The sequence below is a fragment of the Staurois parvus genome, unplaced genomic scaffold (genome assembly GCF_062004578.1).
Source record: "Staurois parvus isolate SC_StPar_1 unplaced genomic scaffold, SC_StPar_1.0 ptg000818l, whole genome shotgun sequence".
NCBI classification, from domain to species: Eukaryota; Metazoa; Chordata; class Amphibia; order Anura; family Ranidae; genus Staurois; species Staurois parvus.
Window position 1 is genome coordinate 7649049 of NW_028318614.1, and position 72089 is coordinate 7721137.

The window sequence follows — 72089 nt, forward strand, 5'->3', positions numbered from 1 at the left end:
TCAGAATATCTCACCAAAAATGACATTTTTGTTGCAGGAGATGCTCAAAAGCTGACTTGTATCTCAGTGCAGACTTCTGGGAAAATCAGTGAGCCACTCTAACAAGCAGGGAATGACATTTCTGGGGGGCGTTCTGTACACAGATGGTACACAGATGAAGCTGCAGAAAGAAAGGTAATTATTTTAATAACATTAAATTACAATATGACTTGTGTAGCAATTGTATATGCTATGTTATAATTTTTTTTTCTTTTCTATTTTTTTCCCCACAGCAGTGGAGTTAGCCTTTAAACACTCTTGATTAGGACAGGTATGTGCTGAGAGCTGAACTGAGCTGTTGAGTAAGGTCGAGCAGATGGATAAGGCTGAAGGCTGATCGTTACTTCCACTCTATTCCCTAGCACATAGCTGTAACATAAGTGTAGGTAAGGGGAAACGCTGGCAATTAAATCTAGGCTGGTTCCAGCACATATATGTTTATGTTGCTCCTTGAGTCCAGGTTGAGTGGTCATGTACTGATTTTAGTGTCATTTCCATTGCCACACTACATATGTGTGTGATTAAAGTGCTTGATGTGTATCCAACACGTATATTAAAGTTAGCATTACTTTGCATTAGCAGTTTACAACAGACCAAAGATGAATTTTTAATAGGCATCACAAGACTCACCCACATTTAGCTGAACAATCTGCTTCTTACACGGTTTATTGAACTCTGTGAGCAGCAGGGCCACAGAATACGTATAACAGGTAGAGATTGGGTGGCCTTTTAAAGTGGTAGTGAAGTCCTACAATAAAAAAAGAAATGCTGCACCGCATGCTAGCACATTATGACAGACTTACCTAAAATACGGATTCCTCCAGCGGCGCGCTGTCTCTGCTATCTGGCCTTCCATCTTCATCCGGTCTTCCTCCTGGGTTCATGGGCTCTGGTCACTTGATTGGCTGAACCGTGATGACGTCACTCCCACGTATGCACATGGGAGTACTGAACGCACCACAGTGCTCTGGACTGATGGTACATTCAGTGTGTCCTCAATTCAGAGCATGGCGCACATGCATGGTGACGTCACTGGCTGCAGAACTTTAGGAGATATTTATTGTAAGCTTACTTGTAGGTATGTGACCAAGCAGAGTTTGCTACCACTTTAAGGAGGAACTTCACCCTGGCATGTGAGAATTAAAAGTCAGCAGCTACAAAAACTATAGCTGTTGACTTTTAATAAACAGATACTTAGCAGTCCATGGAATCCAGTTCTGTCTTCTCCACAGCTGATTCCTCTGAGAGCTGTGGATCACTGGTGTCACAATCTTGGATTTGGAAGCTGTCAATGACTTCCTGATGATTCACAGCCAGCTTATCACTGCTCATGCATGAGATAGCCAACCGCAGGAAGAGTGATCCTGCAGCCTTCTGGGATGTGTGACATTATCTTAGGAGGCTTGGGGCAGGGGTGGTTGTGGCCCGAGATATCATCACCCTCACCTAGTGAAGATTAAGTATGTGAGAGGGTACTTGTCAAAAAAAATGTACTCACTTCTGTCACGGATCCACGATCGCCACCACCAACATGCGACAATCGCACGACCGCGACTAACAGTAATACGTCTAGCCCACGGCATCAGACCCCAGACCTTCTCACCAAACTCGTGACCGAAGGACCGTCCGATCTAAAACCGCGGTGTGACGCGCGTAACAAGGCCACACTCAGCTGCACCCAGCACAGCGATTGCCCAGCTAATGGACTACAATCGGTGCCTGCAGCCTAAATGCGCTTGTTACTGGGTCGGGTTAATTACGCAACTAAAGCTCTACTGCCACCACCACTTTTTACGGAGACTTGGAAACTCCAGTTATCAAATATACACTATAATGATTGAAATATTGATCTATAAAGTACGGCCCGCGGACCTGTTATACAGAGATATACCAAACAGTAGCGTCTCTTCAAAGGCAGGGATTCGTGAATTGCAAGTAAGCGCTTAGAAACAGTTTAACACTTTCAGAAAGAAAGATTTATTACTAAAAGAGTCAAAACAGGTTCGATACAATATTTACAAAGAGATGTCACAAAAAAAAATATATATATATATATATGTATATAAAGACACAGCAAAGAGATAATTAGGAAGAAGATTACAGGGTTAAGTTACTTGCCCATATGCCTGGGTTTGCAGATCCAAGTTGTAGAGCAGGGTGATTTCTTGATCTCCTTTTGTTACGATGTTGCTGGGAATCTCTGTGTGTGTCAAGCTCTAACTCACTTGTCTCTTCTTAAAAGTCCCTCTCAAAGGGGGGGGCTCTGACTACATGTTTTGGGAGTGGTCAGTGGGAAACTCTGTATTAACTACAGCTTCATAATACATGACATGAAATATACGGTTGACCTGAGGAATGTGCAATTACTCTGGTCAGTTTGATAATGTGTGGGCTTACGCCGTTTTGGGTCAATGCTTCCAAGCCCTCTGAGAAATGCTGCCTTATCAGATGTAGGTGAGAAAGGTGACAGCTTTCCCAGACCACTGGCACCACCAGGGATGTCTTACCCCTTTTGACCTACACCATCTGTCAGGAGATAACATTTGCCTCTCAGGACTGGAAAGGGGGGATGTGAGGAGTGATCGAGGAATACCTCAAATAACAGAAAAGAACAAGAAAAAGAATTACTCCGCTTCCAGCTCTGATGAGCTAGTTTGTTACAACTTCCCCCTCAAGAAAGGATGCATCTCAATTAGAAGCACGGGGGAGGAAGATGAAAAGAGGAACTGTCTTTTTCACATGACATTTTTCTTTATGTGGCCAAATAAGTGAACCCTTTCTCACATGCTTCAGCAAATACCAAAATAACCATACTTCAGTATCTACATAGAAGAAACAAGCGTTTGTGCTTTACCTCCTCAGTTTAACCTGTATAGTTAAATGCACCTGACTGTGGTCAGGTGCATTGCTTTAGGCAATCACAATGCACTGTGGGGGCGCATCAGTCGAACAGCCCACCGAACATCCTTACCATTCGTGTGTTCGCCGAACACACAAACAGCCAATGTTCAAGTCAAATTTAAGCCCAGCTCTATTGTTTAAATTTACATATTACCCTGTGTGTGTTAAAGGGGTACCGTCCAGGCTACCTACCACTAAATTCTACGTTTGCTATCAGAGGAATTTGAATTCTTGTTCACCTACTCAGGCCCCATCGAGTGCACAGAAGTGTGCAGTTTAAAGGGACAGTGACCTACTTGATCCAGTAGGTTTTTTTCTTAACCTGAAAATTGAACCCTGTCACCTGCTTCTGAGAGCCCTAGGTTAGCTAGCCACTCTCTTTGGTAGTTTTTTTTTCTTGCTAACTGGGGAAAGACATCTCAGGACTGGGGTTACTGGCTAAATTCTGAATTGCAGGATGTCATAACCATCTGAGATTTTGCGGTGTTTGATTTTTTTTTTCGCTTTAAATTACTCTAAGTGATAGCTATTATTTCATGCACAAATGTTTCTGTTGTTTAATTGTACTTATTTTAATCTCAATACAACCAAGATATCAGTTTACTGTAAACTGTTTAATTTGTGGTTGCAATCAGAGGGTCCCTCTCACTGAAGGTTTAAGGTGGTGTCAGCAGGGGCTGGGCTTTCAGAGCAGGGTCAGGCCAGACGGCAAACCCAAAAATTATTCAATGATTCCTGAGGGGGTAGTGTTACCCTTGGTTCTTTTGTGTAATCCAAAAGCCAATTTGGGTTGTTTGGGAGGACTAGATCATGTTTGAGAAAACTAGTACCTCATCATAGTGTTCCGGAGAGCTGCAGAACACTACAATCAAGGCTGGTATAGTGGCAAAAAAGAGGGCCTACTCAATATTGGCATAGTTGCCAACATTTCCAAAAAAAAGTTTTTAGGGACACCTTTTTTTTTCTTTCTGTGTCCAAAAAGCCACTGTAGGCGGAGCTTGTACTTTAATTAGGGGCGGGGCATTCATTTAATATGGGCGTGGTTATACAAGGAGGTTAATCATGTGCTTCCATCAGGGATCTGACAGCAATTATATAGTCCATCATGTCCAGCCACCAAGGATCTGCTAGCAATAAAAGGGTTAATCATGTCTCTAGCCACCAGGGATCTTAGGCTAGTAAGATCTCTAAAGACTGTGATCAATCAGTTTATTGCTAGCAGATCCCTGGTGGCTGGACATGATTATTTCATTGCTGTCAGATCCTTGATGGAGGTACATCATTAATACTTATTTCATTGCTGTCAGATCCCTGATGGAAGTAGATCTGACAGCAATGAAAGGGTTCATTATGATGTGCATCCATCAGGGATCTGAAAGCAATGAAATAATCACGTCCAGCCACCAGAAATCTGCTGGCAATGAAAGGGTTAATTATGTATAGCCAGCAAGGGATAATCATTAGGTTAGTAGGATCCCTGTTGGCTACAGACCAGAGGTATTGAATTAAAATTCAAGGAGGTCCTGTCACTAAAATTCTCTTCTGAGGTCCGAATAGGGTGTGCCCATCAGTATACTCCCTTACATTAGGTGTCGCCATCAGAGTGCAACTTTATATCATGTATTCCCATCACATCAGGTGTGCCCATCAAAGAGCCCCTCTATATCAGGTATCCCCATCAGAGTGCCACCTTAGATCAGGTATTCCCATCAGTGTGCCCCCTTACACTCAAAATACCCCTTTCCATCATATTTCCCCATCAGAGTGCCCCTTTTACATCATATTTCCCCATCAGAGTGCCCCTTTTACATCATATTTCCCTATCAGAGTGCCCCTTTCCATCAGGTGCCCATCACCTTTCCACAGTATATGTCCATTTGTGCCCCCTTAACATAAAAGGTGTCCATCAGAGTGTCCCTTAACATAAAATGTAACCGTCAGTGTCCCTTAACATAAAATGGGCTCTTCTGATTGCCCCTTAAAATAAAATAAGGGGCATGTAGATGGACACATTTTATGTTAAGGGACACCCTTAACATTAAATGTGCCCATCAGCATGACCCTTTAACATTAAATGCGTCCATCAGAGTGCCCCTGTAAGACAACACCCTACCTTGAGGGGAGACAGGAGCTGTGCCGGGATCCTTGCTGAAGGATCAGCTGCACACTTGTGTACAGGCAGGGAGCAGGAGATAGAGAGACAGTAAGCTGCAAGGGGCAGAGTGCACATGTGATGTCATCGGTTGCCTTGAGGACTGCCCTGCTAAGCGGCGGAACTGTCACTCCAATCTGGTGGTCCAGAAGGGAGTGCTGCCCGGGCTGTTCTTGGACTGCGGTCCGCCATTTAGTGACCGCTGCTATAGACTGTGATTAACCTCTTTATTTCTAGCAGATGATATCCTTGCTGGCTGCACATTCCTTTCAGTTGTAAACTGCATGGATGGATGGTATTTTACAGCTGGATTGCCACAGATTTCACTGCAGAACTCTGAGCTCAGCTGCACCATCATTCATCCTGTCAACATGATGATCCAAGTAGAATGGGCCGCCACAGCCTTACCTTCATCCACTCTCTCTGCAGCCTTACAGTTTGAGCAGATCCCCACAGGTGCACCTCACCACAAGCTGGGTGCGATCACCGGGGCTGGCCAGACCCCTTCCCCAAGTCCCACCCAATCACTGCAAATCTTGCAGTAGGCTCCGCCTTGGGGTTGTCCTCACAGGAGTGAATCACCAATAACCTCCTGATGATCAGAGGAGGTAGGGATCTCTGCTGGCATGGACGTGTTTAATGTGACCCTGTCTGCAGCATCACAGTGAACAAACAGAGCTTCTGAGCAAGCTGAATGTCTCTGCTCTTGAGTGTCTCTGACCAACCTTGATTTCCAGGATGGAGCCCAGGACAAGGTTGTGTCAGAAAAGGATTTAAAAATCTGTGAATGTCACAGACAGATCAGCACAAGGGTCTATACTTACATTAAATCCAAAGTGTTCCTTGTGCTGGTGCCAGTTGCCAGACCTCTGTCCTCTGCACCCCTTCCACCACACCCTGCATCTATAATCTGCCAGTTCTACAGGGGTTTATAGAGCGGAAGAATCTGGTACAGGCACTCAAGGAGAGTGACTATTCCCGCCCTTTCTGCATCCCTCTCTATTCACAGAAGTTATACTATAGCTTTCCTGAAAGAAACGTGTTCTATGAATGGAGGGCGGACAGATGATTTAAATGTTTGCCCCCTCCATTTCATTGATGGAGGTACAGTTTCTATAAGTGTAGGAGGGAGGCAGAAAGGGCAGGCATAGTAGACACTCTTGATGAGTGCCTATGATAAGTCCTTCAGCTCTATTAACCCCTGCAGCACTGGAAGGTTGCGGCTGTGATTTCACACTGAAGATTTAAACTGTAAGAGGGACACTTCAGTTTAAATGTAAGTACCATCCCTTGTGCTGAGTTTTAATAAAAACATTTCATCTAAATTTAGGCTTTACAGAGTTTTTCATTTTTCTAGAATAATTGCACTTTAATATGCCAAGATCATGTAAATCAGTAGTAAAAAGAAACACGCTTAATATTCAGAAAAACATGGTCTTTTATTGCAAATTGTGATTAGTGTTTGAAATCACGCACATTTCCAAAGACAATCATTCAAACCAGGGGATTATCCCTGGAAGTGGAGCAGTTAAAAGGTATGTAAAGCAAGAAATTACACGTTAATATGCCATACGTGCCAAAGAGCAAAAAGTGCATAGTGCTTAATTGAATCTTATAGTTCTTTCTTAGATCATCGCTGCTTGGATGGATCAGGAACAGGTTAAGGCCTTACCAAGTTTGCTACAGCAGGATTCTGTGAAATAAATTACATTTTGGGAGAATTCCATAATTCATCAAGAGCAATGGTGATGCACAAATTAAGGTAACCCATAGCAAAGCATCAGAATTTAGTTTACTACTGTCAGATTGGTTACAATACTGTTCCTTACTAATTGCTGTTGGTTACTAAAGTCTACACAACTTTTCACTCTTTACACTGCCTAAAAAGGGGGGAAAAGTCCCCTTTTTTTTTTTTTTTTTTTTTTTGGTGGGACTTTAATGGCACAATTTACTTGTATGATAAAATTCAACAATTCAAAAGAAATTTTTAATAAAAACAGTATGATTAGATTTCCAATATCATCTCTGATAACACCGCCACAATATGTATTGTAGCTTTATATTTATTTTTGAAGATTGTAAAAATAACCTTTCATACTGTTTTTATAAAAAAATTCTTTTGAATTGTTGAAATTTATCATACAAGTAAATTATGCCGTTAAAGTCCCACCAAAAAAGAGGACTTTCCCCCCCCCCTTGTATTAGTTAGGGATGTTGGCACTTTGTGCATTATATCCCTTCCTCTCTCTTACACTGCCTAAGGGTGACCATACATTATACAATTTTCTTGTTCAATTTCCTTTAGATTTACCTCCAACTGTGTAGTGCAAGGGCCTGCATGACTGCATACAAATTGAAAGTGTTTAGGTCTAACCTCATATAATATGGTTTTGAAAATATCTAAAAGAAAATTGTACAAGAAAACTTTATAATGTATGGCCAGCTTTAATGAGTAGAGCTGGCCATACTCTAGTACAATTTTTATTGAAACATTTCGTTTTAAGAACGTTTGTTTAATTCTCTAATGATTAGTGGAGTCAAATTGATGTTCATTTTTGAGAATTGTGACAAGGAAATTCAGGATGCAGAATGGAAAGTTTTTCTCGGATAAACACATTTCTGAAAACGTACATGGTTTTTATTAGGCAAATTACATTTATTCCAAAATCAAATGTAAAACTAGAAAAAAATTAAAGTACTTTTGAACAATATTTACATAATCTTTGAATGTACTGAGAATTTTTGTAAGAATATAAATTTGGAAATCTACTCGTGTATGGGCAGCCAAGGAGTCAAGTATGTTATGAAAAATAGTAAAAACAACTACCACTTGAAGTCGACTTTGCACTGCAATAGCAATGAATGAACCTCATGTAACTATCTTTTTTTGGCATGATAGTAAGGGAGAAGGAGTGTGTATGTTGCTATTTGCTATTACAGGTGAATCTGCCACACAGTCCCTTTCACCTCTTGTGTATTCAGGTGCAAGTATCACTCAGCCAGCCATATGGAAAAAATGCAGTAGGATCCTAAGGGTTACACACTTGAAAGCTGCATCCACTTTAATAATAATTTTCAAAATGCCATATACAGCAAAAGTAGACACCGTGGGAGCAAGGAAACAGTCAACATGTTTCATGCTGCTAGCGCTTCTTCATGAATAAGTGCTAACACTGCGAAACATGCTGTCTGTTTCCTTGCTCCTACGGTGTCTACTTTTGCTGTATGTATTGTTTTGAAGATTATTAATAAAGCGGATGCAATTTTCAAGTGTGCAGTCCTTTTGATCCTATTGCATTTGTTCTATAAGGGTGAGGGAGTCTTCAGTAAATAAATGGACCTAGCTCAAAGTACAAGGTCCACTTTAATGTGAAGGTACAAGAATGGCATTTGAATCAGTGCATTTAGGCAAACCTTGTGATGTCATATTCCTATATCTGCTGATGCAGCAAAGTATGGTTGTGAGATTACCCCATCATTGGGCAATGTCTGTATGTGCTGACGCTTATGCAAAGGCTGTAGCTATACTCCTATGCAGTGCACTGCTCTTTGACTGGAAGAACAAGCCAAAAGCCCTGTGGAAATAAATAAACCTCAATAGCAATTGTGTAGACCAAGCAGCACTTTGAAAATTGCATCAACTTTGTTTTTCGTCCACATCGTCTTTAAACCCATTTGTCCAAGAATTTCCTGGGTTCTCCTAAGTTCAGCTCATTCACCATACAACCTGTGTGTCGTCTCTTCAGATTCATCAACTCATTGCAGTCCTGTCCCGACTGCAAACTGAATTATTGGAACTGGTGGATGAACAGCTTTTAATATCACCATTTGGAGAGAGGTCCCAGGCTGTGGTCTTAACTGTTCAGTTGGTCCATCATCTTAAGCATTTGGTTTTCTTCTTTCAGTTTCATTTTTTCATCCTCAGCTCTCTTCATTTTCTGTCATGAGAATTGGTACAGCTTTAAAACCATGAATTTACATGTGCATCAACTCCCCTCCTCTATTTTTATGTCCTCTTCCCAAAATGTTTCCTAATGTCCAAAAGAAAAAGAATCTAGGACAGTGTGGGAAGTAAGCAGACCCTCACCTCAAGTGTTACAGAAGCATTTTTATCTTTTACATTCCGTATCTTGTACATTCTGTATATGCTTATGGTTATATATGTTGAAGAATTTGGAATTCTGTTCAGCCAGTCTTATGACACACTCACACCTGCCACACTGTACAGACAGGTGGTTTATTTTTTTTCCTAATTCAGAAAGACCGCTTTCTGTGTCACCTCTCTGCTTCCAATTTGTTCATTGGACAATGATGCAGCATAATAACCAGTCACAACGTTGCTGGAGACCTGGATGAGCCCTTCTTGCTTTATTAGAAACACATGGCCACACAGTGAAGTTGGATGAGAAGTGGTTCAATATTAAACTGCGTAAAGGAGTTCTTTACTGTTAGAGTGGTAAAGATGTGCAAGTCCCTTCCACTGTTGGTGGTGTCAACAGAGCAAGTAGATCAATTAAAAAAACTTCTAAATGTGTTTCGTAGCATAATGTACAGGGATACTAAAAATTGTAGCCACACACTCTTAGGTTTACTTGGATGGACTGGTGTTTTTATTCTATCTTACCAAGTAGTAACCATTTAACTATATAAATAGATTTTGTCTTTGATTTGTTTATTTGTTACTGATAACAAGAAAGGCAGTAAATTATTATTATACAGGATTTATACAGCGCCAACAGTTTGCTCAGTGCTTTACAATATAACAGGAGACAATACAGCAACAGTACAGTTCAATACAAGAGGGTTAGGAGGGCCCTGCTCCTTGGAGCTTACAATCTAGGAGGAAGGGGCTAGTGGTACAAAAGGTAGTAACTGTGGGGGATGGACTGGTTGGAAGAGTAGAAGATTCCATTATTAGCTGCGGGCAGGATAGGCTTCCCTGAAGAGATAGGTTTTCAGAGATCTCCTGAAAGTGAGCAGAGTAGGCGACAGTCTGATAAATTGGGGTAGAGTGTTCCAGAGGATGGGTGAAGCTCTGGAGAAGTCCTGGAGATGAGCATGGGAGGAGGAGACAAGGGAGCTAGAGAGCAGGAGGTCTTGCGAGGAGCGGAGAGTACGGTTTGGGTGATATTTGGAGACAAGATTGCTGATGTAATTTGGGGCAGAGTTATAAATGGATTTATACATTATTGTTAATGTTTTGAATTTTAGCCGTTGGGCAGTGGGAAGCCAGTGGAGGGATTGGCAGAGAGGGGTGGCAGATACAGAACGGTTAGTAAGGTGGATGAGTCTGGCAGCAGCATTCATGATAGACTGAAGAGGGGATAGCCTGCGATTAGGTAAGCCAATGAGGAGGGAGTTACAATAGTCAAGGCGAGAGATAACAAGGGAGTGAATGAGTTGCTTAGTGGTTTCCAAGGTTAGGAACGGGCGTATCTTGGAGATGTTGCGGAGGTGAAGTCTACAAGATTTGGACAGTGAATGGATTTGGGACTGAAAGGACAGATGGGAGTCTAGGATTACACCTAGTACCCTATCATGAGGGGAGGGACTGATGATTGTGTTATTGATCTTGATGGAGAAGTCAGGGGAGGGGGCACGGGCTGGAGGAAATACTAAGAGCTCAGTTTTGGAAAGATTGAGTTTGAGGAAGTGGAGTGACATCCATGCCGATATGTCACTTAGTAGGTTAGTAATGCGAGAGGAGACTGAAGGGGTGAGGTGAGGGGTAGAAAGATAGATAGATCAGCATAGAGATGGTACTTAACCACTTCCAGACCGGACACTTTTACCCCCTTCCTGACCAGGGCAATTTTCAGCTTTTAGCGCTATCACACTTTGAATGACAATTGCGCGGTCATGCAACACTGTACCCAAATGAATTTTTTACCATTTTTTTTTAGATAGATAAAGCTTTATTTTGGTGGTATTTATTCACCACTGGGATTTGTATTTTTTTTGCTATGTAAATGAAATGTCCAAAAAAATTTTAAAAAAGTGTTTTTTTTATAAAATTTTGCAAATAAATAATATTTCATCATAAATCTTAGCCAAAATTTATTCCGTTATTTTTTTAGTAAAAAAAAAAAATCCAAATTCGTTTATAAGCAAAAATTATAATTTTTAAACATTTTTTTTACATTTTTATTTTATTTTTTTATATTATTTTTTATTTTTATTTTTTTTTTTTTTACATACTGTCACCCTAGCAGTACAGTGTCACTGTGGTGACACTGTACTACTTGTGGGGGGTGATAAAGATTTTTTTTTTTTTTTTTTTTTTTTTACACTGATTGCTTTTACACCCATATAGGATGTAAAAGCAATCATTTCTCTTTCTCTCTGTGTGCATTCCTGCACTCATTGAGAAATACAGAGTGAGCTGTGATTGGTCACAGCTTGTCACATGGTACAAGGCTTTTGTGAATAGCCTTGTACCATGTGACCTCTGTGATCATTCACAGATTTCACACGTAGTAAGCAATGATGTCACAAGTGACATCTTGCTTACTACTTTGCATGTGATCACTGATTCGCCAATTAGTGATCACATGATCGGGACCTCGTACAGAGGTCCCGTCCGACGATCGGTGTTTCACTGTGTCCGGAGGACACAGCGGGCACCGGATCGCGGTGCTGCGCGCTCCCAGGGAGCGCGCACAAGCAGGGTGCAGGGAGGCCGTTTATAGACGGCCACCCGACCCTGCAGTGCCACCGTCCGGCCGTTTATATACAACGGCCGGTCGGGAAGTGGTTAAAGCCATGGGAGTTGATCAAGTGACCAAGGGAGGAGGTGAAGATGGAGAAGAGAAGGGGTCCAAGGACAGAACATTGAGGGACCCCTACAGAAAGAGGGAGCAAAGAGGAGTAGGCAGCATTATAGGTAACACTAAAGGAGCGCTGCGATAGGTAGGAGGAGAACCAGGAGAGAGCAGAGTCTCTGAGGCCAAGAGAGTGGAGTTTTTTGAGGAGGAGGGGATGGTCAACCGTATCAAAAGCAACAGAGAGGTCAAGTAGTAAGAGTATGGAGTAGTGGCCATTGGTTTTAGCTGTTAGTAGATCATTAGTGAGTTTTAGTAGGGCAGTTTCAGTGGAGTGTAGTGAGCGAAAGCCAGACTGTAAAGAGTCAAGAAGGTTGATCAGATTCCCTGCAGCCAGGAACAATAGAACCCCCCCCCCAGCAACAATAGATTCCCTAGCAACAATAGACCCTTCACAACAAAATACCCCGGAGCAACAGGGGCGGATCTAGCTTGTCTGTTGTGGCGTTGCAGTAAAAAAATGTCAGGGGGGCACAGGATGGGAGGTCAGCAGGGCAGTGTACAGGGAGCCAGCAGGGCAGACGATAGGGTCAGCAGTTTGTGAGGCAGTGTACAGAGCCCATTAGTTTTTAGGGCAGCCTACAGGGTTCAGCTTGGCAGAGGACACGGGTCGGAAGGGCAGTGTACAGGGTCAGCATAGAGGAGGACAGGGGCTATTAGTAAGTGAGGCAGAGTTCAGAGGTCAGTAGTAGTTGAGGCAGAGTTCTACAAGTGATCAAAGTCCCCCCTCTACATCAGAGTCCTTCCCCTTAAATTAGGGTCCCAGAGTTCCCCCCAACATCAGGGTCCCCCGTGTCATCCCTCAATATCAGGGTCCCCTGAACCACCCTTACACCAGGGTCCCTAGAGTTCTCCTTTTTATATCAGGGTATCCAGAGTTACCCCCCTTACATTGGGGTCCTCAGAGCCATCTACCTTCAGGGTTTGCCTAGTTACATCAGTGCCCCAAGAGCCCCCCTTTACATTAAGATCTCTGCAGCTTCCCAGTTAAATTGAGGTCCCCACTTACATCAGGGTTTCTATAGTCCCTGCTTCCCCCATTTCATCAGGGACCCCAAAGTTTCTTCCCAACATCAGGATCCCCAGGCTTCTTCCTCCTTACTTCAGAGTCCCCAGTGATCCCCCCTTACACCAGGGTCCCCTCTCCTTACACCAGAGTGCCCCCTTTGCATCAGGGTCCTCAGAGCCCCCCTCCTTATATCAAAGTCCCCAGAGCTACCCCCGCCCCTTTACATCAGGGTCCCCAGAACCATGCCATCTTACATAAGAACCTCCCTTACATCAAGGTCCCCAAAGGCACTCCATTTTCATTATATACATTCAGTGCAGGAGGTGCCGGAACTGCATTTCCCCACGTTCGCATTGAAAAAATGCCATAGATAGGGCTGCTCTATGGTCTTTATCTTTATTAGAGCTTATTTTCATAAATCAGAGCAGCAGTAGTTTAATCAATAGCTCAAATAGGTGCTGAGTCCCAGGTCACTAATTTTTTAAATTAAACTAGACTTTCATCACAACGACCTTGATGTAAAAGGTAAGCTGCCGCGTTTTTGCTAAAATTAGCATCCAGGCAGCTCTCTTCTATATATGGTAAGGACCCCAGAGACTGCCTGCTCCAGAGAGTGGCCTGGATATTGCTCTTCCCGTACAGGATATCCTTCAAGCTGGCAAGAGGCCCAGAAATACAACCACATAATATAGATAAACCCTTAGATGTTTGGCTAACAGTGCCCGCTATGATTCCTAACAATTACATTAATCATCTGGTCAGCCTTTAACAGTGAGGCAGTTGAATATTTTGTATTCATTAAACCTTCCTTTCAGTTATTTGGGATGCTGCAAGCTCTGTGCAGTTAGCTCTGAATTTAGCAATATGTTGGTTTTGATCGCTGACATTATCATAAGTCGCAAAGGTCAACACCGATAACCTTTACAAGCCCCAGCCAAACCCCTTTTTCTACACCAGGGATCTTACAGGTTGACAATTTATTAGGAAACATGAAATGGGTTAATCATTTTAACCAATAAAGAACAGGCCCCAGAGTTGTCTCTAATTTGAACACAGTCACATTTTATATTGAGGCTTGAGACAGCAAGGTCTGCATTTTGTCCAGACAGTAACATGTTTGGGGTGTGGCATGGGTAGACTGGATTTGGATTTAACTGTCCTTTTTGACCTAGACATTAAAATCCAATAAAACAGAAAATGTAAATTATACCTGCATAATGTAGCATTTTCATTTCTCCTCCAGGCATTGCTGTACTACATCATTCTACTTTACTCCCATTTTAGGTAACGTGGTGATTTTAATGCATTTGATGATAGAATTTTAGACCAAGGTAAGGTTTGTAATGTATCTATAATAATGGCCATGGCACTGTTTGTTGCTTCTGTCTAAAGCTTGGGTCTCCAAACTTTTCAGCACAAGGGCCGCATTGTACATTTTAGTGACATTTGCAGGGAAAAAAATAAGTTCTTATGAATAAATGAGTCCCTTCTTACATCACAGTCCCCAACAGAGTCAACCCTCACATCAGGGTCCCTGTCAGAGTCCCCTGTACATCAGGGTCCCTGTCAGAGTCCCCTGTACATCAGGGTTCCCATCAGAGGCTCCCTTGCATCAGAGCAGAGATGGGAAGGCCTTGACAAAAAAAGGGTTGAATTTTTCCAAGGATAAGTAATATATCTATGACTTGGTATTCATACTATTTAACATGAAGATATTAATGAGAGATTTCTGAGACTTTATGTAAAGTCTTAATTACTGCAATTTCTCTCAGCTGAAGACCAACAAATCTTGGAATATAATTCAAGTAACACTGTACTTCTCAATGTAGTTCTCAAACAAAATAAATATGCATTTTTGCCATTAGGGGGGCACTACAGGGGAAAGACTCCAGTTTAGGTGGTTGTGGGATCCATCTTGTGCCTCCTACAGTTGGGTGATTATTGGGATATAGAATAGATGATCATTTCTGTCCTCTCAGGCCTTAAATGACAGGTAAGAGGATAAATTTGTCAGGAAAATTAGTTTATCTTTAAAACCGTTAAATGATTCTTATGAATGTTCTCCACCGTCACAGCATAATGTTTCCTTATAGTGTGGTCAGTAAATTTTTTTTTTCTTTTTCTCTTCTCAGTAAAATGGTGAGAAAAAAATCTAGAGTTTAGAAACATTTCCACAGTGCAATTCCTGCTAAGAGCAAAGCTACAATTTGCAAATGATGTGAAAAGAAATATTCTTTTCCAAATGCTACAAGAATCAGAAAAACATCTTTGCATGCCAGAGGTGTCCTTAAGACATTAAAAATGCTTTATGAAATTAAATAATGAAAATACAAGTAGCATTTCCCTCCCATGTTCTCATTCTAGAAACACTCTTTCTGCTGTTTCTGAATCATCAAAAATTTTAAAAAGCAAGTTTAGTTTATTTACTGAATAAGCTGTAGGTTTTTTTCAAGTACAATACTTTTACATACAAAAAAGGGGGGTTTGTGAAAAGAGATTCACAGAAAAGCGGCTACATTATGAACAGACCGTGACACTCAGAAAATTTTCCAAAAATTATGCTTTATTACACAGATATAAATATGACATATGGGCATTCGCCCTGGTTTACCATCACCTCAGTATGAGACAATAACACACAGACCTAAAACCATATAAACTGACATCAAGACCGGTCTAAATGTATGTGCAACAGAAAAAGTGACTGCAAGAGTCTAATATCTCTGTAGTACAAACACATAGGTAAACACTTCCCTGAAGAGGTGTATCCAAAAGTTATACCATAGGTATACCATAATATTAAATAATGAATTTACACCAATGTCATAATGGTGAATCCCGAACAGGGAATCCAAAAATTATACTATGGATATACGTATATCACATGTATGAAAAGCGGTAAGCACAATAAGCGTAAAGAGGGGAACAGTAAGCCTCAGGCCTGTTTGGAAAAAGACATAAATGTCACATATATGATGCAATACATTCCTATGCCGGCACACGTGGTTGGGGCCCGTTCATCTGTTATGTGAACAGCTGTATCATAAAGCTCTTGAATGGAAATAAGCCCCATTTATTCCCAGGATGGGAGAAAAGGTGCAGATTGCAGCACTCTGCTTGAAATGGTGTCTTCACCACTGTATGTGGACTACACACCACCCTTTGTAGGAAAAGCAAAACATATCCCAAGGAATCTTCTGCCTGTTGAGCTATATGCGGTATGTCCTGTATCCTACACAAAGCACCATAATGTCCCCATCCACCTGTGCCGTGGATAAAGGGAATGAAAGAAATGTCCTTCATGGATATTGCCAAACACGGCCACAGAGGCCCAGGAACCACCGCTGACATCCGCCGATATACCGCGGGTTCCAGCCCCCTCTGGAACCCGCGGTATATCGGCGGATGTCAGCGGTGGTTCCTGGGCCTCTGTGGCCGTGTTTGGCAATATCCATGAAGGACATTTCTTTCATTCCCTTTATCCACGGCACAGGTGGATGGGGACATTATGGTGCTTTGTGTAGGATACAGGACATACCGCATATAGCTCAACAGGCAGAAGATTCCTTGGGATATGTTTTGCTTTTCCTACAAAGGGTGGTGTGTAGTCCACATACAGTGGTGAAGACACCATTTCAAGCAGAGTGCTGCAATCTGCACCTTTTCTCCCATCCTGGGAATAAATGGGGCTTATTTCCATTCAAGAGCTTTATGATACAGCTGTTCACATAACAGATGAACGGGCCCCAACCACGTGTGCCGGCATAGGAATGTATTGCATCATATATGTGACATTTATGTCTTTTTCCAAACAGGCCTGAGGCTTACTGTTCCCCTCTTTACGCTTATTGTGCTTACCGCTTTTCATACATGTGATATACGTATATCCATAGTATAATTTTTGGATTCCCTGTTCGGGATTCACCATTATGACATTGGTGTAAATTCATTATTTAATATTATGGTATACCTATGGTATAACTTTTGGATACACCTCTTCAGGGAAGTGTTTACCTATGTGTTTGTACTACAGAGATATTAGACTCTTGCAGTCACTTTTTCTGTTGCACATACATTTAGACCGGTCTTGATGTCATTTTATATGGTTTTAGGTCTGTGTGTTATTGTCTCATACTGAGGTGATGGTAAACCAGGGCGAATGCCCATATGTCATATTTATATCTGTGTAATAAAGCATAATTTTTGGAAAATTTTCTGAGTGTCACGGTCTGTTCATAATGTAGCCGCTTTTCTGTGAATCTCTTTTCACAAACCCCCCTTTTTTGAATGCCTTTTTTGGCTACTGAATGGAAACCAAACATTGGGTGACACGATAACTTAATTAACAACCTCTTAATAACTACCTATAATATACAATACTTTTACATACACTACATTTCATGTTCCCACTGTAACAAAATTACTTTCGATTTATAATACTACTCCACACTGAATTTAAAAAAAAAATTCTATTTTTTTCTGGAAAACCCGGGTGCAAAAACTTTTCTTTCATGGCTTCAAAATTTCTGGAAATTTTATATCTCTACATCAGAGTTGCTCCTCGCATCAGGGCGCCCATCAAAGGCCCCCTTACATCAAGTTCCCCCATCATAGTCCAGCTTTACATTGAGTCCCCTCATATCGGTCCTCATCAGAGTCTCCCTTATATCAGGTTGAATCAGGGACCACAAGCAGCCTCTGCTGACCTGAATCCCCAATCTGTGGGCCAGATAAAATATTGTTGCAGGTCATATCTGGACAATAGGCCGTAGTTTGGAGACCCCTAGTCTAAAAGACAGCTAATTCTAAAAAGATTTTAATTTTCCTTACTCCCAGCCTAAATGCATATGTGCAGGGGTGGATAAATATAATTTGGCAAACTCTGTTTCAGCATTACTAAAGGTAAATAGTGGATGGAGAGTGTTTGTGGTGTTTGTGTGAATTGTTTTTCCCCACTAAGATATGCTTTAATGGCAGGATAAATTTAACTGCACTCTCTAGAGAATATTACCAACCACAAAATAAACAGCGCTTATACAATATGCCATAAAAACAAAGACAAAACATGACTGTGAATAATAAATACTACTGAAAATGTCTCTGTATAAAATAATCTCTGTGTTAGTATTCATTCTTGCAGTGAAGAATTTCTTCTTGCTGTGAAAAGTCCCTCTACCACCTTATACAATGGGTCCACACTTCTGACAAATTCAAACTCTAGCACCCAAAAGCTTGCAAACTGGCATTGAAATAGGCCAGAACAAGTATGATTCAGCTTCCATAGACTTCAGTAGGGTTCAGTGTTTGTGTTCAGTTGATTTTTCATGGGTTTATGTAGCACACTGCAAGCAACGCTTGGTGCTACATTAGTATGTTCTGTGATGTTCTACAATGTATTGAATGGCATACAAAATGAAAGTCAATGCAAGACATGTATTTTGGTATTTTGCACTAAAATGCATGTTTTACCACGTTACCACAATGCATAGGTCTAACTAGACCTTTACATTTCTATCAAGCATTTTTAAGCACTTTAGTTACATTATGTCCAAAGTAAAAAGAGAAACGTGGAGAATTAGACTCTGTTCCCCTAATGAATTATAAGGCTTAATTGTCAGTCTTGATCAGGATGTGTAATGCATTTCAAAGCACATGCACAGACTTCTCCCCAGCAGCATATTCTCTCCTTTGCTTCCTCGCTGCTTCATTCCGCCACCGAGAGTAAGAAAAGAAGCCCATTGTAAGCTCCAGCTAAGGACCATGTGACCTAGCTGGGCCAATCACCTAGCAGCAATACTGTTACATGGGAAGGAGGGCATGGGTTCACATGCTTCATACCCAGAAGCATCAGACATTTCCTTCAATTCTAATGGCCGGAGAAGCAGCAAGGTGAAGAAGCATGGGTAAAAAACACAGGTTTGTTTTAAGTCTAGCTCTGTCCAATGTGCAAATGTGTTTCCAAGCCTGATTTTACAGAATTCTCACCTGAGTCAATGTTTTCATTTCTATTTGCAGCTGCAGCAGCGATCCATCCTTGTCATTCAGCTGGGAGGTCAATATAAGATTATCTTGTCTCTGTCCTCTAACTGCCTAATAAAACACAAACACAGCTCACAGCACCAATCGGCTCTACAATTCCCATTACACAACCTGAAGCAAACAGGTATAATACAACTCTACTGATAATACAAGCCTTGCCTCTTAATATTCACAATTATTAAAGTTCAGGTTTAGAAAAAAAAGTTGATTTGTTGAATTATCTGCCATGCTCCAATTTAAAGTAGTTGTAAACCCTAACATATACCCAAAGAAGTGACTGGCCTCAAGTGATGGACAGAGATGAAACCAATCCTCCTACAGAAATTGTACTTGTTTATCTGCAGTCTTATCTTCTCTATGTCCGTTCAAAGTACTGATATTTATAAAGCATGTCCGAGAGTTCAGAAAAAAGAACTGAAATTACAGAGCTCAGTGTGGGGAGATCTTAGAGCTGATTGGAGGAAAGGGACACAACCCCCTTCATACAGCACACAGGAACAGAGATGAGGGTCTCAATCTGCTTGAGGTCCCTCCTGTCATCATTTTTCTCTTGGTGTCAGGAAAACGTTTCAGAAGTGACTGCTGACAGCAGAGGCACGAAGCAGCAGACAGAAATTACACTTAGTGCTCTTAATTGAGACAAGTACACACTACAGAAGGATATGCTTTGTTCATGTCTGAGGCTTGCAACCATTTCAAGTAGCCCCCAGTATAAGCATGTTCACAATTCGTAAAAGCACTCTGCCTCTGATTAGATGCGAGAACCCCAGCAGGGGTCCCGTAATTAGCTGCATGAGGCAGCCGTATTGAAAGTAATGTAAGCAACCAGCTCTCGCAGCTAATCATGGCCACTCGCATGTAATTGCTCATGCAGCGATCACATTTGAGTGATCAGCCCTGGACGTGGGCAATGATTACATGTGAGTGGCTGCAATTAGCTGCATGTGCCTGCAGCCTCCCGTTGCTTTCAATGGGGCTGCCTCTCACAGCTAACTCCGGCTAAGGTTCTCGCATCCAATCTGCAGCACGGTGCATTGGCAGGTGTGAATGCACCCTTACCATTACTTCACTTAGGCTGGCCATACATTATACAAATTTCTTGTACAATTTTCCTTTAGATTTAGCAAAAGTATATAATATGAGGTCAAACCTAAACAACACTTTCAGTTGTAATCAGTTAGGCAAGCCCTTGCACCACATAGTTGAAGGTAAATCTAAAGGAAATTGTACAGAATATTGTAAGAAAATTGAAGAAAGTATGGCCAGCCTTACTTAATAAAAAAATATACTGTAGTGCCGAAATCATCTTCTAAAATAACATATCATTATCTAGATATCCTCTAGATATTTCTAAAGATGGCAGGTCAGGTAAATGTACTTGGTCTGAATGTGCACCTACTATTTAAGGTTATCAAGGTCTCAAGTGCATACCTTCTGCAGTTCCTCCATCCATGACTGTTTTTCTTTCAGGTTGTTAGCTCTACTGTCTGGAGCAGGACCAAGTGGATGAACATCTATCCTAAAATGATACAGCAGATTACATGTGTGCTCCATAACACATGGGAAAGCGTTGGGGGCTATAGAGTGCCAAAGTTAGCTTGATTAAAATGTAGGCAAATGTAAATCACCCTTCATTTGTTAATGCTAGTGACAGACTGCAGCATATTTGGCATTTATGCATTTATCCATAGCACCCAGGACCGGGACGAGGGGTGGGCTGTACTAGGCACTGTGGCATCATATGAGGTGGGGGAGCACAGCCAGGAGATTGGAGGGATTTGTGTTGGGAGGGGGAAATTGCATAGAGGCAGGTGATACGAATTGTTCAAGGAGGGGAAATTGGGCTGTGTGCTAAGAATGGTGATTTGGGGGGGATTTGTGTTGGGAGGTGGGATGGGGGGAGAGGATTTGTGCTGGGAGGGGGGGTTTGCGCTAGAAGAGGCGATATGGTAGAGCGGGAATGGAATTTGTGCTAGGAGTGGAAATTTTTTTTTGAGGGGGGATTTGTGCTAGTAGGGGAAATTTTGGGGGGAGGAATTGAGCTAGGAGGAGGGATTGGGGGGAGAATTTGTGCTGGAAGGGGGACTTTTGAGGGGGGGAGAGGGTTTGTACACCTAGGGGACATTTGAGGAGTAGAGGATTTGTGCTAGGAAGGATGATTTTTTTTATTTGGGGGGGAGGGGATTTGCGGAGAGAGGATTTGAGCTTGGAGGGGAGATGGGGGGGCAAATATTTGTGCTGGCAGGGTGATTTCAGCGGCGGGGGGGATATTTGTACTGGGAGGAGGGGGAATTTATGCTTAGGGAGTAAGCATGCAGATTAGTGCTCAATTTATTTATTTTTTTTGGGGGGGGGTTGCTGACACATAATGCTTATATATCTTGGGAGGTACAGTTTGGTGTGCTTGCTCTGGGCTCTAGATAACCTTGTCCTGGCACTGGTAGTACTATAGCAACATTTGTCTTTATGTTCACCTCCTGTAATCTGCACACCTGCATTTAAACTGGGAATGAAAAGCTAGTGCTGTAAACCATACAAACTACCAAATTCCACACAATTCACACTATACAGTCAGCTTTTTATCTATACTTAAAATGTATGTAAGCAATGTACAAATGAAAGGGTTTCTTATGCCTGTTCAACAAGTGCAAAAAAAAATTCTGTGCACCGATAACTTCCTGTTCTCTTTTCTTCCATGGAAAGTTATCAGTTAGTATTGTTCCCACCTCTGTTGACTACAAAGCACTTCCCCCTATGTTATGGAGAGAGGGAGATGTTTTATAGTCCTAACACACTTCCTTCCTAGGGTGACAACTATGCTCTTCCTAGATACAGTACAGTTGTCACTCTAGGATAGGAAGTGTGTTCTTGGCAGGATCACCAGTTAAAAGTAGAAGAAAACCTGCATGTCACATTTCTAGCTGTTCCCATCCCCCTTCCTTTTTTAACAAGTAGAAAATGTTACTTGAGCAAATATATCTCCCCTGTCATTTACTATAGGATAATGTGCTGCACTGTTTGTATTTGTCTGATCTAAGTATAGACCACCTTAACTATGTGCAAAATCACTTGTGAGAGAGCTACGTCTGAGAAGGTTTGATAAATATTTTAGCCAAAATGGTGAAGTACAGGCTATGAGAAGGAATATCCAAAACCATGTTAGACAAGGAAAGAGATGATCTGCATGGGAAATTGTGAGGTGACATTGGGACACTCAAAGCTGTGGAAAGCTAGAGAGGTAGAATAGGGGAAATGAAATAGGGGACGTGGGAGAAAAGATGCACAGAGTAGAAGGAAAGAGGCATAGCGGATAGGAAAAGGGAGAAGGTAACGCAAGAAAACAATGATATACACCAGATAAAGAGTCTATAGGCAGAATAATTTCACTTTCCTGGATAAATGGATTGATTAGAACCACAAGATTCTATCCAGGAGAAGCCTATCTTATCAAGTGTTTTCAAACAGTTCCTACTTGTGTTGGTTATCCTATGTGTCTGTACAGCGTTATCAATAGTTGGTTAACCTATGTGTCTGTACAGCGTTATCAATAGCAGCACGCCATGAAGTCAGAGTAGGAGGGTGAGGTGACTTCCACTTTAAAATAATCTCTCTGCAGGCATAGAAATCAGCAAAGAAAATTAACAACTTAACATGACAACCTAAATCCACTTTGTCTAAAATACCCAACAGGAGTAATTTAAGGTTCAAACTGAGGATTGAATGGCACAACCTATTAAGCTCTGCCACCACTGCTGCTAACGTTGCCACCCTATCCCTTTAAAACTGAACATATATTAATTACACAGATTCTGAGGCTAATTTAATGCAGTTAAGGCTCTAGGTGAGTTTAATTAACACCTTAATCAGCCACAGAACCTGTGTATATAATTATAATTAAGGTGTCCGTTTATGAACCAGCGGTAATAGATCGCTGTTCAGTTCTCCGGCATTCTCGGAGAACACAGTTCTCCTGTGAATGCAGTTTATGAAGCAGTTCTCCGAACAAAGGGAGAACGGTCTCCAAACGCTGGAGAACGGTCTACAAACTCTGGAAAACGGCTCATTTTACTATAATCTCGCGAGATTACAGTAAAAGATCAGTTTACTAAGCAGAGGTAAATTATCTTTGCTTAGTTTTCGGTCCCTCCGATTCTCCAGCTCTGGGCTGGAGAATCTGGAGGGAGAACACAGATCTCCAGAGAAGGTCTGACATGATCTCCTGAGTGTCATAAACTGTGAATGACCAGAGAATAGCTGAGATCTGTTGAATCGCAGCTATTCTCTGTGTCATAAACGGACACCATAGTGCATCAAGATTTCAAAACGAACTTCTGTTATGTTGTCACTATGGGGTATTGTTTGTAAAATGTTGAGGAATAAAATAATTTAATTAATTTTGGAATAAGGCGCTAACATAACAAAATGTGGCAAAAGTTAAGCGCTGTTAATGCTTTCTAGATGCACTGTATATGTTTAGTTTTAAAGGGATGAGGCAACCCTAGCCACCACCCAAAAAGATCTGATGGAGGGGCATGTTGATATCATGTGCAGAAAGGAGCCTACAGAGGATTGGCAATGTCTACAAGGAGGATTAGTCAAATGGGAAATTGCAACCAGCCGTTGCAGGGTAAAATAAACTCTGGAAAAACTTCAATTGTATAAAATGGACTCCAGCGAAGATCATATACATTAAGATAGGTTATGATCCATATGAGTCACCAGGGAGCTGCCAACCTGTATCCCAAGGTATACAAAACTGTCCACTCAGCAAATCAGGGTGTTCAAATCCAGTTTGGGATGCGAAGAGCTAAGCAGAAAGATCAGAGATTTCTCCCAATTAACTATTTCCAGAAAAGGTTCAAAAAGCTGTGTCTCATTCCACTAGACAGAGGAAAGGAAGCAGACAAAGGATTCTTAGTATGCACCTTGGCCATAGGGGCCAAGTAGAGCATATGTGGCCAGGCAATAAAACAGGAACCAAAACCAAGTAATGAAGGACAGCCCAGAGGTACAACCACAACCCCCGGGGCTATCTGTAGCCCCCTCCCATTTTATTATAATTTATTTTCACTGTTTTGTTGTTAAGGTTCTCTATAGCACCCATACCCACCCTTTCATCCACATCCCCCTCTAATCCCTACCACCTTCTCCTACAACTGTTCTCTCTCCACCTCAATCCCCCAAACTAGGAAGAAGAAATAGACTCTTAATATGCTCTAGGTTCTTCAAAATGTGTAAGGGAATAAGCCCACCACACCCCACTGGACACTCACTCTAAGAGAATTATTCTCACTCTCACCCTTCCCAGCCACAACTGGTTTAAGCCACTAAATTTATCACCTCCTGCTCTAACACACTGAATGCAAATATGGCCAACATATGTACAAAATGAGACCGTATCCACATCTACTGTACCCCGTGCCATCCTGGGGAGACTCTACCTCATTCTTAAACCTGTTCAGATGTGTTTTCACCTTAACCAGTTTAATGCCTTACCAACCTGTACACTCGTCTATACACTGATATTTATAAGCCATTGGTGCCGGTTGTCAAAATACAAAAGCAAGCAGGGCATATTTCTCCAACCATGCTGTTTAACATGGATGGGGAAGTCAATAGACTTCTTTTCTTCAGCCTTTGAGACTGAACAAGAAAATTCTTAGAGAGAGGACATCCTTAGTCTGAAATCAGCCATGCTCCCCTAAGCACCAGTTGAACATAAACAGATGAAATCAGATAAACATGTTCTATGAACATGTTCATTTTATATGTCACAACACCGGACTGACCAGAACATACCTGTCTGTACAAGTTCCTTCAGATATCCTCAAATCCTGTAAAATAAGACAATGAATTTCAGAGATGTTAAAATGCAATTATCTATATTCAGTCATAAAAATATCAAACCAGTGATCACCTATAAAGGCATTTGATGTAATTTTACCAACTTTACTGAGCATGAAAGATTATATGGTTATACCAGCCATTTCATGCTCACAGATCTGTGACTTGTTTGCTTTTTAGTATCTAATGCTCAGTAAAGCAGTATGTCTTGTACATTACACTAAAACCAGGTATATATGTAGTGAAATTGCTGAACCAGCTGAATTTTGGTACCCCTGTCTGTCTAACAATCAGTTTCTGTCGAACAACCCTGCTAAAAAATCAACATTTGATCAGTGCATGCAGCCAATGGATGCAGCGCTGATCAGTGTAATCTGACAGGTGGGGGTCCCTGTCGTCAGAATACAATAGTGCAGTGGGGAAGATCCCTGCATCCTCTTCACTTGTGTGAATATGGGGATCTGTGAGGTTTTTTTTTGGTTTTTTGTTCAACTCACTGTGTGTGTACCCTGCTTTCATTCTTGCTTTTTTGTGTTTGTGTGGGCTTTCTGATGATGTGGATCTAGGGTCTATGGTCAGACTGATTAAGCAAATCCATGTCCAAGTGATGGATCGAGTATTTATGCAGTGAGTGAAAATGGATGTTATGCGTCACTCCATGCTATTTGAAATGCAAAAATAATTCACCTTAAAGTGGAGTTCCAGTCGCACTGTGAAAAAATAAAACTCAGCAGCTACAAAAATTGTAGCTGCTGACTTTTAAAAAACAGCCTCTCACCTGTCCCACGATCCCATGGTGTCCTCCCTGCAGCCTGTTTCACCAGCCGTCTGGTGTTCCAGGCCCTGGCATCTTCAGTGTGGGCACTCGGCTGTCACAGCTTGCGGCTTCACAGCCAGGTGCCCACTGCGCATGCACGAGTAGAGCTGCGCTTCCTGAATGGCCTTGTAGTCTTCTGGGACCTGACACATGTCCAAGAAGTCTACGGGGAGGGAAGGTAGGAGGACAACTTCCGCTTCTGATTGCCTAGGCGATCACAGCGGAAGTGGGAGCGGGTACCTGTCAATTTTGCTCCCCTCCCCAATGGTGCCAATCCTTAATGGGGAGCGGGGGACCAGTCTTTAAAGCAGAATGTCCCCTTTTGGGTAGAGCTCCGCTTTAACTTGCAATGTACAAACATACTAAGTGTCTATGCCACCTGACCTACAAAGTACAAAATGTATTCAAAAACATCAGTTAATAATAAGTTGCTTAATTCAATTATATGAATTACATAAATTGCATGAATTGTGGAGATGTATAAAGCAAGAGGAGCTCAAATAGGCTCCAAGCACCAGATGAAAGCCTGGCAACAGTTGCAAGAAAGCTGAGAGTCATATATGGCACACAAGGCACTGGCTAGACACCTCTGGATAGTTAATTTCTCACCTGACTCTGGGTGACCACTTCTTGCTCTCTATGTTCCTCGTTCTCTATAACATCTTCATTCTCATCAGGATCCTAAAGGTTAATGATAGTCATTTGCAAATGAAAGTTAGCTCAAATTGATACACCACATACTGTATTTAAAATGTATTCTATGATGACAAAGGTCATTCACATAAGGTGATTGTAAACCTAAAAATGTGTTTGTCTTTAAAATAACAAACATGTCATAATCACCTGCTCCGTGCAATGGTTTTTCATAGAGCAGTCCGAATCCTCCTCTTCTTGGGTCCCCCACCAGCACCCCCCCCCCACGAGTTACCCCATAGCAAGCCGCTTGGTATAGGGGCACTTGTGTGGGCTCACTCCCGAGCTGTGTTCTGTGTGTTCACTGTCCCCTGCTCCCTTTTCACTGGCTGTGATTGACAGCAGTGGGAACCAATTGTTTGTCACATTGGGGATTGGATGTGACGTCACCATGCATGCTGGTGTTTTACACTTGCAGCAAGGAATTTTAGTCAGAGCAAGCCCAGGTCATGTTTATGCTGATGTACTTGTGTCAGTGTAGACACACCAAAATGTGAGTTTGATTTTAAAAATAGAAGCTTTTTAAGGATTTTATGCAATGCAAGCTTTTTCTCCTCCTCCCACATATGAATTGGTGATCATGGCAGTGTACAGAGGATCTTGCTGAGTCCGCAGATTGTTAATCCCAGAGGGGAATGAGCTGTGAGCTGGTCCATAATATACTAGCATTTTGCTCTAGTGAGTTTATTTAGTTTTTTTGGTGGTGGATTTCACATTGGTAGAAGAAAGAAGCAATTTGGTAAATTTTGACTGAGTTATCACATTGGGACTGTTTAAATATATATGAATTTGCCAAAAACAACAAATGATTGTGGAGCTCAGAGAAAACAAGACAGTAAAAAGGGACACCAAATACAAAATGTCCAATAAGGATAATCAGGCCACAGTCCTTGTATAAGGATGAGAGATCATTTCAATGAGAAAGAAGCCAGTTTGTCAGATAGAAGCTTTTCTTTTATAAGATTTAGAAGGAGAAGGAGCGCCTGAGGAAGGAGCACACATGCTCTGAACGCACGCCGCCCACAAGCCGCTCCTCTCCCTTCGGATACAGTAACGTCACCGCTACCAGCGACGGAAGCCCAGCGCCTTCGATCCACCTGTCCACCCAGCGTGACCATGCAGCCTTGGGATACACACTGCCACCAGCGGTCCAGACCATTAAGCACGAGTTAGCCCAATAATGACGTGCCTTATACAAGTCCTTGTGAGTACTTTTTAGTAAATGAGATTTTATACAACTACTACACTCATATAAAGCACTGATGTCCCTTCTCCTTATATACAGTTGTGACCAAAATTATTCAACCCCCACTGAAATTGAGTGTTTTGGCCAGTTTGACATTGCTTTTGATCATTCAGTCATCTTGCTTACATTTACATTAAAGAGGCACTTGTAGGTCAGACAAATATAACATAACAGTTATAATGAAATAACCACAAATGTCTTTTCTGTGCTCACAGCATTATCAGTTTTATTCAACCCCCAAGTGACATTCAATCTTAGTACTTAGTACAGCATCCTTTTACAGTTATAACAGCTTTTAAACGTGAAGCATAGCTTGACACAAGTGTCTTGCAGCGATCTACGGGTATCTTCGCCCATTCTTCATGGGCAAAGGCCTCCAGTTCAGTCACATTCTTAGGCTTGCGCACTGCAACTGCTTTCTTTAAGTCCCACCAGAGGTTCTCAATCGGATTTAAGTCTGGTGACTGCGATGGCCACTCCAAAATGTTCCAGCCTTTCCTCTGCAACCATGCTCTAGTGGACTTGGAGGTATGCTTGGGATCATTGTCCTGTTGAAAGGTCCAACGTCTCCCAAGCCTCAGGTGTGTGACGGACTGCATCACGTTTCCATCCAATATCTCCTGGTACTGAAGAGAATTCATGGTACCTTGCACACGCTGAAGCTTCCCTGTACCTGCAGAAGCAAAACAGCCCCAAAGCATGATTGACCCTCCACCATGCTTCACAGTAGGCAAGGTGTTCTTTTCATCATAGGCCTTGTTCTTCCTCCTCCAAACATAGCGTTGATCCATGGGCCCAAACAGTTCTAATTTTGTTTCATCAGTCCACAGAACACTATCCCACAACTTTTGTGGTTTGTCCACATGGCTTTTGGCATACTGCAGTCGACTCTTCTTATTCTTTGGAGACAGCAAGGGGGTACGCCTGGGAGTTCTGGCACGGAGGCCTTCATTACGCAGTGTGCGTCTTATTGTCTGGGCTGAAACTTCTGTACCCACATCTGACAAATCTTTTCTCAGTTCCTCAGCAGTCACACGGGGACTTCTCTCCACTCTACGCTTCAGGTAGCGCACAGCAGTCGAAGTCAGCATCTTCTTTCTGCCACGACCAGGTAGCGTTTCAACAGTGCCCTTTGCCTTGAATTTGCGAATGATGCTTCCTAAGGTGTCTCTTGGTATGTTTAACATCTTTGCAATCTTCTTATAGCCATTGCCCTTCCTGTGAAGAGAAATCACCTCTTCTCTTGTCTTCCTGGACCATTCTCTTGCCTTCACCATGTTTGTAACCACACCAGTAAATGTCTAGAAGGAGCTGAGTATCACAGTCATTTTAAAGCTGCCTAATTGGTGCTTATTATGCTTGATTGCTGCTCGGTGACATCCACAGGTGTTTTCAATACCTGATGGAAAGCACCTGTATGAACCTCTGTTCTTCAGAGTGGTAGTCTTTAAGGGGTTGAATAATTGTGGCAATGAAGAAACCACATAAGAACCATTTACTACTGTATTACATAAACAATTGATGTCATTTTAGTTGCATTTGGGTAGTTACAACGTCCTTGTAGGATTTGATTCTGAATACAATTCCAAATGTACACTATAGTCCCTAAACCCCTTTACAGCATTGGGGGTTGAATAATTTTGGTCACAACTGTATGAACTTGCACAGACATTTTTTTATCTTTTTTTAAAGCATCCATTGAATATACTAGTTATACTTCTATATCGCACATATTTTATTTGTATATCGTTTGCACCTATTGTATTTTTTATTGGATAAGTATGGTTTGCACAATATGACATATGCAAGCAAATTGTTTTTTAGCTTATGTTGGATAATTGAATGTTTTTATTTTCAGCACTGATATTGAAATATCATACACTGGAGTGCAGCCCTACCTTTTTGATAGTTTCATATTTGTGGTCTCCTGATTCTTTTACTGGAAATGTCCTGATTCTTAAAAATGGTAATAACTTTTATAGCTGTTATACAAGTGATTTGTATACTGATGTTTTTAAAATAATTGCTCCACTTCAGTTTTCACCCAGCCATAGTTCTCCACAACTGGTAAATATTCAAATTGCCATTTTTTGCATCCATGGTAATAAAACTCTTTGTAGATGGGATGTTCCCAGAATCCATCCCCCTGTTTCTTTAATATAGGACTCTCTCTCTCTTTCAGACACCTGCACAAAGCTTAGCTTGGAGGTTCCTGCATCTACTCCTCCTAAACAATATGCTTCTTAATATATACCCAAAGGCCTGGGCTTAGATTTTTGTTCAGTCGGTGTCTGATAGAGCTTGAGCTACAGCCACTAAATTTCCTCTCAGGTTTCTAGATCCACTAAGGTCCGTTATATTGTTTTCTTTGTTGCCCTCTGTGGGCCTTTGTGCTATGTTTTGGGGTTTTTTTCAACAGACTGCTTATGCTTCTGGTGACAGCTTTTCTACAAAAAGGTTAAGGACCACAGTCTTTGTCAAGGCATGTATTACCATAACCTAAATAAAATAAGTGAGTAATGAATGTCTAGTTCCACTGATATAACAGATATACTAAACACACACTGTTTAATTTACATTATCCCTTTTTTTCTGTATGTGGATGATGGCACTATATTTAAATGCAAAAAACATTGCAGTACTTTCCTAATCGATATACATCACATGACCCAGCTCTTTCTTTGCATGTCTGCAGGGGAACAGTGGCAGGAGGAGCTTTTAGTCCTCTGCTCCTTGTCACATGATAAAAAAACAGCCTTTAGGATACAGAGTAAAAATAGATAATATCAATAAAGTGTTTTAAATTGTCATACAAACATAGATTTGAAATAAAATATTTATAATTTTTTTTTGGCAATAACCTTGTACAAGTGGATTTCTGCAAGTCACAGGCTGTGTAACACCCTTCCAGCCTGTGTCTTAGAATTACAGGGAGGTGAAGCCTCCATCAATCAAGATGTAATATCCCACCCCATTGTGTATAGCTAGTTGGTGAGCATAGAGGAGGAGGGAAGGAAAGGAGTGACATTTACCACTGCATGTGCACCCAGATGTGTATCTATAGTCACATGGGTTGCTCAGATGTCATAGGGAGGAAATGCTCAGGGTAGAAAATACACTGAAAAATGAGCATGCCAACACAGCTCTGCAAAATCCCCATCTGCTATGGGGACGTTGATTGGGGGGGGGGGGGACAGAGAAAAGCAGGATCACTCAGGTTTTTTGCAGAATACAGAAAACTAATTCCACAGTGACCGAGTGAGTTTGAACAGCATGTAATACAGCATTTATTGATAGTTTTTAATGATGTGGGTTTAATGACACTTTAAACATTTCTAGCTTCTTTTAACTAAACCTATGGTCAACCTACATCTTTATTTGCATTATGGAATATGCTGTGCAATAGCTTTTTTTCATAACTCCTACATAGTTTTTGACTCTCTGCACTGCTTCAAATTAAATTTAATGCTTCTACAAATTAGAAGGGGGCATATATCTTGCAGTGTGGTAAATTGTGTTCTTTCAGGTCCTACCGAAAAAAAAAGTCTAGTTCATCAGGCATCTGGAGTTATTTCTAGTCACATTGGCTGTACAGTCTGCAAAAGCCTCCAGTATCTGCAGACATCTCAAGGAATGAATCCCCACCAAGTTTGCTGGGCCTTGTTATTCTATTGTTCCTTACATACATTTGCACCTGCCAAGTAGAACACTAAAACAGATGGACTTTCTTGATTCTTTTGATACTGAACACTCTGGGGGCAAGTATGCTTGAAAAAAAAATATGAGCAAAACACTTTGGTATGCAAGGTATGGCTTGAAATTTTAACTGAAGCTTTCTTTGTTTGATAAGTAGCACAGTTCTTACTACAAAATGGCTACAAAGGATTACTGTTGGCAACCTACGTAAACAATCTTATGCGGGTGATACACAAAGATCTTAGTAGACAATAAAAAGTTTAGCATTCTGTGTTGTGTTTTTTTGGTGATAGTGACTAAGCTAAATTTAAGCTGATATAATGTTGGCAAGACAAACCTTTGTTGGACCACGGGTCCTTTGTTGATTTAATTAAGAGTTCAACTCTTTATTGTCTCACCTGAAAACAAATGTCTCAGAAATTAATTCAATCTTGCAGTTCTAAGACACAACAAGTCATGAGTGAAACTTGGAAACATCCACTTTAAATACCCCATCCCAACTTTAGTGAGAACGTTTTTAGTTTTGGACAGAGTGGAATAGGGTTAGAATACTTGTCAGATTTTTATTGCTATCTTTGGCCCCATTGGAAAGTTTTTCCTTAATTTTTTGTTCCTATAACAGCAGATCATCAAATGAAGGGAACAAGTGTCACTGGAACTCAATGGCACACACAGCAGTAAATCTTGACAGAAGTTCTTTCCCTTCCCCGCTCTGTCCATAAAGAGCCTTTCTTGTTGTCTCTATTCCTCACTCTGATTTCTATCTGTTCTCTATTCCTCACTCTGACTTCTATCTGTTCTCTATTCCTCATTCTGACTTGCTGTTGCCAGGATAGGTAGTGGGAGGAAATCCAAGGGGTACACCAACTACAATGCATAGTTGAGAGAGGTTTTAATGGTAGTCTATCCTACACAATACAAGAGTTGTTCTGGAGTTTGACTGTATTAAAACCTTACTATTTTTATTGAATTTAACCACTTCAAGTCCGGACACTTTTACCCCCTTCCTGTCCAAGCCAATTTTCAGCTTTCAGCGCTATCACACTTTGAATGACAATTGCGCGGTCATGCAACACTGTACCCATATGAATTTTTTAGCATTGTTTTGAGACAGATAAAGCTTTATTTTGGTGGTATTTATTCACCACTGGAATTTTTATTTTTTTTGCTATATAAATGAAAATGTCCAAAAAAATTTTTTAAAAAAGTGTTTTTCTTATAACATTTTTCAGATAATATTTCATCATAAATCTTTGCCAAAATGTATTCAGTTATCTTTTTAGTAAAAAAAAAAAATAACCCAAATTAGTTTAGTTTATAACTAAAAATTATAATTTAAAATTTTTTTTTAACATTTTTTTTTTTTTTATAGTATTTGTTTTTTGGGTGTTTTTTTATATACTGTCACCCTAGCAGTACAGTGTCACCATGGTAGACACTGTACTATTGTCTCTAGACAATAGAGACCATGGTGACACTGTACTACTTGTGGGGCGTGATGAAGATTTTTTTTTACACTGATTGCTTTTACACCCATAAAGGCTGTAAAAGCAATCATTTCTCCTTCTCTCTGGCTGCATTCTTGCAGCCATTGAAAAATACTGTGTGCGCTGTGATTGGTCACAGCTTGTCACATGGTACAAGGCTGTTGTGAATAGCCTTGTACCATATGATCTCGGATCATTCACAGATTTCACACATAGTAAGCAGTGATGTCAGAAGTGACATCTTGCTTACTACTCTGCATGAGATCACTGATTGGCCAATCAGTGATCACATGATCGGGACCTCGCGCTGAGGTCCCGTACGACGATCGGTGTTCCACTGTGGCCGAGGACACAGCCGGCACAGGATTCGCGGTGCTGCGTGCTCCCAAGGAACTCGCACAGTCCAAAATGGCAGGCGCCGTTTATGAACAGCAACCCGCCCCTGGACTGCCATCGTCCGGCCGTTTATATACAGCGGCCGGACGGCAAGTGGTTAAGGAGTTATTTTTAAAAGATGCTTGATTAGAACAGCTCTAACAGAAGAATACAGTTCTCCTCTAGTAGTTGTCTACATCGAGGACATCTTTAGAAGCAAGACATAGAGTTGACTTTACTGTAAGTGAGGGTTTTGACTTGCCTCAGATGGAAACATATTTACTACTCCAGTAGGTCTCCTCTTCTCCCGAAGCTTCCTTTTCTCAATCTGAGTCCGATGTTTCTTTTGAGGGCTCCCTTTTTTTTCCTTAGTTTTTGAGGTGACTGGCTCATGATATTCAACTTCTGCAGTCACAAGAGACTGGATTTTGAAAGATGATGTAGTTGCTTTTACTCCTCCCATTTCTTTCTCATGATCTTGAGCAGAATGTGAAGACCAGGACTTGGTCTGGAGTTCCACTTCTTGCTGGACCTGGATGTCTATGGACTTGCTCCCACCAAGACTGGAGGAGGAGGAACGTAATCTCATTCTCTCTCTTCGTGCCTTCCATTCTTCCATAAATGGAACTTGCTCTGCACTGTTACATTTAGCATCTTTTGACATCTTTGAATTCTGCAACAGATCCATGAATATGATAATTACATACAAAGGTCCTTGGTGTAATGAACACAAATAACTTTTTGAAAGTTATGAGAGTACATCAACATTAAAGTGTTTGTCCACTAGTTCTGGATAGCATTGTAACTCCTATCATGTATGCACTAGTATCTTGGCTAGAGAGATTCCTCCCCCCCCCCCCCATTTAATGTCCCAGTGACAGACGGTTTCATCAGACACAGAAATAAAAATCTTTTTTTCTCAGTAGAGTAGAGGAAGGGTAGGACCCATGCCACACAATGTTTAGACTGTATAGATCAAGAAACTTTTATTTATGTACCAGGTTCTAACTTCATTAGTCTCAGAAAAAAATATGAAAGGTTACAGATGAGTGAATCTACTATGATTGAAAAAAAAGTATTTTTTTATGTAGGACCTTATGAAAATAAAAAACATTAAAGCCCAACTCCAGGAAACTGCAGGCTCCACCGCACTACAAGCGTTAATTGCTTATTTAGGTCTAGATGACATAGAAACAGAAAACTACTTCTACCCGATCCTCCGGGCTGCTAGAAAGGTCCTAACAGCATCTTCTTCCCCATAATACGGTGGTCCTGATGTCATCAAGACCAGGGGCAGACTGACCATTTGGAAACTCGGGCACTGTCTGAGGGCCCGGGGTCAGTAGGGGGCCCCATGAGATGCCCCTGGTACCTTTTTCATAGGCTTTTTTGAGTTTAGGCAAGGACTCGGGCCCCATGATCCCCTATTGCCCGGGGGCCCCATGAGTTGTCAGTCTGCCCCTGATCAAGACCAATGCAGGGTCCATAGGGCTGCATTGAACATCACAGTCCACAGTTGGAGCGTAGGGAGCACCTTCCAGGGAAGCAGAGGATTAGGTAACTAAAAGTGCTTTTACCTAAATGAGCAGTTAAAGTCATACATATCTAGGTATCACTGTGGTGATTAGCACTATTGACTGGCAGCACTAGGGTCATCGGTTGGAATCTCAACAACGACTTTTAAAGGTGCAAAAGTTCTCCTAGGTATCAAACAAAGAAAAAAGCATTATTTGTAAGCAATACAGTCAAGGACTGGCATTCACTATATCCATTAGAGTGTCTTATTCAAGATTATATGAAAATCCTTTTAAACAGCATTCCTCTTAGAGCAACAATGTCACATGGCCATATAGATTGCTGAACAAACTTGTTGATACACTTCCACAAAATTCAAAGAACTCCCAATTTTTATGAAATAACGTAAAACGTGCTAAAATAATTGGCATCAACCACTGATTTTCAATTCAACCAAATATTTTAAATAATAAAACAAATGACAATGACATGGATAAAAATGATGGGACCCTTAAATTAGTATTAAACACTGCATTATTTTGTATCGACTCCTCCTAATGAGGTAAACTTTCCTCGGTAGAATTTATTTTTTTTGTGCCTACATTTACACTGTAAAATGATCTCTGCTGTTGGCCTCTGAGCACATCAGGGTGCTATTTAATTGGACAGCACAGGCTCATGCTGCTGTCCATTACACTGCTGGAGGAGGGTGGAGCCGGGAAGTGGCCTGCCGCTGTAGGCTTCTTGTAATACTGAATGTGTGGCTGCACATCACAGATGGGAGCCCTCATGAAGAGGTGGTTCCATGGGATCCAGCAAGGGAATGTATGTGCTTAATATCCTTGATCCTGAATCCTAACCAAAATCACACCTGGTACCACATCACTATTAATATGAATTGTTGAAAAGGGAAATCAGATGGGACTTTAAAGGTACCAATAATCATGAAAAGAATCTAAAAAGCCACAGAGTTAATATGAAAGCAACAGAGCAAAGATGGTAAATACTGAGGTTTGTAGTGGGCTTATAACATATCAGATCTTAGTAACTATTTAACCTAATATTTATTTTGCTGCACAACCTTTAGAGGAATAAATGTAAACAAGTGATTTCTGTAGCTCTCAATGGAACTCCTGTACATGCCAACAGGTAGTTTGCCCCTCTCTTTTTGAGCAAACTGCTCTATCTGTCTCAGGTTTGAAGGGTGCCAGATTGCATGTTTCAGCTCTTGCTATACATGTTTAATAAGATCCAGATCAGGATTCATAGAAGACCACTTCAGAATAGCCCAATGTTATATTATTAGCTATCCTTGGGTTTTTAGCTGCATGTAATGTTGGAGGACCCTTACACTGCAAATGAGACAAAGCTTTTTTTTACATTGGGCCATAGGTTTCACTCCAGAATTCCTTGATAGTCCAGATTTCATTGTGACCTGCACAGATTCAAGGCACCCCATTCCAGATGCAGAAAAGCAGAGCCAAAACATAACCAAGCCTCCTCCATGTTTCACAGCAGGTATAGTGTTCCATTCTGTGAAAGCTTAATTTTATATTATGTAAATTGAATTGATGTGACTTGACAAAAAGTTCACGTTTTGTCTCATCTGTTCAAAGGATATGTTCAATCCCCTGGCATTGCAAGGGTTAAATTCTAGTTAACTATAGGGTGTAATATGTACCTTTGTCCTTGCTCCAATAGGCTTCTTCCATCAGTCCACAAAGCCTCTTCTCTAAGGTGTTCTGGGCCTTGGTTGCAAGAGGACATCATCAAGTACAGCGCAGTGCCAATAGCACACAAGCCAGGGCAGATTCCTCATTGAAGAGAATTAATAAATATTTAGCCTTTGCAGTGACGAGCCCCACTACAATGGTAGTTTTTTTGTAATTCCCAGAGTTGGAATTCAACTATTGTATTAAAACACCTGCTTGCATTGTTTGTCTAGTTCATTTCAGCCAGATCTCCTTCATAAAAGAAGTCCTGCTGCTGGCCAGTTTTACTCTGCTGTATCATCTGTGGTCTCTTAGATCTTAGGCCAATTTCACACAAGTGCTGTCTGCTCCATTCAGCAGGGGATCCAGGACCAGATCCCCTGCTGAACTGGAGGAGGACCGGATGAATGTCACTTTTGTTCACTCGGTTTAGCTTTGTCTAAAAATCTGAGCTTTCTGGACCCATATTAGATCTAGAAGTAAGAAATTCCTGTGCTCAAACCCCAATAGCTTGGACATGTATATAATCAAATTACATGATTAAATCTATCGGTAGCCAGATGTAAACAAACTTGCATTCCTTCGGACTTATGTCTGGAGAAACAGAAAAGGACGCAGACCTTGGCCATTTTTTTCATGACGTGAATGGACTCAGAATCAAGCAGATGTAAATGTTCATTTACATCCACCTTCCTATTGATTTACATGGAGCTTTTTATCAGGTCCGCCTGAAAACCTGACAGGAGGACCTGATTGGAAAGCCATGTGAAAAGGGATGTAATGAGAGATATTGGCCAATGGCAGGACAGAATTTCATCATTGAGAATAGGGATAGCCTCAGCGGGCTTCTGATTAATCTCTTTCTGCCAGTCAGGGCCTATTACAGTTTGATGAAAAAGCACTGTTAAACCTAGCTGGAAAAACAGGATTTTTGACTTACTAGTGTAATCTGTTTTCTAGAGTACATTACAGGACAGAGGATCTTGAATCATTATTAAACTGGTTTATAGGCAGCTACAGTCAGGTCCATAAATATTGGGACATCGACACAATTCTAACATTTTTGGCTCTATACACCACCACAATGGATTTGAAATGAAACGAACAAGAAGTGCTTTAACTGCAGACTGTCAGCTTTAATTTGAGGGTATTTACATCCAAATCAGGTGAACGGTGTAGGAATTACAACAATTTGCATATGTGCCTCCCACTTGTTAAGGAACCAAAAGTAATGGGACAGAATAATAATCATAAATCAAACTTTCACTTTTTAATACTTGGTTGCAAATCCCTTGCAGTCAATTACAGCCTGAAGTCTGGAACACATAGACATCACCAGACGCTGGGTTTCATCCCTGGTGATGCTCTGCCAGGCCTCTACTGCAACTGTCTTCAGTTCCTGCTTGTTCTTGGGGCATTTTCCCTTCAGTTTTGTCTTCAGCAAGTGAAATGCATGCTCAATCGGATTCAGGTCAGGTGATTGACTTGGCCATTGCATAACATTCCACTACTTTCCATTAAAATACTCTTTGGTTGCTTTTGCAGTATGCTTTGGGTCATTGTCCATCTGCACTGTGAAGCGGCGTCCAATGAGTTCTGAAGCATTTGAAGTTCTGAAGCAGATAATATTGCCCGAAACACTTCAGAATTCATCCTGCTGCTTTTGTCAGCAGGCACATCATCAATAAATACAAGAGAACCAGTTCCATTGGCAGCCATACATGCCCACGCCATGACACTACCACCACCATGCTTCACTGATGAGGTGGTATGCTTAGGATCATGAGCAGTTCCTTTCCTTCTCCATACTCTTCTCTTCCCATCACTCTGGTACAAGTTGATCTTGGTCTCATCTGTCCATAGGATGTTGTTCCAGAACTGTGAAAGCTTTTTTAGATGTCGTTTGGCAAACTCTAATCTGGCCTTCCTGTTTTTGAGGCTCACCAATGGTTTACATCTTGTGGTGAACCCTCTGTATTCACTCTGGTGAAGTCTTCTCTTGATTGTTGACTTTGACACACATACACCTACCTCCTGGAGAGTGTTCTTGATCTGGCCAACTGTTGTGAAGGGTGTTTTCTTCACCAGGGAAAGAATTCTTTGGTCATCTGCCACAGTTGTTTTCCGTGGTCTTCCGGGTCTTTTGGTGTTGCTGAGCTCACCGGTGCATTCCTTCTTTTTAAGAATGTTCCAAACAGTTGTTTTGGCCACGCCTAATGTTTTTGCTATCTCTCTGATGGGTTTGTTTTTTTTTCTACAGCCTAATGATGGCTTGCTTCACTGATAGTGACAGCTCTTTGGATCTCATCTTGAGAGTTGACAGCAACAGATTCCAAATGCAAATAGCACACTTGAAATTAACTCTGTACCTTTTATCTGCTCATTGTAATTGGGATAATGAGGGAATAACACACACCTGGCCATGGAACAGCTGAGAAGCCAATTGTCCCATTACTTTTGGTCCCTTAACAAGTGGGAGGCACATATGCAAACTGTTGTAATTCCTACACCGTTCACCTGATTTGGATGTAAATACCCTCAAATTAAAGCTGACAGTCTGCAGTTAAAGCACATCTTGTTTGTTTCATTTCAAATCCATTGTGGTGGTGTATAGAGCCAAAAATGTTAGAATTGTGTCAATGTCCCAATATTTATGGACCTGACTGTATTTTCAGGTGTTTGGACACTGGGAATGATATCCCTCTATATAACCCCTCGCACTCTCAGCTACCCGCACATTTGTAGCAGGATATAGTAAGATTATAAGAACAGAGGGGAGAGACATTATGACCGAGACACCTAAAAGCAGTCCACCTGAGGGTTGGACAACACAACAAATGGGCCAAGAAGGCTTAATAGACCCAGAGCAGCCTGTAACACCTTACACCCAAAACCAGCTTCGGAGAAGTTGAACATCAACCTGGCAGAACTTAACAAACGTGTGAGCAGAAGCCTAGTTGGCAGTCTTTCAAATCTGAGAAATAGATGCCTGATGCTAAAAAACACATGAAGCACTGACAGATGCGGTAGAATGTGCCTTAATATAAAAAGGGAGAAACCCTATCCATCAGACTATAAGACCAAATTTGTTTGATCCACATAGCAATGATGGAACAAGAGGCAGGGACAACCCTGCTAGAACCTTGTGGAAGCACAAAGAGGGAATCTGCCTAAAGTTGGCAGTAGCTAAGAGGTATACTCTCACAGTGCAAACCAAGTCCAGACAGTGGAGAGAAATTTCGTTAAGATAATTCAAGCAGGACACAAAGAAGGAAGAATAATCTCCTGGTTAAGGTGTACAGCAAAGACCACCTTCAGGAAGAAGGAGACCGTAGGCCTCAAGACAACTTTGTCCATATGCAACACTATGAAAGGATCTTTACAGAATATAACTGCTAAGTCAGAGAGTCTCCATGCAGAGGTGATAGCAACAAGAAAGACAACCTTACAATTAAGGTCAGACAAGGTAATATCAATAATCAATATCAACCGCAGGCTGCGGCATTGGGGAGGCTGAACGGTGAGAGCTCTAGTCACACCAAGCAAAATAGGCCTTCCAGGTGCGATGGTAGGCTTTACAAGAAGTCAACATCTTAGCCTTCAAGAGGGTAGGAATGACTAAATCTGAAAAGCTACTGTCCTTTAGGACCATGTATTCAACAGTTATGCTGTACAACCAGTGACCCAGAAACGGGGTGGGACACTAGCACTTGAGACAATATCCTGAAGAGCCCACAGAGTGAATGTCAAGGGTCAAAGCTATCTGAGCACCATGTCCTCCTGATCCAAATTGGTGCGATGAGAATCACTGGAATGACTTCCATTTTGATCCTGCAAATTAGGTGTAGGCGCCATCATAGCATCCACTGCAAATGCCGGAGGTTCCCTGGACCTGGTGACAAACTTGTCCCATTTGTTGTTGAATCTAGATGCAAGAAGATCCAAAAAATCTGGCATCCCCACCTGTGAAAAAGCTGTCACAGGTGGGGATAGAGAGCCCATTCCACTGGATTCAGACACAGACAACTGAGAAAATCTACCTACCAACTTTCTTTGGATGTTCACAGCAGACAGGACCAGAATGCACAGTTCTGCCTAAGAGAGGATCAAGTCTGCTTTCTTTGGTTAACATGCTGACTTTTTTTGCCTGTTTGGTGTATGCTGTAGGCCATTGCTGTGGTATTGTGCAACTGGATTGTTGGTGGTCTTTGCAACAGATGAGTCAAGCACTGAAGAGACAATTGAATTACTCTGAATTCTGGAATGTTGAATGGAAGGCAAGCTTCCTCCCATGATCAAGTCTCCTGCACCAAGGAGGTGTCCAGGACTGCCCCCCAGAACAGTCTAGTATTCTCCATGCGATTGACTTTGGAGGGCAAGGATTCCCTAACTCCAACACAGGGTTGGAAATCCACCAGGCTATGGAGAGTCTGGGCTTGAAGATCAGATGCATGGGGCAGTTCAAGGACCGCGTCTGTTCCACATGCCAAAATGTTGAGTTGCAATGGTTTGGAGTGAAACTGGGTGTAGTTCACTGCCTCAAAGAAATCATTGTACCCAAGGTCCTCAGATAAATTTCCAGAGATAAATTGAGCGCTTCTCCTGGAATTGAGAGCGATGGAACAGATGTTTGTCCCAAGGCAGGAATATCATGGACAGGGCAGTGTCTAGCATCTGGCTTAGGTACTCCAATCTGTGAGATGATCCAGCAATCCCTTCCTGCACTTTTGGATGTTGTCTAACAGGAACAGGAAGGACTGGTACTTTAACAGGAGATTGTCCAGGTACCCCACAACATTAATTCCCTGAGCACATAGCAGAGACAAAACCAGGGCAAGCACCTTGGTGGAAACCCATAGGGAGGGGGACATGGACAAGCCAAAGGAAAAGGCAACAAACTGGTAATAATGATCACCCACAGCAAAGCACTGAAACAGAAGGATAAGAATGTTGTAGCAATAGAAAACCCAGATGTCTATAAAGACTACAAAATTATTTGGAAGTAGGGAGGCTATGACCAACCTGGACATTCCAATGCAGAACATTTGAACTTGTAGGAACTTGTTTAGAGTTCCTACGTCGAGAATGAATCAGACTCCTGTTCAGTTTGGGAACAATAAAAAAGTTTGAAACCTTGAAAGTTTTCTTTTGGGTCCTTCTGGTGGTACTGAGAAAATGATTCCTTGATACCTGAGCTGCTGGACAGCAGCAAGCAGATCCGCCCACTATGACAGGGAAAGTTTGATAGTATACAGCAGGGAAGAGGCAGAGTGCAAACTCTCACTGGGAAGAGTTCTTGTAACCAGTCTTGACTGGTTTGATGGGCCATGTCATCTTACAAAAGCAAGTTGTTTGTCCCTGACTTAGACTTTGCATCGAAGGACTAGGAATGATGAAAAGAAGCCTTCCTAGCCTCAAGAGTAGAAGCTCATCCAGAGAGAAAAAGAGATAAACCTCCAAAAAGGAGGGTAAGCTTCTGTCAGTACAGAGGAGAGGTCCATCTTCTAAGGACACTGGCATAAAACTGAGGCTAGCTGAGAGTGGGTTATAAAGGAGGATGTCCCTGCAGCCCACTTTTTTGCCAGCGTCCATTCACCCAAAGGGAGATGTATATAAACCAGTTTTAATGTTTAAAGACTCTGTGTACTCAGACCTGTACTGTATCACTCAGAAAAGACTTTTTCAAATGAAAATGAATTGGGGGATTGGTGTGCTGCTGCTGTAATTAAGTAAAACTACCATAATTGTAAATGAAAAAGGAAATTTCCACAACCAAATATGTGCTGCTGGTATACACTGTCACTGAGACTGCCCATGGCATCATACTGCTTCCTACAACTTTGGTACATGTCCCCCATGACAGTGCCCAGCTCTGTATGCCTTTTTGCCTATTAGTCCTAAAAATGATTACAGTTTACTAACAAGATTTGTGCCATGAAGACTCCAATTGAATTTGCTCTTAGGGTTGGGTCTGCTGAATTTCAAACAGGATTCACCAAATCTTTGGTGAATCACACCTAGGCAGATCCCTATATGTAGATAAGATTATGTCAGTATGTACTGTAGGTATGATAAGTTCATCATCTAGATATGAAAATGTAAGAATTGGACATATATATTTGAGCATGAAAAGTTGGCCATAGATTAATCGAAATTCATCTGGCTAATCAGAGACTGGCAGAATTTTGATCTATGTGTGGCATCTCCCACTCAATAGAATTGGATCAACTTCTGTTGAATGGGCCTGGATCAACTTGGATTAAATTGTGTCGAATGGGCCTGTTGGAACATTTTTCTCAAACAGTGGCTACAGCCAATTGGCTGCATTCTGACAGTGGAGGAGTCCCACTGTCAGAATACAATGGCAGAGCAGGGAGGATTCCTCTATCCACTTCATTTGTGTGAATGGGGGAATCCACCCGACAGCTAATCGAAAACAAATGAGTCAGTTATGGCCAGCGTAAGTATGGTGATGCCAGCATATAGGTTTAATGATATAACTAAGTAGTTATGATGTTAATATAGGTTAACAAGGAGTTGTTATCATGTATGCATGATGATGTCAGCAGGATGGTATGGTAATGTCAGTATGTAAGAAAGGTGATGTCAGCATGTAGGTAAGGTGATGTCAGCATGTAGGTAAGGTGATGTCAGCATGTAGGTATAGTGATATCATCATGTAAGTATGATTGCTAGCATGTAGGAAAAGTTAAGTTGGCATCTATGGAAGCTGATGTCCGCATGTAGATAAGTGTTGTCAGCAGGTAGGTATGATGATGTCAGAATGTAGTAACGTGATGTCAGCATGTAGGTATGATCAAGACAGCATGTAGGTATGGAGATGTCATATTGTATGACTATGTCACCATGTAAGTATGATTATGTCAGTATGTAGGTATGATGATATTAGCATGTAGAGAAGCTGATGTCAGCATGTAGGTATGGTGATGTCGGCATATATAGTAGATATGGCTATCTTAAAGTATAATTAAAGACAAAACTTTTTTTTAGTTTTGAACAGAGTGGAGATGGATGAGAATACCTATTAGGGTTTGATTGTTGTCTGTGCCCCCGTTAGGGATATTCACCCTTTCCATTTGTCCTGTTTATCATTATCACTGAAAATGAAAGCAAAAGAAAATTACAAATTTTGGGTTGTCCCCAGAAAAGTAATATAAGGAAAATCTTCCAATGGAGGCACTAGTTCTGGTTACCTGTGGATCCTCAAGGGATTCCTTAATTTTCAGGGATTTCCATGTACACCTATTTTAACTATGTGACAGGAAGTTAAGGTAAACCCGCCCAACGGGACACAGATAGCAAAAAAAAAATCTGACAAGTTATAACCCTCCTTTACTCTATCCAAAATGAAAAATACAATTTTCCTACAGTTCTACTTTAAGGTGTAATTATGATGTCAGCTAGTAAGTAGGACAATGTCAGCATGTAGGTATGATGATATCATCATAAGTATGATTAGGTCTGCATGTAGAAAAGGTGATGCCAGTATTTAGGAATGGTGATGTCAGCATGTATGAAAGGTGATCCCAGCATGTAGCTATTGTAATGTCAGTATGTATGTATCGTAATGTCAGCAAGTTGGTGTTGTAATGTTAGCATGTAGGTAAGTTGCTGATAGCATTTAGGTATAGTGATGTCATCATGTATGTATGATTATGTTCTCATATAGTAAAGGTTATGTCAGCAAGTAGGTAAGATGATGTATACAGTGGAGAACATAATTGTTTGATCCCCTGCACATTTTGGAAGTTTGCCCACTTATAAAGAAATGAAGAGTCTATAATTTTTTTATCATAGGTGTATTTTAAATGATAGCGACAGAATATCAACCAAAAATCCAGAAAAAATACATGATACAAATGTTATAAATTAAGTAGTAGTTCAGTGAGTAAAATAAGTATTTGATCCCCAAGCAAAACATGACTTAGTACTTGGTGGAGAGACCATTGTTGGCAATCACAGAGGAAAGATTTTTCTTCTAGTTGGCAACCAGGTTTGCACACTTCGCAGGAGGGATTTTGGTCCACTCTTCTTTACAGATCTCCTATAAATTCTTAAGGTTTCTTAGCTGTTGCTTGGCAACTCAAAATTTCATCTCCCTCCACAAATCCTCCTTGTCTATAGGATTAAGGTCTGGAGACTGGCTAGGCCACGCCATGACCTTAGTGTGCTTTTCCTTGAGCCAATCCTTTGTTGCCTTGGCAGTATGTTTTGGGTCATTGTCATGCTGGAAGACCCATCCATGACCCATATTCAGTGTTTTGGCTGAGGGAGGAAGGTTCTCATCCAAGGTTTACAATACATGGCCCATCCATTGGCCCCTCAATGTGGCAAAGTTGGCCTGTACCTTTAGCAGAGAAACAGCCCCAAAGTATAATGTTTCCACCTCCTTGCTTGATGGTAGGGATGGTGTTGGGGTCATAGTCAGCATTTTTCTTCCTCCAAACATGGGGAGTCGAGTTAATGCAAAAGAGCTCAATTTTGGTCTCATTTGACCACAGCACTTTCTCCCAATCCTTCTCTGAATCATTTTAGATGTTCATTGGCAAACTTTAGACGGGCCTTTACATGTGCCTTCTTGAGGAGGGGGACCTTGCGGGTGCTGCAGGATTTCAATCCATGGCGGCTTATTGTGTTACCAATGGTTTGTTTGGTGACTGTGGTCCCAACTGCCTTGAGATCATTCACAAGCTCCTTCCGTGTAGTTCTGGACTGATCCCTCACTTTTCTCATGATAATCCTTACCCCATGAGGCAAAATCTTGCATGGAGCTCAGACTGAGGGCGATTGATGGCTATTTTGTATTTTTTCCATTTGTGAATAATCGCTCCAACAGTTGTCTCCTTCTCACCAAGCTTCTTGCTATCTTGTAGCCCATTCTAGTTTTGTGCAGGTCTACAATCTTTTCCCTGATGTCCTTTGACAGCTTTTTGGTCTTGCCCATGGTGGTGAGGTTTGATTGGAAGAAAGAGATTCTGTGGATGGGTGTAGAATTGTCGTTAGGAGTACCTTCCTAAATTGACAGAACTAATCTGTGTACCACATGAGCACGTAGCCAGTCTGTGGGAGCCAGAATTATTGTTGGTTGGTAGGGAACCAAATACTTATTTTACTCACTGGACTGCAACTCAGTTTATAACATTTGTATTATGTGTTTTTTTCTGGATTTTTGGTTGATATTCTGTCTTTATCATTTAAAATACACCTATAATAAAAATGATAGACCCTTCATTTCTTGTTAAGTGGGCAAACTTACAAAATCTACAGGGGATCATATAATTATTTTCCCCACTGTACATATGTCAGCATGCAAGTATGGTGATTTCATCAGTTATGTCAGCATGCAGGTGCAGTGATGTCAGTATACAGGTGCAGTTATTTATACAGGTACAGGGATGTCAATATACAGGTACTGTACATTTGTTAGTATACAAGTGGAATTTTGTATAAAAGTGCAGTGATGTCAGTATACAGTTGCAGTGATGTCAGCACACAGTATAGGTGCAGTTAGGTATAAAGGTAGAGTGAGGTTAGTATACAGTTTAGGTGCAGTTAGGTATAAAGGTAGAGTGAAGTCAGTATACAGTATAGGTGCAGTTAGGTATATAGGTACAGTGAGTATACAGGTGCAGCTATGTATACCGGTACAGTAATATCAGTATATGGGCACTGTGATGTCAGCATACAGGTGTTGTATATACAGGTGCAGTGATGTCAGTATATAGGTACAGTAATATTAGTAAACAAATTCAGTAATCTCAATATACAAGTACAGTGAACACAGCATTCAGATACAGTTATATCAATATACAGATACAGTGGTGTCAGTATATAGGTACATTGATGTTGATATGCAATACAGGTACAGTGATGCCAGTAAACATGTACAATTATGTCAGTATACAGATGTAATTATGTATACAGGTGAAGCAATGTTAGTAAACTGGTGCAGTAATGCCAGTATACATATACAGTTGCGTAAACAGGGGGGGTATATGGATACAGTGATGTCAGCATAGATATACAGTGATGTCAGTATACAGGTACAGTGATGTCAGTATACATGTACAATTATGTATACAGGCGCAGTGATCTCAGTATACAGATGTAATTGTGTAAACAAGTGTAGTGATGTAAGTAAACAGGTACAACTGCGTCAGTATACAGGTACAGTGACGTCAGCATACAGGTGCAGTGATATCAGCATACAGGTGTTGTATATACAGGTGCAGTGATGTCAGTATAAAAGTACAGTAATATTAGTAAACAAATTCAGTAATGTCAATATACAAGTACAGTGAACACAGCATTCAGATACAGTTATATCAATACACAGGTACAGTGGTGTCTGTATATAGGTACATTGATGTTGATATGCAATACAGATGCAGTGATGCCAGTAAACATGTACAATTTTGTCAGTATACAGATATAATTATGTATACAGGTGAAGCAATGTTAGTAAACAGGTGCAGTAATGGCAGCATACAGATACAGTTGCGTATACAGGGGGTGTTATGTATATGGGTACAGTGATGTCAGCCCAGATATACAGTGATGTCAGTATACAGGTACAGTGATGTCCGTATATAGGTACAATAATGTATACAGGAACAGTGATGTCAGTATAAAGATACAGCAATGTATACAGGTACATTGATGCTGATATACAATGTAAGTGCAGTAATGTCACTATACAGGTACAAATATATTAGTATATGGATATAATAATGTATAAAGGTACAGTGACATCAGTATACAGGTGTAGTCATGGTTACATGTGTAGTGATGTAAGTATACAGAGACAGTGAAGTAAACAGGTACAGTATTAGTAAACAAGCACAGCAATGTCAGTATACACATACTAAGGTCCGCATACAGGTACAGTGATTTCAATATACAGATACAGTGATGTATACAGGTACACTGATGTTGATATATAGGTGTAGTGATGTCAGTACACGGGTACTATTACAGTATGTTAGTATATGGGTGTAATTATGTATATATGTGCAGAGATATCAATATACACATAAAGCTATGTCAGTGATAAAGATTTAGTTATGTTTAAAGGTACAGTGATGTCAGTATACAGGTGTAGTTTCATATACAGGTACAGTGATGTCAGTATACATGTACAATTATGCATACAGGTGCAGTGATCTCACTATACAGATGTAATTGTGTAAACAAGTGTAGCGATGTAAGTAAACAGATACAATTGTGTCAGTATACAGGTGTAGTAATGTCAGAATACAGGTGCAGTGATGTCAGTATACAGGTACAATGATGTTAGTATACAGATACAGTGATGTCAGCATACAGGTGCAGTGTTATCAGCATACAGGTTCAGTGATGTTAATATACAAATACAGTGGTGTCAGCATACAGGTGCAGTGATATTAATATACAAATACAGTGGTGTCAGCATACAGGTGCAGTGATATTAATATACAAATACAGTGGTGTCATCATACAGGTGCAGTGATGTCAGTAGACAGGTGCAGTGATGTTAATATACAAATGCAGTGGTGTCAGCATACAGGTGCAGTGATGTTAATATACAAATACAGTGATGTCAGCATACAGGTGCAGTGATGTTAGTATACAGGTGCAGTGATGTTAATATACAAATACAGTGGTGTCAGCATACAGGTGCAGTGATGTTAATATACAAATACAGTGATGTCAGCATACAGGTGCAGTGATGTTAATAAACAAATACAGCGGTGTCAGCATACAGGTGCAGTGATGTCAGCATACAGGTGCAGTGATGTTAATATAGAAATACAGTGGTGTCAGCATACAGGTGCAGTGATGTTAGTATACAGGTGCAGTGATGTTAATATACAAATACAGTGGTGTCAGCATACAGGTGCAGTGATGTCAGTACACAGGTTCAGTGATGTCAGCATACAGGTTCAGTGATGTCAGTATACAAATACAGTGATGTCAGCACACAGGTGCAGTGATGTCAGTATGCAGGTGTAGTTGTGCAATACATGGGGTGAAAACAGAGTAAGTGAAGGATGATGATAACACAGATGTGGATGTCTGTAATGTGATGCATGTGGCTGATGCTGAGATAATGTGATTGATGGGGTGTTCAGATGAGTCCAGTAATGGGGGAGATGACCCCATGTCTGATACCTCCTTGCTGGAGAGAGGATTCCTCTGCTTCCGCCTGCAGTGTGGGAACTCCCTGGGGGAGGAGTGAGACCCCCTGGCCGAAGCTGTGCAGATCAGACACTGCTTCCCAAAGGAGCAGAACCCTGTGATCCCAACAGGAGGAGCCTGCAGCCCCTCTCCCCCTCTTACACACCCCAGACTCCTTTTATAGCAAAGTGCCTGCAACTTGGCATACTCCACTTCCAAAGGCAGTGAATCATTTCCTCCATTTCACAAAAATGGAAGAAAGCTTCTTAGGGCTGTTGTGGAAATTCAGATCAGATTATTCAGTTTAAAAAAAATAATTAAAAAAAAGATATGTATATAAAAATAAATTTGTTGTGGTTCCAGAAGCCAGCAAGTGTCTGAAGGATGTGAATTTCCAGAGGAGGCTGCGGTGGGAAGAGCACAGGACAGATCGTTCTATGTGCAGTGTATGAGCTCCCCCGCTTGACACACTTATTAACCTCATCTTCCTGGATAATGGCATTCCGTAACCTCAGATTTCTGTTCCTTTTTTAGCACAGATGTGATTGTCACAATGTACTGTCCCTCCTTTAAAGCTGAACATCAGGCAGATATAAAATACACACATTAATGCAGCTCTGTATTCATTAATATCAGTAAATGTATATTTTTTTTTATTACCAGCAGTGTAATTACCTGAATTTAACCGGGTATCAGCTTCATGCACTCCCAGTGCAGCACAGCTCAGACTGGCATAGGGAGAAGCAGCACAAGGAGCCAATCAGATCGGTGCATGTGACATGCTGATGGGAGGAGAAGGCAGAGTGATGGAAAGATCAGCTTATCAGTGTGCTCTTTCCCTTTATACTGTCCAGCCAAGGGTTGTAGAAGGGGCAGGACCTGTATGTGTTACTCAAGGCTCTGTTCACACCTATGCAGGTGCAATGGAGTGTGCTTAGGTTTTTGCAAGTTTCCATTGAAGGTAACCTTTTCATTTCAATAGGCTTGCCTATGAAAGAAAAATTCACTACAGAAGTGCATGATCCTTTTGAAAAACAAGCCACACCAAAACGTATGGTACTTTGTTACCATGCGCTATGGCACACTTGTTGGGTAGTTGCGGTGTGGTGGGCAGTAAGCACAGAGAGTCCCAATTTGCAAAAGAAGTTGTATTGTAAAAGTAATTCAACAGTACAAACAGACCGGGTGGGGAGACTTACTTGACCGGGAACACTCACAGGACTGCAATGTAGTGACAGCGTTAAGGAGACTCATTGGTGCCAGGAGGAGCGACATGTGGCCTGGCTGGTCCAACCCAAAGGAGAAGCTTCCTGAGAAGGTAGACCTAGTCCTTGCTCTTTCCCTACTCCTCCGGAATCTGTCACTAGCACAGTCCCTGCCAGACGGTGAACCTGACCCTACTCTAGTCACTCGCATAAAGCGCACCAAAATCCGGGGTCGGAGTCTTAAATAGACTTTGCTTGACCCAAGATGGCTGCCTGGGTCACATGGAAGCAGAACATCCAACCAGATCACTGTTCTGTATGACCAAGGAAGCCACAGAGAAATCCTGGTTCCCTCCACTTCCTCTCCCCTCTGCATTGCCACTGTGGTCCAGCTCCACCTGCAGTGGGGAATACAGACTGCACCTGCTTACACGTGCAAACGCACATTTGTTAGTAAGGTGCATGGGGTACCATTAACAATTAATTATGCATTCAGAATTAAGTGCATCGCCATGCATCTGCAAAAGTGATGCATGTTTTTGTGTGTTTTGGGATAGCACGCGATTTTTCCGCATTCCTGCACAAATGTGAACCTAGCGATAAGTATTATTAAGCACTCAGTGTTTTTTAGTTTATTGAACACAATAAAATAAACATTCCCCAGTAAACTCTTTGCTAAAATTCTTATACTAGCACTTATAGATTACAGCTTTAAATGCTGATGGCTCCTGATCTCTCAGTGCTGCTTCTCTGAACTTCCAGTCTTCATAGGAAAGAGTTAACAATGGACAGTGTAGTCTCAAGCCAGTTTGTTAACTTGGAGTAGTGAAGGGGGGGAGGAACAGGGGAGTGCCTTGCCACCCCAGGCTAAGGAGCTGTGTGTTTCTGTTGATGTACACAGTGTAGGGAGACAAAACTCTAGTCCCTGAATGCCAGAATGACTCCATAGGATTCTGCAAATAAAAGGAGCCACCTTGGCAAACCTATGGCAATGGTCATAGTACAGCTTAAACTGGAACATAAAAAAGAATTACACATACTCAGTAAGAGATTAAATCAGCTGCAAAACGTGCTTAAAACCAGAGAATTATAATCCCTTTAACTGACGCAAAATAAAATTGGGTATATTGCCCTGCAAAATAGGGCTATGCTGTGTTGCACAGCTGTGTAAGTCTTAGAAGTGGATAGACAGAAATACAAATATAAATTCTTCGGCAGGCAAATTTTCTTGAGAAAAATATGGGGGCTGTTACTGCTGACTTCTCATTCTGAAAATGCCATTTGCCTTGGTGTGATACTTACTTTCTATCTTTCAATACTTGGGTATGGATCGCTACTCCAGAACAAAAATGCTGATAGGGAGCTCTGACTTTCATGATCTGCATGCTTGTTCCAGGTCAGTGACTATGAAACTGTTCCAGAGTTGTCATCCTTATCCTTCCTGTAGCACCCTCCTAGTTTAGCTAGGGGGAGCTAGACTCCAATGGTTACACAGGAGCTGAATAGCAGCTCAGATGTAATAGCCAGAGGGGTCAAATTGTGGTCAGGGCTGAGAGGCTCTGCAGGCCAGCCCCTCTGGAATCTCCCCTCCAGATCTAGGCATTTTGAAGGAAGGAGGAGCCAACCCCCAAAATAAGTTTGGCAAGGGGCTGGACCCCCTTAAAAAGTGTAGGAGCCTGCTCAGTGTCAGGAGTGTGGGAGAGGAGTCTGGTGGAAGAGTGAGAGAGGAAGATGTGAGGCTGAGAGCAGGAGGCCTAATGGGATGAGGCCTGCCTGCGAGCCTCGAGTTGGAAAGACGGAAAAATTGAAACTCACTGGCTCCCTGAGAGAGGACCACCTGTATGGCAGGGAATGAGCAGCCCAGCTGATTGGCCTTGTAGCAGCAGCCAACCCGCAAGCGGTACACGAGAGGATCTGAGTGATTTCACCTGCACCCCCTGGGCGGATAGGGGAAGCAGAACACTGGTGGGAAACCAGATTTACCCCCTACTAGTGACTGTTCACCTATTTAAAGTGACAGGAGCCAGATCCACTGTTCAATAAAACCTCCAGATTGCTGGGTGAAGAGGTGGATTTCATCTAGGGTCTGGGGAAGTACATCAAGGAGATGCTGGCTAGTTCTCCAACAGAGACTGGGCTGCAGAGAAACTTGTGAATAGTTCCAGGAAGTTTGTCCTCAGTTATTGATTCCCTTGGGCATCCTATACCCCCCTTTCCTTATCCCTGTTCTAAATCTAAGCCCTAAAGGACTGATTTCTGATTCAGGATGCAAGATTGTGTGGAGAATGCAGATTGCCTGGCTGTGCAGGACTATAGAGGGACCCAATTCATCAGCAACTCCTAAGGGGGTAGTGCTACATTCCTGTAACACTTAGCGAGCCAATAGCTCAGTATAAGCATGCAGCCAGTTAGGTGTCTGAGCAGCTGATATACATACATATGTTCCAGGTCAGTGACTCATGAGTAGGGATGAGCTCAGGAGTGTTCATACAGTCCGAGCCCACCTGAGCTATCTTGCCAGAAAGCTGTCCATGCAGACAGCCAATCATAGGCAACGGAGGCGTTCCCCGTGTCCCAACATGCCTGAGCTCATCACTGCTCACCAGTAATGAAAGAAAGATCAGGATGACAGCCCTGGAGCAGGGGTGGACTGACAACTTATGGGGCCCCCGGGCAATAGGGGATCATGGGGCCCCTGTGTCCTTGCCCAAACTCAAAAAAGCCTATGAAAAAAGTACCAGGGGCATCTCATGGGGCCTCCTACTGACCCTGGGCCTTTGGGCAGTGCCCGAGTTTCCAAATGGTCAGTCCGCCCCTGGCCGTGGAGTTTACATTTTGAAAAGCATATGATCAATGGTAATTCACAAATTTCTGTCCTGACGTGACTTTCAGGGCCCATTCACACCATTGTGTGTGCTATCACAATACATGGAATTCCATGTTACATGTTTTGGTTTCCAAATGAACTATAGCAACTTTCAGATGAAAATAGCCCCAATGTGTTCCATACATATGAAATGAAGTGGCCAGGATGTAAGCTGCAATCATACAAGGATACCATAATTCTCAAAGACTACTTTGTGTGTTTCTCATGCAATGTGATCACCTGGCAACCACACTATTTGTCATATTTGGCCATCACCATGGATAGCTCAGGCAATCTGCCTGGAGTTAGTACGGGTAGGCTAAAGTTTTTTTTAAATGGAGTTGTACTTTAAAGCAGAACTCTAGGCAACAACTTCTTTACATGTCCTTGTTGCTGATTTCTTACCTTCACTGAATATGTCATCCATCTTCTAGCTCATTCAGTAGTTGCTCTGAAATAGCCTTTTCATTTTCAAATCAAACCATTAATTCTCATTGCTTTCCTGTGTGTAAGACTGGTGGCTGCTATGCCTCTTATTCCCCCAGCCACTGGTCTTGGCACATCCCTTCTGTAGTTCCTTCTCTAGGAAGCAGTGATGTAATTCAACCCCACTTCCTGTGGTGGGAGGACCAAGAATTTCTCAGACACATTCAACTTATACGGGCCTAGTGTACCTGCCCACATTCACTACAATTCCCTGTGGTTGATGGGAACTGTAGTTTCCTTTTACTGCAGAGAGAGGAGAGGATATGATGTAATCCCTGCTGTTACACCAACTCCTTGGCAGAGCAGATGCTGTTTTGAATTACAGAGATGAGGTCTTAAAATTAAATTAGACTTTTCTCCTCAATGGTAAGGATTTTCAAAATCTATTTAGTGTTTTGTTTAGGGGGGTGTACTAATGGGTGATTTGTTTTTTTCCTATCCCAGAGTTCTTCTTTAATTACATCATCAGGCGGCATTACCCAACATTCTGCAGTTAGACCAGCTAACAGCTACTGGTGGAACATTCATTTACATTACTGCTATATTTAAAAGTGCCCAGGGGCTGATTAACAGTTAGGAAATACTGCTTTAGATCTTTTCTGATGATAATTGTCATAGGTGTGCTTCATACATATCTGTTTAGAAATGGCCTAGATGGAAGCTGCAGTCATACAAGGACATCACAATTCTCATAGACCATGTTTGTTCCTTAGGCTATGTGGGCACTTGGTATTCACACTATTTGTCATATTTGGCCATCACCATGGATAGTCAAGGCTATCTGCTGCCAAGAAGAAGTGATGGGAAGCCTGCTCTGCCCATGTATGGCAAACTTTAGTTGTTTGAATCAAAGTATTGGTGTGTCTCAAATTATACCATACCTGCCAGCGTGAATCTTTTTTTCCCAGCATTTTTTGTGAGAAATAATGTGCCTCCTAGTAACAGCCCAAACTGATTCTGTACACTGGAGAAAGAGAGAAAATTATTTGCTATCCCACTATGCCCTACGTCAGCTATCTTGTTTAAAGAGACTCTGTCATAGGGAAAGTGTCTCCAATTATAAAGTGTAAATCCCTAGAAGTGTGCATACCTGCAGCAGCCTCCCATACCTTTCCGTCATGCACAAAGCATGGTACATTAACTGATACATACATCAGAACTGTTCTACCTGTTAATGGATGTATTATTTTGTTCAGCTAATCATACACCCCAACCAAACACATCCAAATGGATAACCCCATTTTCTGATATTTACCATTCACTCCCTGTTATGCCACTGGGACAATAAGTGAGGGGAATTATCTACAATGGGGGGGCACATACAGAAATAAGAACCTGGCAGAGGTTCCAACCTATCCCTATTCTATTCAAAATAAAAAAAAAAAAAAAGATTTAACTGGAGGACTTTAAATGTAAGGATTTGCAAAGCAGACACAAGAGGGAGCTCTGCATTTCACAAAAATCACTCACTGACCATTCAAATAAAATATAAGCCACATAGTGAGAGAAAATTGGTTTTAATGGGCCAGCAGATCTGTAGACTTGCATAGCGAGAAGCAGTAAAGCAAAACCATTGTGTAGCACTACCAAGCAGGAAACAAAGGCAGCAAATGTAATCAGCAATTATGTACATGTACATCAATTCCAATCTATACATAAGATTTCTAAAAATCACAACACTGATACTGTTATTAAAAGAGGTTGTAAAAGCTTTTTTTCTAAAATAACAAATATGGTATACTTACCTGCTCTGGAAAATAGTTTTGCACAGAGCGGCCTTGAACCCCCTCTTTCAGGGTCTCCGACTGGTGCTCTAGGGTCCTCTGCTTTGCTTGCTGTGGGGCACACCCATGGGCTCGATCCCAAGCCGGGCTGTGTGCATCTATTGATAAATACAGCTCAGCTTAGCCAATGGCTCCTGCCTCTATAAGTGCAGAGAGAGGAGAGCTGCTGCAGGCAGGCACGGTGCTGGATCGAGATCAGGCTCAGGAGAGTATACGAGGGGGGGGAGGGGACAATACAGGGACATTTTTTATCTTAATGCAGGGAATGCATTAAGGTAAAAAATGTCTAGCCTTTAGGACCACTTTAAATTAAACTGATCTTTTATACATGTGTATATCTAGAAAACAAAAACAAAAAAAAATCATATTTCCTTAGAGCAAAATATATTATTGATTACATTTCTAAAGTGGCATCATGAAAAAGTCCCATAGCCAAAACAGGAAGTACAAGGAAATGCCTCCAAAGTGAAGGAAATCCCTGGTTGTCACTAGAACTAGTGTCGCCATTGAAAGAGTTCCACTCTTTTCCTGTTTTGGTGACAACCTAAAATTTGGGTTTTTGTTTTTTGTTTTTTTTTCAGTTCCAATGAGCATATTGAGGGATCATCCTTCTAACAAAGATACAGATAGCATTAAGGTGGGGGTCAGCAACCCGTCAATCGCAATCTACCCATCAATTGCAGGCAAGCGATGGGTAGATTACATCCCTTCCTTGCCCAGCCCCAGAACCTGGACAATGGGGAGGCATTGACTGGAACTAATCACCTGTATTTTCCTCCTGCAGCAGCTGAAAACTGGCTTCTCCTCCTCTCCCTCCCACCAGCCTTCAGCTGCTGCAGGAGCAAAGTACAGGGGATCAGTTCCAGTAAATGCCACCCTCACCACCCCTCCTATCGAGGTTCCTCTGTGTGCTCCCCTGGTCCCCCCTGCTACACAGTGCTGCTGGTGCGATCAGTACCGATCAATGACTGTGTTCATAGCTGAATCATAGTAATTTGTTTACTATGCTTCGTTTTGTTAATGAATAGGGAGACTGTGCAGAGCTCTTCCTGTACATTTATTTTGTGCAGCTGAGACTGCAGAGATGGAAATTAAAGACTGTGTCCTCAATATGCTTTCTCTGCCTCAAAAGTAAGACATCAGGGGTCTGTTTAGACTCCTGATATTTCGCCAAAGCCCCCCAACAGGGTTGTTAAACAACTGTAAAAAATAATATAATTAAAAAAACTGCTGACACTTTCTACTGCTCTACTGATACTGTCCTCTGCCTTAATTACAAAGTCCACTGCCCTACTGACACTGTCCACTGCTCTACTAACACTATCCACTGCCCTACTACACTGTCCACTGCCCTACCAACAATGTCCACTGCCCTGCTGACACTGTCCACTGCTCTACTGACACTGTACACTGCACTACGGGCAACATCCACTGCTTTGTTGACACCATTTACTTCCCTACTGACACTGTCCAATGCCCTTCTGACACCATTTACTGGCCTACTCTCACCATCCACTGCCCTACTGACACCATCTACACACCGTCCATTGCGCTACTGACAGTGCCCACTGCTCTGCTGACTGACACTGTCCACTTTTAATGTAGGCTAAGTTTATCTTTTTACAGTGGCATTTGTTTCAGTATTATATTTTTCTATGTTTTCTTTAAACAAAGGGTGCCAAATCTTGGTAATCTTTGATCTGTCATGTTTCTAAGGTAGATCTGCACATCTCAAAGATTGCCTACCCCTGCTTTGAGGTTAGTTTCACAATTCACAAATAAAAGCTGTAAAGGAGGAATGATGTGAGAAGGTCAGACAATACTATTAAAAAGAAAATCTATTATGTTGTGCTCTTCCCTGGAAATACTCTAGGTCTCCTTCACCAGTTCAGAGGCTGCAAGGTCCAGACACCAGTTCCAAGCACACCGACAAACACAGGCTCAATCGAGGGTATGTCTTTTTGTCATTTTATTGCAGTGCTTCAAACAGGAGAGAGGGATGAGGGTGCAGAATACTCCAAAATGCCAAACAGATACAGGAGAACAGTCTTCACAAATCCTCTTGCAGCAGCCTTTCTTGGAGGTAGAGGGGATAATCAGCTAGTCTGAGACTCTATGAGCAGTCCCATTTCTTGCATCAAATTCTGGCATTCAACTCCTAAAGCATATGCACACCTGGAGTCTTAAGCAAGTGTCCTACTCACAATGTCCAAGTATAGCTGTCACCTACAAGCTTCCATGAAACACTCTTCTGTGGTGAAATGATCCCTCTTCAGGCCAGCTTCCAAAGGTAATGCCCTTCAGCAAATATCTTTTAATCTAGATTCCTTGAGGCCCTCTGCCAATCACATGCTGAGGCCTAATATCAATTCTTTAGTACACAGGCTACATCCCAGGTGGAGCGGTCCCAGGATAAAGACACTATGAGCAAGCCTCCCAAACATTTTTCTTCTCCGTCATTTTTTGGGTGCCCCTCAAAGGGATTGGCTGAGGTTAGATAAATATTTATAACTTCAGTGGCTGACCCTCCTACTCTCTCTCTGGAAGCTTCCTCCAGAGGCAGGAGCAATCAACCACCAAGCTTAGGGAAACCTGATCAGACCTACAAACAGAGTAATAAGACTTAGTCCTGCGCCAAAAACTACACAATCTAAATCTAAACTGCTGCTGTGCAAATTGTGAAAACACAAACCATAGAAAATACAAATAAACAGCGCAAAATTACACTTCTAAATCCACTCATAAAGAATTATTATTATATAAACTGGAAAAATTAATAGTGCATATCGTTAATTATATTGTTATCAGACACCAAAAAGTCCATGTGTGATCAGAAAATTCCAAATAAGCTTCCACCTTCCACCCGTGCAGAAACCATCACCAAATGCACTCACCAGAACTTGGTGAGTGAAAAGCCTTTAAGGAATTTTACAGGGATCCTAAACCCTCTTTCGCATTCACTCTATAGGAATCTTCAACATCCACGTAGGCTCCACCGTTTAACCAGGAGAAAAAAATCTCACATAGTGTGATATTGCCACATAATATTAGAAATTTCAAAGCATAGATTAAGGCCACTCACATATCAGCGACTTGTAAAAGGCACATTTATTTATATATAATAGACTCCAGGTAAGACATGAACATTTCCACAGCCTTCTTATTCCAGGGATCTCACATCAGCCATAGAACAGAGCAGAGACTCCACACAGACCAAACAAGGCTCCCAAAAATGGCCGCTGGAACGCACCTCTCAGCGTGCGCTCCACTCACCGGAAGTGATGTCAGACGTACGGGGTATGGACCGGAAATGCATCAACGTGTTTGCCCCTCCCATCGGGCATTGACATTGGACAGAAGGGCTCAGGATGGAGGGTAGGATGAGGAAATGGCCAAATGAACTAATTGGCTATCACAGTGATCAGTCACTGTGAAGCCCGCCCCCGTGTTTTCTCTCTCTGAATGGAGGAGAGAGATACATTGTGTCTCTGTCCTTTCAAAGAGAAAAAAAAAGTGTGTGTAAAAAAAAAAAACTCGATCAAGGTTTCCACATGGATAAGGTCCACCTGGATGCACAAAGTAGTTGTGATGATATGTACGGTTTTGCTAGCACATATCAAAGTTGCAAAATTGGGCTTAGTTGTTAATATTTGTTTACTCTTAGGCGCAAAGGGGTTAAACTCCTTCCTCACCTGGTGAACCTGGAGAAGATTTTCCTCCATTGCCTAGATCGGGGGTCGGCAACCCATTGATTGCAGTCTACCTGTTGACTGCGGGCAGGTGACAGGTAGACCACAAACAGGTCCCTCTCCCCCCATTTCCACCAGCCTACTCCCCTGCTGCTGTCATCGTCAGTGCACAGCAGAGAGCAGAGGACAGAAGGGCTCAGGACGGAGGGCAGGATGAGGAAATGGCCAAATGAACTTTTCATATTAACCCGCAGGTGATTGGTTACTATCTTGTCTTCTATCTAGTCTTCACCACGAAAGAGGCTCCGTACAGATAATCTTTCATGTTGTTTGCTACCATGTTGTTTGCCCACTTTAAGGCCAGAAACTCCAGCTTGTGCACAGGATAGTTCTTTTCAGACGGGTCAAACTTCGACTCACATAGGCTATGGGGCGAAGTGCAACATTCTGTTCCTGGTATAAAACCCCGTCCAACCCTTCTCAGTTGGCATCCACATGAAGCTTGTATTGTTTGGCTGGGTCTGCATAGGCCAGTACCGTTGCTTCTGTTAGGCTTCTCTTGAGGTGATGGAAAGCACTCATGCACTGAGCGGTCTACTGCTCTTGTATAGACTCTTTCCCCCCCAGCCTCACTTGCTGCAATTTGTAGTTTTCACCCTCCACCTCATTCGTAAGCAACTCATTAAGTGACTGGGCAATCTTTGCAAGGTTCACCACAAATGTCCAATAATAGGAGCAGAACCCCAAGAAAGACCTCAATTATGTCACGGTTCTTGGTTGGGGCCAGGTGATAACTGCTTCCAGCTTTGGGTCTGTAGAAATGCCTTTGGCAGAAATGACATGTCCTTAATAAGTGACAGAAGTTTGACAAAACTGACATTTTTTAAACAACATCTTTAGCCTCTCTTCATGAAACCTCCCAAAGACTTTTTCGAGCCTTGCTTCATGCTCCTCTAAGGTCCTTCCAAAGACAATGATGTCGTCCAAATACACCAGTACCTCGATCAAGTTCATGTCACCAACGGCACTCTTCATCAGCAGCTGGAATATAACCGGAGCCCCCGACAGTCCCTGAGGCATCCTGTTGAACTCAAAGAGCCCCAATGGGCACATGAATGTCGTCTTCTCCCTACCATCAGGGTGCATAGGGATCTGGTAGTATCCTCTCTTCAGGCCCAACACACTGAACCACTTTGCCCTGGACAAACACTGAAGGGCATCTTCAATACGAGGGATAGTGTACTGATCAGGAATGGTTCTCCTTGTTCAAGGTTTTGTAGTCAGTAAACATCTGCAGCGTCCCGTTCTTCCTTACCATGATAGGGGAAGCATAAGGGATCCTGGATTCTCAAATGACTCCTGACTTTTTCAGCTCAGCAAGCTGCTCCCTGAGATCTTCCAAATACCCACCTTGCTCTTTCTCTGAATGGTTTATTCTCCTGGAACTGAATCCAGTGCTGAGCACTCTTGGCACAACCTACATTAAACTAATTCCTGGAGAACATCTTCTTCTACCTGGACAACTGATCTCGGACTCTTTTCTGCCATTTAGGAGTCAACAACTCAGACGAGAACAGGAGCTCCTCTACCAGCTTCTCTTTGACTTCTCTCCTCACTTCTGCCAGGGACACCTGAGTAGCTGAACTCACTCACCCAATCAGCATCCGAGCCATCAACTTAACTGCATGATCCGTGACATTCCAAAGAATGACTGGCACCTTCCCTCCATTCTGGGGTAGGGCTTTGGTGGGTACTATCTCTGGTACCAGTTCCACGCCTGCTTCACTTGGTCATGAATCAGTCTATAAAACAACAAAGGGGCTTGGCTGATCCCTAGTCAACTTTACAGTAGCCTTTATACAGACTATTGCACCTAGCTACAGCAACCTCTCTCTTGCTCCCAATCTCCATAGTCTCCCCACCCCTTCAGCTGGGGTGCTCTGTTCTTGAACCATTTGCTTAAAGGCTGATGTAATTTGGGATGTATTCCTCTAAGCCAGTGTTTCTCAACTCCAGTCCTCAAGGACCCCCAACAGGTCATGTTTTCAGGATTTCCCTCAGATAAAACAGCTGTGGTAATTACTAAGGCAGTGAAACTGATCAAATCACCTGTGCAAAATAAGGGAAATCCTGAAAACATAACCTGTTGGGGGTCCATGAGGACTGGAATTGAGAAACACTGCTCTAAGCACAGAATCTTCCTTTCCAGCCTGTGGAACCAGTAGCCTCCTTACCATGTCAGTATTGGTCCTAATCAGCATCGAGTTTTGTTCAGTCCCCGGGGGTCCGGGACACATAACAACCAGTTTGTCAAAAATTTCTGTGTTTCCTGCTATCGATGGCCCAGATGTGATCTTGATTGGGATGTATCCATCGTAAGGGAATTTCTCAGACCCAGTTCCCCAAATTTCCAGCTTACACATGGGAATATGCTACAGATGTGTGTTGTAGATATCTCTGTATAACTTGTGCTCCAGTATCCAGTGGGGTTGGGCTTGATGTTTGAGTTAACGTTGGGTCTACTTCGGGGAACATTTTTTAAATTTTTGTGTTTAATAAAGGACTTGCCAAAGACTGTCTTCTGTCATTTTTTGCACTACACTTTTTTTTTGTGAATGAGTAGTGGTACCATGTACCCCATACTCATTCACATAGGGGGGGCTGGGATCTGGGGGCCCCCTTGTTAAAGGGGGCTTCCATATTCCAATAAGACCCCTGCCTGCAGACCCCCACAACCACCGGCCACGGTTGTGGGGAAGAGACCCTTGTCCCCATCAACATGGGGACAGGGTGCTTTGGGGGAGGAGCCACTCTGCCAAACACAGCATAATGAGCTTCAATATAGTACATAGCCAGGCAGTCTTGTTTCCCCATCTTCAAACTATGGATCACTTTGGCTGTTGGGCCCCTATGACTCTCACTCAGTCTCTGTCTTTTCACCTCTTCTGGAACATTCCATTCTTCAACCGCTTGTATGGGCTGATCCATCCAACTTTCAAACTCTTTCTCTACAGCAGAGGTTGGAATCCACCCTGAGAAAAACTGAAGCTTCTGATATTCATGCTTGACTGAAGCTGTATTATTCTTGACTAAGCTCTCAACCAGCTTGCTCATGTTAGTATAGAAAGAGGCAGGAGGCAAACCAGGTGCCGGTAAAGCGTCCACTGGCTATGGGCTTATTGACCTGACCTGCGAGCATTCCTCCACCAAACTCAGAATGTCCTTTTGAAAACAGGCTGGTATAGCCTCTATCAATCTTGCAAGGCACAGGTGCAATCTAGGCTGAACTCGGTCCTCATGCCAATGAGATAGGCCCCTTGCTCTGGCACAGCCTTCTTCTCCAGCGGCCGTACTTCCCTTCCAGGTCCATTGTACTGTACACAACTCCAGTTGGTTATCTTACTCTTGGCCCCACATGGCTGCTGGGGCTGGGTCCATCCACTCTCCATGTCTTGGCTCATCATGCTGCTAGCTGGGGTCAACCATGAGGGGTATTCCAGACGAGCCACCCCTGCAGGGGCCGCTGAAAGATTACAGTCCCCAAAGGTTGTCATAAGCTTGCAAGCTTCCCGACACTTCGGACACTCTGGGTTCAGACATAGTTCACAAAAGATTACAATTGCAAAGACACCTGACTGTATTAAAGCAACTGAGTATTTACTAAGGATTCTTAAGTTAACAGACAGAAAGGAATGTTAATGCAGATATCTTTCAATATAAATAGTTTAGTCTTCACAAGTATAGAACACAGATATGCAATGTAAAGGAAATCATAGTGAATCGAACAGTGATTACCAAAAGGTCCTGGGAGAACCTATGACCCCAGGTATAAAAGGAAAGAGAAAGACCTTTCTGCATCAAGCTGCTTTCTTAAAATCTTGATGTCAGGGGTCTAGAAAATAACAGCACAATTTATAAGAACTCAATATGTGAACAATGCAATAGGCTAATTCTGAGTAAGAGTTCCCTTTAATGCGCAAAGATAGACTGAGTCCGTTATGTGGGAGGGGGGAATGGAGAGAAGTCCTGGGGATGTAGGTGTTCAGAATCTTCAGCTAGCTCAACAAGGGCCCAGAGAGATTGCTGTGCAATGGCGACCAGCAATAATGATAGCATATGCAAAGTGTTGCTTGTTAGAAGCTTTTGTGTAGGGAGATGGAGTAAAAGTGACTACATGCAGTGTCTTTTGTAAGATGTACACAATGTGGGTTTCTGCTCGCTCACCAATCCTTATGATACCCAGGCTCATGGGAATGGGATGTCCCAGGACAGGCTCTTGAAGAATCTATAAGTGAAGAGTGCCTGACCGTGCATCTGGCGATGCTGGGATTCAGCTGAGTTTGTAATGATGATGATGATGATGAGAGTGACCTCGTCAGTCACTCGGTCAACAGGGAGCTGGCGATGGTGGACCTGCCTGCAGGTGTATGGCTCACTCGTTGAAGACACTCCACGGTGCCCGGGCTCCTCCTCTCAGCTGAAGGCAGTTGTCCCAAAAGGAAGAACTCTTCCCTGGGCCAGGCCATTTATCTCTTCTCCCAGTATTCTTCTCTCTCTAGTCAGGAGGGAAACAAACTCAAGGCAATCTTTGATTGAATGTCCCACAATGACATGGGCAGACTAGCCAGCACCTGGCTACAGAAATATTTCATTTAGTCCAAGCTGGACCAAACAAATTATTTAATTCTGTTCTGTTTTATAAACAAGGTTTCACATTTCCCTGTTTAAATGCACTTCACAAAATCTGTTAGTGCTTCTTGGGCTTTTCAACATTGGGCATCTGTTTCTCAGGGTTGCAAGGTTGCCACCTGGTCTTCTGTTCACATGTTCAATAAGTTTCACCAGGTGGACGTTCAGGCTTCAGTTGATATCAGCTTTGGTCATAGGGTTTCTCAGGTGGCTCTGCTGGCTCTGTTGAGCCTTTGTCAACTTGTTGGTTTTCATAGGCATGTTAGCCTTTCTTCTGCTGTGTTGTCTACCCCTAAGTTGGACTGCAGCTTGTTGGAACCCACATCAACTGTTAGGTATCAGCCAGTTTAACAATGAACTCTCCTAGATTCTTATTTTGTATATGAAGTAATGTTATATCCACAAATGTCACTGATTTTCATTTCTTGTTAACAACTCATACAAAAGGATGCATCAGTGATCGTGACAGGACAAAGCTACACTGTGCACTTTACTTTGTACCCTTCCATTAAACTGACATATTCCACGCTCTCACTTCTCTAAATCTCTCTTATTATTATACACAAATGACAGCCCATTTCCATACCCCAGTTCTCGCCCCATCTTGTCCTACCGCTTAAACCTTGTCCCCACCCTCACTGACCATATGTTACATCATGGTAAAAGTTTTATTTACATTACTGATCCCTTTAATCCTGTTAGCAATAAAATTCTGAAGTCTGGCTAATGTTATCCTTAATAACTCCCAATCCCCAAAAAGCTTTTCATGGAAAAACTCTCAGTTAAACTGTAAAGCATTTTGTGGATTTCTTCAGGTTTCTTTCTTCCCAATAGTGAGAGATAGATATATATATATATATACAGTATATACTGTACATATATACACTATATTGCCAAAAGTATTGGGACACCCCTCCAAATAATGGGGTTCAGGTGTTTCAATTGCAGCAGAAGCAGATTGCTTCTAAAAACATTTCTGAAAGATTGGAACACTCTCAGGAGCTCAGTGAATCCAAGCGTGGTATCATGATAGGTTGCAACCTGTAAAATAAGTCCATCCATGCAATTCCATTGCTACTAAATATTCCACGGTCAACTGTTAGTGGTATTATTACAAGGTGGAAGCAACTGGGAACAACAGCAACTCAGCCACGATGTGCTAGGCCGCGTAAAATAACAGAGCGGGGTCAGTGCATGCTGAAGTGCACAGTGCACAGAAGTCGCCAATAGCTAAGACCTCCAAACTTCGCGTGGCCTTCAGATTAGCACAACAGTGCGTAGAGAGCTTCATGGAATGGGTTTCCATGGCCGAGCAGCTGCATCCAAGCCTTACATAACAAAGTGCAATGCAAAGCGTTGGATGCAGTGGTGTAAAGCATGCCACCACTGGACTCTAGAGCAGTGGAGACGTGTTCTCTGGAGTGACAAATCACGCTTCTCTGTGTAGCAAGCTGATGGACGTACTTGGTTTGGTGTTTGCCAGGAGAACCGTACTTGCCTGACTGCATTGTGCCAAGTGTAAAGTTTGGTAGAGGGGGGATTATAGTGTGGTGTTTTGTCAGGGATTGGGCTTGGCCCCTTAGTTCCAATGAAGGGAACTCTTAAGGCGTCAGTATACCAAGACACTTTGGACAATTTCATGTTCCCAAATTTGTGGGAACAGTTTCTTGTTCCAACATGACTGGGCACCAGTTCACAAAGCAAGATCCATAAAGACATAGATGAGCGAGTTTGGGGTGGAGGAATTTCACTGAGTGCTGACCTCAACCCGATATAACACCTTTGGGATGAATTAGAGCGGAGACTGCGAGCCAGGCCTTCTCGTCCGAAATCAGTGCCTGACTTCACAAATGCGCTTCTGGAAGAATGGTCAAACATTCCCATAGACACACTCCTAAACCTTGTGGACAGAAGAAGAGTTGAAGCTGTTATAGCTGCAAAGGGTGGGCCAACTCAATATTGAATCCTACAGACTAAGACTGGTATGTCATTAAAGTTCATGTGCGGGTAAAGGCAGACGTCCCGATCAGGGGCGGACTGACAACTCATGGGGCCCCTGGGCAATAGGGGATCATGGGGCCCCTGTGTCCTTGCCCAAACACAAAAAAGCCTATGAAAAAGGTACCAGGGGCATCTCATGGGGCCCCCTACTGACCCGGGCCCTCGGGCAGTGCTTGAGTTTCCAAATGGTCAGTCCGCCCCTGGTCCCGATACTTATATATATAGCTTTTTTTTCTGAGAGAATAGGTGCAGAAACTCCCTCCTTCCCATCCACCCCCTTCTCACCCCTGAGCACCATTCCTTGGTACCACCCCCTATTCCCCTCCCAGTACAGCTCCTTTTAGAGAATACAGAAACATGTATCATTTTGTGGTGCTAAGTAATTTTATGGAATTTTCTACTGATAACAAGAAATGCAGTAAAATAGATCCCCTGTAGTTGGCAACAATAGATCCACGCTAGGAACAACAGACCCCCAACAACCAGTGTCAATAGATCCTCCAGCAGCCAGCAACAACAGACAACTCGCTCAACAGTAGATCCCTCCCAGCAAATACTGACCCCCAGCAACATAAGATGTACCCCCTAGCAGCAATAGATTCTCTCCAACAACAATAGATTCCCCAGCAGCCAGCATCAATTGACCCTCAGCACACCTTGCAATTAGATAAGTACATTCAGTGCTGGAGGTGCAGGAACTGCATTCCCCCGCATTCCCGCTGAAAAAAAGCCCTAATATATATATATTTCACCCTACAAATGAAAAGAGTGAGAATAGAAGAAAAATCGAAATCAAAACAATATTTCATGTGACTATTCCTTGGCTTCAAATCAGTATCAATTCCTACACTTGCACACTTTGTACACTTGCACTAAGTCAAGAAAAGGTGTATGATTAACCAATTATACCAAGCAGGTGCTAATGATCATCAATTTCATATGTAGTTTGAAATACAGTCATTGACTGAAACAGAAACAGCTGTGTAGGAGACTTAAAACTTGGTGAGGAACAGCCAGACTCTGCTACTAAGGTGAGGTTGTGGAAGACAATTTCATGTTACAGGTCATACACCAGAGCAAGACTAAGCACAGCAACAAGACACAAGGTAGTTATAGTGCATCAACACGGTCTGCCCCAGGCTGCTCAAGCTCTTTTGAAGAAGCACAAAGAAACAGGCAACGTTGAGGTCCGTAGACCCAGGGGTTGGCCAAGGAAACTTAATGCAGCAGATGAAAGACAGATCATCATGCTTACTTTCCTTTAATATCGAAAGATGTCCAGCAGTGCCATCAGCACAGAATTGAGAAAACCAGTGGGACCCAGGTACACCCATCTAATGTCCAGAGATATCTGACCAGAAGTGGTCTTCGTGGAATAATTGCATCTAAAAAGCCATACCTCCAGCATAGAAACAAGGCTAATAGACCCATCTATGCATGAAAACTCGGGAACGGAGGTGCAGAAAAATGGCAGCAGGTGCTCTGGACTGATGAGTCAAAAATTTAAATATTTTGCTGTAGAAGGAGGCAGTTTGTTTCCCAAAGGATTGGACAGCAGTATAATAATGAGTGCCTGCAGACAACAGTGAAGCATAGTGGAGGTTCCTTGCAAATGTGGGGCTTCATGTCTGCAAATAGAGTTGGAGATTTGGTCAGGATCAATGGTGTCCCTAATGCTAAGAAATACAGGTAGATACTTATCCATCATGCCATACCATCACAGAGGTGTGTGATTGGCCCCAAATGTATTCTGTAGCAGGACAACGATCCCAACCATACAGCCAATGTCATTAAGAACTACAGTATCTTTAGCATAAAAAAGAACAAGGTCCTGGAAGTGATGGTTTGGCCCCCAGAGCTCTGATCTCAGAATCATCAAGTTTGTCTGTGATTATATGAAGAGATAGAAGGATTTGAGGCAGCCTATGTCCACAGAAGATCAGTGGTTAGTTCTCCAAGTTGTTTGGAACAACCTACTGCCGAGTTCCTTTAAAAACTGTGTGAAGTGTATCTAGAAGAATTGATGCTGTTTTGAAGACAACGGTCACACCAAATATTGATTTGATCTTCTCTTCTGTTTTACATTTACTTTCCATTTTGTTAATTGATAAAAATAAACTACAGTCATGTCCAAAAATACCACTTTGCCCAGAAAATTGTTGCAATTACAAATGTTTAGGCATTCTCATGTTTAATTCTTTTGTTTGTATTGGTATGACACAAAAAAGTGGAGAAACAAAAAGTCAAATCTGACATATTCCACTCAAAACACCAAAAATGGACTGGACAAAATTATTGGCACCTTCTCAAAATTGTAAGAAATAATTGCATTCCAAGTTTGTGATGCTCCTGTAATTTGTAATTAAACTCACCTGTATCTGTTACCGAAGGACTAGCCAATCTAAAACCGCGCTGTCACACGCGTAACAATGCCACGCTCAGCTGCAACCTGCACAATTTTCCAGCTCACTGGACCACAATCTATGTGCCGCAGCCTGAGAGCGATTGTTACTGGGTCAGGTTAATTACGCAATTACTCCTTCACACTGCCACCACCGCGTTTTTGTACAGAGAAGGAGGAAACTCGCCAATCTTAGCAGTAACACTATGATGTTTGAATAAGCGTCTGTATACACACTGTCACTGCAGGCAGATGTATGCAGAAGTTTAAAACACACAGTAGCGCTCTTCAGAAATAGGGATTCCTAGTTTGCATTAAAGAGCTTTAGAAACAGCTCAAAACTTTTCAGAAAATAGGATTTATTACTAAAAAGGTCTAAATGGTGCAATAAAAATATTTACAGAAAAAGATGTAGCCAATATATATATATATAATACAGAGAGCAATAACACAGCAGAGAGATAACAGAAAGAAGTTTAGAGAGGTAGAATACTTGCCAGAGTACTGGGTTTAAGCAGATTCAAGGGCCCTGAGCAAAAGTGTACCGTTTCTCCCAAAGTTGGTTCCTGAAGTTAAACAGGAGAAATCTATTCAACTCCCTTCCCCAGGCATAACAGCCTTTTTCTAGGAACCCAGCAGGGTGTCTCCTCAAAGCAGAGAACCAATCGCCTCATTTGGGGAGGGGTGTTTAGGCGTTGAACTCAGGCTATGACCAAATCCCTCCCAGTTTATATCATGGTCAATAACCTTCCATAGGTTCATGCAGCATCCTATCCACTGGTAGGATAATCTGCAGAATGAAATTCTGAACGTCCAGATACCAGATATGACATATCTGCGTGGGACGGTTAAGGAGATATCGCTTTCTGCTCTCGGGTAGACGTAAACTAGGGGTGTAAGGTATCAGGTGACTCGCAGTAAACTGATCAATCTGAATATATGTTTTGTGTTATTGTTTGTATTTCCTATGAGAAGTTATGAAAGTGTATTAAAAAGTGGTTTCCCAAATGAGATATATGTTTTACTGCTATTTCGGAATGCTTTTCAAGTCCAGTGACTGATGGGTTTATAGCTTTACGATCAGCTCAAAGCAAGAGTCTGGCAGACTTCATGGAACCAGCTAATTGGGTTTATAACCATGAAGCGTATCCAGCTGTACCCTGTGCACTCCTGTGAACTCAGCACACACAGAGACCACTGGCCACTCAACAGAAAGGGAGGGGGGCTGATTTTGGAGTGAGAATGACACAAGATGGAGGATCTTTAGCAAAATGGATGTTCGCGTCCATATTTGTAGATACAATTGCTACAGTATCAATATACGGGTGCTGCCAATATAGGGATCAAACCGGCAACCGGTTAAAATGGTGAAAAATTGACTGAACCTTCCTGTTGTGTGTCTCTTGTGTGCCACATGTCCATGTTCTGTGTACTGTGGGAAACCAGATATAGTAATTGCAGGTTCCTGGGTTTAGTAACATTTTTATCATTTTATTCAGATTAGAGCTTTCTTTTGGTGGTATTTAATCACCACTGGGGTTTTAATTTTTTGCTAAATTAACAAAGTAAGACCGAAAATTTTGAAAAAAAAAACGTTTTTCTTTGTTTTAAAAATTTGCAAATAAATAATTGTTCTTCATAAATTTAGGCCAAGATGTATTCTGCTACATGTCTTTGGTGAAAATAACCCAAATCAGTATTTACTATTTAGCCTGTAGGAAAGTTAGAGAGTTCACAAACTATGGGGTATATCTGAAAATTGATCAGTCCTGAAGTACTGACAGCCAATCTAATTTCTTGAGGCCCACAAATGTCAGAACAGTACAGATATCTCCCAAATGATCCCTTTTTGCAAAGTAGACAGTCCAATGTATTTCATAAGAGGCATGGCGAGTTTTTTGAACTTGTAATTCTTTAATTAAAAAAATAATTTTCACGATTTTTTCTTTTTTTTTTTACATACTGTCACCAGTGCAGCACAGCGTCATTATGTAACTGGTGTGGCGGTGATCAGGGACACTGACTGGTGACAGTACCAAAAAAAAAAATGGATAATTTTTTTCAATTTTTTTTTTATTTTATTATTTTTTTTATTACATTTATTCAATTTTTTCCCTCTTTTTTTACATTTTTATTTTCATATTACACTATACCATAGTAACATTATATTACTTTGGGGAAGTGATCGTTTTTTTTTTTGGTTTACACAATATGATTGCTTATATCAAATAATTTATTTGCTATAAGCAAGCATTTAACTGAATTAAATCAATTCATTCAGGTTTTTTCTGTTGTGATTAGCTGTGATTGGCCACGGCTGACCAATCATAGCTAGTGACACAATTTTATACAATGGGTGGCATGAAAGGAAGCCATTCATTGTTTACAACTGTCATGTGACCTGTTGTGATTGGTCACAGCAGGACACATTGTACTGGCAACGGTCCGGTACACAGATTTGTCATCGGCTGTGTCCAAGGTACACAGCCATTGACAGATCTCGCTACAGCACGGCCCTACGGGCACACACAAGGCACAATCCGGGAAGGACGTCATATGATGCCCACCAAGATCGATGAGAGTCACGCCCGACAGTCATTTTCATATTGGCCAGGCGGGAAGTGGTTAAAGAAAAGAATACAGTCCCTACAGTCAAACATGGTGGAGGTTCACTGATGTTTTGGTGTTGCTTTGCTGCTTCAGGCACTGGATGTCTTGACCGTGTGCATGGCATTATGAAATCTGAAGACTACCAAAGAATTTTGTGGTGTAATGTAGGGCCCAGTATCAGAAATTTGCGTCTCCATCAGAGGTCATGGGTGTTACAGCAGGACAATGACCCAAAGCACACGTCAAAAAGCCCCCAGAAATGGTTTTAAACAAAGCACTGGAGAGTACTGAACTGGCCAGTAATGAGTCCAATCTCAATCCCATAGAGATCAAAACAGCAGTTGGGAAAATGAACCCTTCCAATCTGAGAGACCTGCAGCAGTTGGCAAAAGAAGAGTGGTCCAAAATTCCAGTAGAGAGGTGTAAGAAAGTTATTGGTAGTTAGAGGAAGCTACTGATTTCAATTAGCTTAGTTTTGTTTTTTTAAACAAACATGTCTATACTTACCTGCTCTGTTTGGTTATTTTGCACAGAGCAGCCCTGATCCTCTTCTTTTCAAGTGTCCCCCTAGCTCCTCCCCTTCAAGCAGTGCCCCCAGGGAAAGCCGCTTGCCCTGGGGGCACTGCTGCGTGCTCCTCCCCGAGCTGTTGCTCTGTGCGTCCATTAGACATATAGAGCCGCGGCTCAGTGCCACCCCCTTCTCTCTCTTCATTGACTCCCTGGCTGTGATTGACAGCAGAGGGAGCCAATGGGCTCCTGCTGCTGTCTCAGCCATTGAGGAGGAAGTGTCCCCAGACAGCAGAAGCTGTTGAGAACGTCGGTGGATCGGAAGGGACTCAGGTAAGGATTGGGGGGACTGGGGGGCTATTGTACACAGGTTTTTTTACCTTCATGCATAGAATACATGAAGGTGAAAAACCTTGAGCCTTTTAAACCACTTTAAATTGAGGGTGCCACTAATTTTGTCCAGTCCATTTTTGAGGTTTTGCGTGGAATGTGTCAGATCTGGCTTTTTGTTTCTCCACTTTTTTGTGTCATACCAATACAAACAAAAGAAATAAACATGAGAATGCCTAAACATTTGTAATTTCAACAATTTTCTGGGCAAAGTGGTGCATTATCTGACAGAAATGCAGGGGTGCCAGCAGGGGCGGACTGACAACTCATGGGGCCCCTGTGTCTTTGCCCAAACTCAAAAAAGCCTATGAAAAAGGTACTAGGGGCATCTTATGGGGCCACCTACTGACCCCGGGCCTTCGGGCAGTGCCCGAGTTTCCAAATGGTCAGTCCACCCCTGGGTGCCAGTATTTTTGGCCATGACTGTATTAACACTTCTACAGTATTTCTGAAAGTATTCTTAATTTACAGCATTTTTTTCATACCTGCTTTAAACTTTTGCACAGTACTGTATATATGAACATTTACCTTGTAAAACAACCCATTCAGTTTAACCCTTTCGCTGCCAGGTCCGTGTGTCGTACAGACCTGAAAGCAAGGTATTGTGTATAAAACTGACAGGCAGACTCCTATCCGTCAGGTGGAAGCAGTTGGGTGGCTGTACAACTCCCAATCGTTTCCACAACCAGGCCCTGTTTGCCTATTTGCGAGCCTGGGGAGTGCCATAGCGGGTACCGGCGGATAGAGGGGAGAGAGGAGACCCAGAAGGCTGTCACTTACTCGGCTAGTACAGCCGAGAAACAATGTATTGCATTCCAATCTGCATTCCAATACATTGAATGGAGGCAAGAGGTCTTTTAGACCCTGCATGTCTCAATAAAGATGATCTGTCACCTAAAAATCATCACATAGGGGACTGTGTGTCTCCTATGTGATGA

At 42.1% G+C, this 72089-nt stretch overlaps 1 protein-coding gene and 1 long non-coding RNA gene across 6 annotated transcripts; one reads left to right on the forward strand and one right to left on the reverse strand.

Annotated features, from left to right (window-relative positions):
- Positions 1-6512: 6512 nt before the first annotated feature.
- LOC149444033 (PRKC apoptosis WT1 regulator protein-like) lies at positions 6513-48651 on the reverse strand. Of its 5 annotated transcripts, XM_089655005.1 has the most exons (9): positions 48518-48632; positions 43561-43618; positions 43389-43464; positions 33382-33792; positions 26232-26303; positions 24761-24795; positions 20393-20480; positions 18908-19012; positions 6513-9030 (listed from the first exon to the last, which is right to left on the reverse strand). In XM_089655005.1, exons 4-9 carry the CDS (start codon positions 33781-33783, stop codon positions 8947-8949), a joined length of 786 nt encoding a protein of 261 aa, XP_089511131.1. In that variant the 5' UTR covers positions 33784-33792; positions 43389-43464; positions 43561-43618; positions 48518-48632; the 3' UTR covers positions 6513-8946. The 5 variants fall into 5 exon arrangements, 4 of the variants coding, with proteins under 4 accessions (XP_089511131.1, XP_089511130.1, XP_089511132.1 ...); XR_016306574.1 differs by lacking the exon at positions 43561-43618 and having other exon boundaries at positions 18908-19008; positions 48518-48651; XM_089655004.1 differs by lacking the exon at positions 43561-43618 and having other exon boundaries at positions 48518-48651.
- LOC149444034 (uncharacterized) lies at positions 12394-19041 on the forward strand. Its single transcript, XR_016306575.1, has 2 exons — positions 12394-14253; positions 18938-19041. It is a non-coding gene; the product is annotated as an uncharacterized LOC149444034 (long non-coding RNA).
- Positions 48652-72089: the final 23438 nt, after the last annotated feature.

What these genes read in the sequence shown, in the direction of transcription:
- LOC149444033 (XM_089655006.1), bottom strand. Translation starts at nt 33,783, where the DNA reads ATGTCAAAAGATGCTAAATGTAACAGTGCAGAGCAAGTTCCATTTATG. An exon ending in TAAATATGTTTCCATCTGAG is followed by an intron (nt 26,304 to 33,381) that starts GCAAGTCAAAAC and finishes ATTAACCTTTAG; the next exon opens with GATCCTGATGAGAATGAAGA. An exon ending in AAGTGGTCACCCAGAGTCAG is followed by an intron (nt 24,796 to 26,231) that starts GTGAGAAATTAA and finishes CTTATTTTACAG; the next exon opens with GATTTGAGGATATCTGAAGG.